Source organism: Gymnoscopelus microlampas (genome assembly GCF_963454915.1).
Source record: "Gymnoscopelus microlampas genome assembly, chromosome: 9".
Taxonomy (NCBI): domain Eukaryota; kingdom Metazoa; phylum Chordata; class Actinopteri; order Myctophiformes; family Myctophidae; genus Gymnoscopelus; species Gymnoscopelus microlampas.
In genome coordinates, this window is record NC_139946.1 from 880,791 (window position 1) to 952,879 (window position 72,089).

The following is a 72,089-nucleotide window of genomic DNA, read 5'->3' on the forward strand; positions in this document are numbered from 1 at the left end:
TGCTAAAGGTTACAAGTGACATTTTTCAGCAGTGACATTTTGTTAGTTAGTGCTGCATTCATAAACATGACGATTGCTCATTCAGTCAGTCTGCCAAATGAAAAAAGCTTACAGCACCTGGTATTCCCAGGCGGTCTCCCATCCAAGTACTAACCAAGCCCGACCCTGCTTAGCTTCCGAGATCGGACGAGATCGGGCGTATTCAGGGTGGTATGGCCGTAAGCAACAGCAGCAGCGGCCGGTAGGCCTTATATAGATGACAGTGGCCCTGCTGTGGAGCGTGTTTATTCCTTTACTCTACTTAGGCTGGGCTGCTAAAGGTTACAAGTGACATTTTTCAGCAGTGACATTTTGTTAGTTAGTGCTGCATTCATAAACATGACGATTGCTCATTCAGTCAGTCTGCCAAATGAAAAAAGCTTACAGCACCTGGTATTCCCAGGCGGTCTCCCATCCAAGTACTAACCAGGCCCGACCCTGCTTAGCTTCCGAGATCGGGCGTGTTCAGGGTGGTATGGCCGTAAGCAACAGCAGCAGCGGCCGGTAGGCCTTATATAGATGACAGTGGCCCTGCTGTGGAGTGTGTTTATTCCTTTACTCTACTTAGGCTGGGCTGCTAAAGGTTACAAGTGACATTTTTCAGCAGTGACATTTTGTTAGTTAGTGCTGCATTCATAAACATGACGATTGCTCATTCAGTCAGTCTGCCAAATGAAAAAAGCTTACAGCACCTGGTATTCCCAGGCGGTCTCCCATCCAAGTACTAACCAGGCCCGACCCTGCTTAGCTTCCGAGATCGGACGAGATCGGGCGTGTTCAGGGTGGTATGGCCGTAAGCAACAGCAGCAGCGGCCGGTAGGCGTTATATAGATGACAGTGGCCGTGCTGTGGAGTGTGTTTATTCCTTTACTCTACTTAGGCTGGGCTGCTAAAGGTTACAAGTGACATTTTTCAGCAGTGACATTTTGTTAGTTAGTGCTGCATTCATAAACATGACGATTGCTCATTCAGTCAGTCTGCCAAATGAAAAAAGCTTACAGCACCTGGTATTCCCAGGCGGTCTCCCATCCAAGTACTAACCAGGCCCGACCCTGCTTAGCTTCCGAGATCGGACGAGATCGGGCGTGTTCAGGGTGGTATGGCCGTAAGCAACAGCAGCAGCGGCCGGTAGGCCTTATATTGATGACAGTGGCCCTGCTGTGGAGTGTGTGCATTCCTTTACTCTACTTAGGCTGGGCTGCTAAAGGTTACAAGTGACATTTTTCAGCAGTGACATTTTGTTAGTTAGTGCTGCATTCATAAACATGACGATTGCTCATTCAGTCAGTGTGCCAAATGAAAAAAGCTTACAGCACCTGGTATTCCCAGGCGGTCTCCCATCCAAGTACTAACCAGGCCGGACCCGCCTTAGCTTCCGAGATCGGACGAGATCGGGCGTATTCAGGGTGGTATGGCCGTAAGCAACAGCAGCAGCGGCCGGTAGGCCTTATATAGATGACAGTGGCCCTGCTGTGGAGCGTGTTTATTCCTTTACTCTACTTAGGCTGGGCTGCTAAAGGTTACAAGTGACATTTTTCAGCAGTGACATTTTGTTAGTTAGTGCTGCATTCATAAACATGACGATTGCTCATTCAGTCAGCCTGCCAAATGAAAAAAGCTTACAGCACCTGGTATTCCCAGGCGGTCTCCCATCCAAGTACTAACCAGGCCCGACCCTGCTTAGCTTCCGAGATCGGGCGTGTTCAGGGTGGTATGGCCGTAAGCAACAGCAGCAGCGGCCGGTAGGCCTTATATAGATGACAGTGGCCCTGCTGTGGAGTGTGTTTATTCCTTTACTCTACTTAGGCTGGGCTGCTAAAGGTTACAAGTGACATTTTTCAGCAGTGACATTTTGTTAGTTAGTGCTGCATTCATAAACATGACGATTGCTCATTCAGTCAGTCTGCCAAATGAAAAAAGCTTACAGCACCTGGTATTCCCAGGCGGTCTCCCATCCAAGTACTAACCAGGCCCGACCCTGCTTAGCTTCCGAGATCGGACGAGATCGGGCGTGTTCAGGGTGGTATGGCCGTAAGCAACAGCAGCAGCGGCCGGTAGGCCTTATATAGATGACAGTGGCCCTGCTGTGGAGTGTGTGCATTCCTTTACTCTACTTAGGCTGGGCTGCTAAAGGTTACAAGTGACATTTTTCAGCAGTGACATTTTGTTAGTTAGTGCTGCATTCATAAACATGACGATTGCTCATTCAGTCAGTGTGCCAAATGAAAAAAGCTTACAGCACCTGGTATTCCCAGGCGGTCTCCCATCCAAGTACTAACCAGGCCGGACCCGCCTTAGCTTCCGAGATCGGACGAGATCGGGCGTATTCAGGGTGGTATGGCCGTAAGCAACAGCAGCAGCGGCCGGTAGGCCTTATATAGATGACAGTGGCCCTGCTGTGGAGCGTGTTTATTCCTTTACTCTACTTAGGCTGGGCTGCTAAAGGTTACAAGTGACATTTTTCAGCAGTGACATTTTGTTAGTTAGTGCTGCATTCATAAACATGACGATTGCTCATTCAGTCAGTCTGCCAAATGAAAAAAGCTTACAGCACCTGGTATTCCCAGGCGGTCTCCCATCCAAGTACTAACCAGGCCCGACCCTGCTTAGCTTCCGAGATCGGACGAGATCGGGCGTGTTCAGGGTGGTATGGCCGTAAGCAACAGCAGCAGCGGCCGGTAGGCGTTATATAGATGACAGTGGCCGTGCTGTGGAGTGTGTTTATTCCTTTACTCTACTTAGGCTGGGCTGCTAAAGGTTACAAGTGACATTTTTCAGCAGTGACATTTTGTTAGTTAGTGCTGCATTCATAAACATGACGATTGCTCATTCAGTCAGTCTGCCAAATGAAAAAAGCTTACAGCACCTGGTATTCCCAGGCGGTCTCCCATCCAAGTACTAACCAAGCCCGACCCTGCTTAGCTTCCGAGATCGGACGAGATCGGGCGTATTCAGGGTGGTATGGCCGTAAGCAACAGCAGCAGCGGCCGGTAGGCCTTATATAGATGACAGTGGCCCTGCTGTGGAGCGTGTTTATTCCTTTACTCTACTTAGGCTGGGCTGCTAAAGGTTACAAGTGACATTTTTCAGCAGTGACATTTTGTTAGTTAGTGCTGCATTCATAAACATGACGATTGCTCATTCAGTCAGTCTGCCAAATGAAAAAAGCTTACAGCACCTGGTATTCCCAGGCGGTCTCCCATCCAAGTACTAACCAGGCCCGACCCTGCTTAGCTTCCGAGATCGGGCGTGTTCAGGGTGGTATGGCCGTAAGCAACAGCAGCAGCGGCCGGTAGGCCTTATATAGATGACAGTGGCCCTGCTGTGGAGTGTGTTTATTCCTTTACTCTACTTAGGCTGGGCTGCTAAAGGTTACAAGTGACATTTTTCAGCAGTGACATTTTGTTAGTTAGTGCTGCATTCATAAACATGACGATTGCTCATTCAGTCAGTCTGCCAAATGAAAAAAGCTTACAGCACCTGGTATTCCCAGGCGGTCTCCCATCCAAGTACTAACCAGGCCCGACCCTGCTTAGCTTCCGAGATCGGACGAGATCGGGCGTGTTCAGGGTGGTATGGCCGTAAGCAACAGCAGCAGCGGCCGGTAGGCGTTATATAGATGACAGTGGCCGTGCTGTGGAGTGTGTTTATTCCTTTACTCTACTTAGGCTGGGCTGCTAAAGGTTACAAGTGACATTTTTCAGCAGTGACATTTTGTTAGTTAGTGCTGCATTCATAAACATGACGATTGCTCATTCAGTCAGTCTGCCAAATGAAAAAAGCTTACAGCACCTGGTATTCCCAGGCGGTCTCCCATCCAAGTACTAACCAGGCCCGACCCTGCTTAGCTTCCGAGATCGGACGAGATCGGGCGTGTTCAGGGTGGTATGGCCGTAAGCAACAGCAGCAGCGGCCGGTAGGCCTTATATTGATGACAGTGGCCCTGCTGTGGAGTGTGTGCATTCCTTTACTCTACTTAGGCTGGGCTGCTAAAGGTTACAAGTGACATTTTTCAGCAGTGACATTTTGTTAGTTAGTGCTGCATTCATAAACATGACGATTGCTCATTCAGTCAGTGTGCCAAATGAAAAAAGCTTACAGCACCTGGTATTCCCAGGCGGTCTCCCATCCAAGTACTAACCAGGCCGGACCCGCCTTAGCTTCCGAGATCGGACGAGATCGGGCGTATTCAGGGTGGTATGGCCGTAAGCAACAGCAGCAGCGGCCGGTAGGCCTTATATAGATGACAGTGGCCCTGCTGTGGAGCGTGTTTATTCCTTTACTCTACTTAGGCTGGGCTGCTAAAGGTTACAAGTGACATTTTTCAGCAGTGACATTTTGTTAGTTAGTGCTGCATTCATAAACATGACGATTGCTCATTCAGTCAGCCTGCCAAATGAAAAAAGCTTACAGCACCTGGTATTCCCAGGCGGTCTCCCATCCAAGTACTAACCAGGCCCGACCCTGCTTAGCTTCCGAGATCGGGCGTGTTCAGGGTGGTATGGCCGTAAGCAACAGCAGCAGCGGCCGGTAGGCCTTATATAGATGACAGTGGCCCTGCTGTGGAGTGTGTTTATTCCTTTACTCTACTTAGGCTGGGCTGCTAAAGGTTACAAGTGACATTTTTCAGCAGTGACATTTTGTTAGTTAGTGCTGCATTCATAAACATGACGATTGCTCATTCAGTCAGTCTGCCAAATGAAAAAAGCTTACAGCACCTGGTATTCCCAGGCGGTCTCCCATCCAAGTACTAACCAGGCCCGACCCTGCTTAGCTTCCGAGATCGGACGAGATCGGGCGTGTTCAGGGTGGTATGGCCGTAAGCAACAGCAGCAGCGGCCGGTAGGCCTTATATAGATGACAGTGGCCCTGCTGTGGAGTGTGTGCATTCCTTTACTCTACTTAGGCTGGGCTGCTAAAGGTTACAAGTGACATTTTTCAGCAGTGACATTTTGTTAGTTAGTGCTGCATTCATAAACATGACGATTGCTCATTCAGTCAGTGTGCCAAATGAAAAAAGCTTACAGCACCTGGTATTCCCAGGCGGTCTCCCATCCAAGTACTAACCAGGCCGGACCCGCCTTAGCTTCCGAGATCGGACGAGATCGGGCGTATTCAGGGTGGTATGGCCGTAAGCAACAGCAGCAGCGGCCGGTAGGCCTTATATAGATGACAGTGGCCCTGCTGTGGAGCGTGTTTATTCCTTTACTCTACTTAGGCTGGGCTGCTAAAGGTTACAAGTGACATTTTTCAGCAGTGACATTTTGTTAGTTAGTGCTGCATTCATAAACATGACGATTGCTCATTCAGTCAGTCTGCCAAATGAAAAAAGCTTACAGCACCTGGTATTCCCAGGCGGTCTCCCATCCAAGTAATAACCAGGCCCGACCCTGCTTAGCTTCCGAGATCGGACGAGATCGGGCGTGTTCAGGGTGGTATGGCCGTAAGCAACAGCAGCAGCGGCCGGTAGGCCTGGGTGCAATACGTTAGTCCGACAGCGCATTCCTCCGACAGCGCAGCGCTCCGATGTTTCCAATACTAACCCTATACCAAACCCGCACCCTAACCCTAAACGCACGCGGATGCCACATACAGATGTGCCACTTCAAAACTTCACATGTCCTGCCATCGCCAAGACAGTACATTTTCAGGGGATTCCCAGGGCAATAAGAGGGACAAAGAAGGGCATTTAAAATGCTGAATTATTTTGATGATCACTGCTTTTATGATGCTAATTAATTTGAGCAACTGGTCAAATCACCTTTCGCCTCATAATGAGTCTGACACCTTATTCAACACACATTCTTTTGTTCTCATGTATATGGATGTCTGTTGAAGGGAAAAACGGGGGTGTGTAGTGACAACTTCTTTTCAGGGGCAAAACAGTGCATTTTAAGGGCAGAAAAGGGAGGAAAAAAATGCATTTTCAGGCCACTTTCAGGGAAAGAACAGTAACGTGTGAAGTTTTGAAGTGGCACATCTGTAGTCGGAGAAAAGGGATGTCGGATTATCGTATGCCTCCCGGTAGGCCTTATATAGATGACAGTGGCCCTGCTGTGGAGTGTGTTTATTCCTTTACTCTACTTAGGCTGGGCTGCTAAAGGTTACAAGTGACATTTTTCAGCAGTGACATTTTGTTAGTTAGTGCTGCATTCATAAACATGACGATTGCTTATTCAGTCAGTCTGCCAAATGAAAAAAGCTTACAGCACCTGGTATTCCCAGGCGGTCTCCCATCCAAGTACTGGGAGGCATGCGTTAATCCGACAGACCTTTTCTCCGACTATGTGGCATCCGCGTGCGGTTAGGGTTAGGGTGCGGGTTTGGTTCGGGTTTACTGTTTAATGTCGGAGCACTGCGCTGTCGGAGGAATGCGCTGTCGGACTAACGTATTGCACCCGACTTTTCCCACCTGAACTCCACCCCTCTACCAACATCTAACTTACTACACCTAATATTAAAGTCCCCTACTATAATACACCTCCCGACCACTAGCTCTCTCAACTCTGCAATAATAATCCTCCTGTCTGCTTCTACATTTGGTACGTAAATATTAATTAGCCTAAAGCACAACTTCCTATATTCAAATTCTATTACCAATATCCTCCCAGTGCTGTCCTTATAAACCTCCTTTACATTCTCTACTTTGTCTTTTTTAAGCATTATTGCAACGCCCCTTGCATTCCTAGCACCATTATTATAGAAGATATCCTCCTCCCATTCCTTTCTCACATCCTTCATCACCACCCCATCCCAATTGGTTTCCTGTAAGCACAAAATATCACTCCTGTATACATACAACAACTCTTTAACCTTCTCCATATTCCGTAACCCGTTTACATTTACAGAAGTTACAGTGGCCATGAGAGCAAAACAAAGAAAGCAAAGTATAAAACCAGACATTATGCAAACATTTTAAGTATTACCCCGTGGTCCTTTAATCCTGTCTTCCCGTACCTTGTCCTTTTCTGCCTTCCTCTTTGCAGCCAACTTCTGTGCTAGCCCCTCCCCCCTCTCCCCACCCCCCCTTTCCCCTCTCCCCCTCGGACCTTGTTGCCCTTTGACGTCTCTCTCTCCATACCTCCAATCCATCTCACCGTTGTCTTCATCTTCCACACTTTCGCCCTCCTCCTGTCCCTCCATTGACTCTGCCACAGGCTCGCTGCTGGGTTGGCCCTTTCCCGACCCAGCAGCCGCCCCATCCATGGTAGCTCTGCTCTCCTGCCCAGCGGGCAAGTGTTGTGTGGAAGCAACGCTGGAAGCGGGAGGGCTGCTGGCCCGCCCGCCTCCATCACTAGCAGGCTCCTCTTCATCCACCGCACTCTCTGGGGCCGGCGCCACAGGCTCCGCCTCCTTGTCCTCATTCTGCACTCCCGTCTCCTCTTCTGCCTCATCAGAACTGTCCTCGTCCCCACCACCGTCCTGTGATGAGGCCTCAGAAGCCCGCTCCTCTGCAGTGTGACAGGTGCACCACTCTTTCTTCTCTTTGCAGCCTCTACAGCGCCCGCACTCCCGTGCATAATGGCCCTGGCCCGCACAGATATAGCACCTGAAGTCCGGACAGTCCATGAGAATGTGCCCGGGCTGAATGCACAGCCTGCACACCTTCACCTGCCGATCGTGAATCACCCGGAAGTACTCAGTCCCCTCCAGCGTTATAAACTGGGTCGAATATGGCAGCGACTTCACAGTGTCCGTAAATCTGACCTTCAAGCTCCTCGTCCCGTCTGCGATGTCGGTACCAGGCCACATCCTCCTTCTGAGGGGGGATATGGGCTTCACCCCCCACCCAGCCAACTTTCCCAAAATCGTCTCGTCCTCAATATATGTTGGCAGATTCATAAACGAAACCACAAGCTCATAGCGTGACAGTTCCTTTGCCATAATCCTGCTGTTCTTGATCTTCAGTCCGTCCAGTAGTTTAGTTTTTCCTCTGTCGTCCTTCATTGTCACTTCATATTTGCCTCCTTCTTTAACTCTGCATCCAACAACAACTCCACACTCCTTCTTTACCGCTGCCAGCATTTCCATCATAGTAACACCATCCTGCCCCTGTATTTCAACCCCAAGCGTTAGAGTCCTCTCATACTGTCCTTTAATTTCGTTCTGCTTGTCATTTCCCACCTCTGGTGCTTGCTTCTGTTCCGTCCCCATTGTTGTCTCGATAAACCAGCAAAACAGCCCAAAAATAAATCCCCCAAACAGCAAGCTGCTAGGGGATTAAAAACACAGACAAAAAAAAACAAACTACTGTACTCAAATAAACACAAACTATAAGCAAAATAAGTAGACTTCAGTCACTCCAGAAGACTCTCAAAACACAGACCAAACTCTCCCAGCTGCACTCAATCGGTGTGTCAGGGTGGTATGGCCGTAAGCAACAGCAGCAGCGGCCGGTAGTCGTTATATAGATGACAGTGGCCCTGCTGTGGAGTGTGTTTATTCCTTTATTCTAAGTAAAAGTATCATTACTACAATTAAAAGTTTAGAATTCAAAATGTACTTGAGTAAAAGTAAAAATGTATTTGCATCAAAATGTACTTAAAGTACCAAAAGTAAAAGTACTCATTATACAAAATGTCCCATTTCAAGTTTTTAAATGTATACAAATCGTTTTGAAAATAGCAGGTCTACAAGCTCACAATGCGTCAAATCGTGATTTGTGACGCATTGTGAGCTTGTTGATCGGCTATTTTCAAATGGACGATATAGGGCTGAAGTGGTTACTGTACGTTTTGTAATAATAATACAAATCTTCAAAGTAACTAGTAACTAAAGCTTTCAAATAATTGTAGTAAAATATTTTCCTCTGAGATGTAGTGGAGTAGAAGTAAAAGTATTGGAAATTGGGAATACTCGAGTAAAGTACAAATGCCTCAAAATTGCCACTTGCCCTCATGACGCGACGCCCCCTGCGCTGGAGGCATTTAATGTGAAACGCTTCAAGCATCTTTAGTTGGCGGGCATAGATGGTCCATGTTTCACAGCTTGTACAGAGGAGTGGAAATGCATAATGGCCTCGTATACTGCAATTTGTGTGTGTAGGTGGAGACTGCTGTTGCAAAAGACCCTTTTCCTCAGCCGTCCAAAGGAGGATGAGGCCCGCTTGATCCTGTTTTGGATGTCCTTGACATGTGTTGTCTACAACAAATACACACGCTGCCAGAATGTTACTTGGAACAGTACAGTACATCACAGATCTATACCTCCAACTGGTCCATAGCATTGAAGGAGAACTCCTTCCAACGCTATGGACCAGAGCTACCTCCAACCCGTCTAAAAACCAAAGGCGATTTGGCCTTTTCTGCCCTAAACACAAACACTGGAATAGTCTCCCGTCCCACGTTAAGTCCTGCCTCACTATACTATAGATATGTTTAAATCAAAACTAAAGACCCACCTATTTATCTTGCTTTTAGCGCTGTTTGAGAATGCTCTTCTGTTTATGTCCTTATGTCTAGTCAACTCCATGTATTCACAATTTTTATTTTCTATATAATACTTCATCTTTTTTTCCTATACTATTTATTCATTTATTTAGTAGTAGTAGTTTTAGTAGTAGTAGTAGAAGACAGTAGTAGTAATAGTGGTAATAGCCTAGTAGTGGTAGGAATTGTATTTGAATTTCTTTCTTTCAGTTTAATAACCAAATTCATCATTATAGTACTAGGTCAGCCAATTATCTTCATTCCATACTTTTCTGCTCAATTCTCCATCAGATATAAAGGACCTCTTTTCTGGAACAGCTTACCTAGCCACATTACAGACTGTAGAGTTCAGTCAAGAAACAAATAATACACCTTCTATTGTCTAATCTAAGCATTACATCCTAAATTCTTGTCTGCCTTAAGGTTATTTTTCTTTCATTAAATATGTGTAGGTGGGTATGGACGTGTATGTGCGTTTGTACATGTGTAACTTATTTACATACTTATCATCATAGATTATATGTGCTATTACACTGTTTTTATTACTTGATCCTCTAATTATGCATTGATTGATAGACTATTTACATTGACTTTTATGATTATTTTGTTGTAGCTGGTTATCTTTCACTCACACACACACACACACACACACATACACACACACACACACACACACACACACACACACACACAAATTATGTATTTATTCAATAGGTTTCTTTGATTAAATGTTGTGATAAATGATGGGTTGGTTACACCATCTTTACTGCTTTCATCTTCACACTACTTTGACAAGAAATGTTTATGTGATCAAGATCAAATTCAACTTAAAATCATTAATCATCAATAGGTCTATTAAATATTTATTTAAAACATTTTGTTGACAATGTCAGACCATTTCAAATTACACAAGTCAAACTTAAATCATCCCCCAACTATCATTCACCTTATCAGACAAGACATCACTAAGTATATAAACTGATAATATTCTCCATTTAACCAAAAAAAGTCATAACTTGACCAAAAGCAAAAAAAGAATTTACTGAATTACACAGGAATAACTGTCCTGAAAGTAAATGTTTTCTGCTGTGATACTTCAAGCTTAACAAATACAAACATATGTATATGAAAACTATGATACAGAATGTCATACAGAAAATACAACAAATGGAAAACTAGTTTTGTGATACTTGTTTTGGTAAAACTTAAGGGTTAAATAGCTCTAAATTGTGACTTCCCCGTCCCTCAAGCTCTTTACTAAAACAGAAAATAAAGTTCCAGGTCGGGATACCAATTTCATCCAGTCAGGAGAGAGAAGTCATACAGGATACAGTAAATTGGAAGTGATGAATAAAAAAAAAACACCAAATTGGAAATTTGGAACCCTATAATATTGAAGCTGTCAACCTAACTGGAAATGTATTTTCTGTTTAAAGGAGCTAGAGAGACAGGCCCTGTATTAGATGTTGCCATTGCTTTAACAAGACTGTCAATAACATGCTGATAACTAGAACTGTACAGAAACCCTCACTGTGACCACACCCCAACACTCAAACTTCCATCCTCCACTGGCGTTGTTTCCTCACGCCTTAACCGCGGCCTCCGAGCGGGTAGACAGGAGGTTGAGCATAGGCTCTATTCACAGGAGTCATATTATGAAGACATTCACAGGTGTTACCAATGACACTAATGAAGGCTCTGTTCCATTCTTGGTCAAACAGAGTTAGGGTGCTGATATTGTGCCCCACAATGTTGACCCACTGGTGTAACAGAGTGTTTCCAGTGGGCCAACATGCACAATATCAGCACCCTGACTCTGTTGGGGTCCAGGGACCCTCATGGCCCCTTACAGGTGTGTAACTCTCAGAGTTATGGGGGTCGTGGAAACCACTGTGCTACACTAAATGGAACAGAGCCTTCATTAGTATCATTGGTAACACCTGTGAAGGAAGTGATAATATGGCTGCTGTGCATAGAGCCTATAGAGCATCGCAGTTGCGCAGAATCCGGGTGCCGGAAGTAAATACTCAATGCATTTTTCCCATTGACTTTTCCAAAAATATTTATATCAATGAATTTAAGCCTAGAATCAAGCCATCCAGGATTCTGGTGAATCATGACCATAAAACCTTTTTTTCTGTGATTTTTTAAATTTTATATTTAATGATATGATATACTATGTTTAATAAATACCCTTTGTTTTGCCGTTTTCAAAAAAGTTTTTTCAAAGAATCAAACGTTTTATGGTCATGATTCACCAGGATCCTGGATAGCTTGATTCTAGGCTTAAATTCATTTATATAAATATTTTCGGAAAAGTCAATGGGAAAAATGCATTGAGTATTTACTTCCGGCAACTGGAAGTGGGCGGGAACTGCGACGCTCTATTGGGATGTAGCTTTTGAAATGTCTCGTTCAGTGGTTCTCTAAGTGTCATCCAGGGACCCTCAGGATTCCTTGAGGAGATTTCAAATGGACCCTTTACAGTTCTGTAACTCTGAGAGTGTGCAAATGGAACCAAATGGACCCATAAGGTTGTCCTTGAAATTAAAGGAGTAGTTCACCCCCACAGAAAACACTCTATTTACTCACCCGATTACATATTAAATAAAAGGAGAAGTAGTATAAAAAGTTACATTTTCTTTTCCTATGGTTAGATTTTGGAAAGTTATACGCCATAGAAGACACTTGGGATGAAACTGTGAGCGTTGTTTTGGATCTTATAACCGGATTTAATTTAATCCAAGTATTTTATTAATTTTTGGATTGTTCCTTGTATTCAAGACATCACAGGGTGAGTAAACAATAGAAATAAAAGTCATGTTCTGTGTTAACTACTCGAGAGAACCATGCTCTAATTTTTTCTTCCCAGTAAATGCAGGACCAGTTCCTCGTCCTCAGCCAGAGAGAGGCCAGTGTCCAGCTGCTGTGTCGCATCTTCATCCTTACGCCGCCTCGCTCTCTTCCTGTTTCCTGTCGTTGGCTCTTCCTCATCCACCTCACTGCTGGCCTCGTCACTGCTGTGGCTGCGTTTCCTTCGCCCGCCAGCAGGGGGACTTCCCACTCCCTCCTCCTCCTCCAAAGATAAGAAAATATAAGACGTGTATTGAAATGCAGTCCTTAACTCATTAAGACCTGTGGCCATTCTTAAAAATGTTTATTTTTTAAGATTTTTCAAAAATAGCAGATATACAAGCTCATAGCGCGGCACTGAATAGCCAAAGAAGCCAAAGAAAAAAAGACATAAAGAGAAAAAAAGACATAACAAGGGAATGCACAGTAAGCATGTCAAATAGTGTCCTTACGGTACTGAACCGTTAATTAGTCTATTTAACGAGCTGAGCGACCATCGTGTGCATCATTATACATCTTCATGGCTACCGGCACATGAGACAGGCCAAGTCTACTGTGTGTCCCCTTAGGGAAGTCCATCATTTCCCCTCCTGCTAAAACTCCCCACTTCTGCTTTACTGCCCCTGTCTGTCTGTGGAATGCCCTCCCCGAACGCCTGAGAGCGCCACAGTCCACTGATGCTTTTAAAAAGTGGACTAAAAACCTACCTTTTTAACAAAGCATTTTCTTAATTATTCTTGGGCCTTTTTTTCCCCATGCCCTGATTTGACCTAGTTTTTAATTTTACCCTTTAGCCTAGTAGGGTCCCATGTAATTGTTTGGTTGCTTTGCTGTTTTATGCCATGTTTGTAAACCCTGTAGCCCTTTGAGCTTTACAAAAATGTGTTATAAATAAAATGTATAAATAATAATAATTTGTATTATTGTTATTATTATTATCTCCACGTGGAGTGTGGATTAAAGCAAAAATACAATCTAAATGTAAAATGATTCTGTTTTAGTAATATTGTTCCTGCTGTTTTACATACTGCCAACCAGGTGAGATTGAGGCTTTAACAGTTGCTTTTTATGAAATATCCGAGACATTATTTTTATGGAAAATGCTTCTAAACATAATTGCTAGTTTGACCACCTCAAATGCTCTTATCTTAAAAATGAAAAAAATAAATAAAAATAGCCCATCTACAAGCTCTCAACGTGTTGCATTGAGAGCTTGTAGATAGGCTATTTTCGCAGCGCAAATTTTTTCTATGGACTCCAAATGACTGAAATCAGTCGTGGCGACTGAGAACTTTAATGTGCCTTTAACCCATTAGAGACCGGGAAGGGAACGCATCTGTGTCATTTTAAGATGTCTTTGGCTATTCAAAAATAGCAGATATACAAGCTCATAGCGCGGCACCGAGTGCCGCGCAATGAGCTTGTAGATCTGCTATTTTTTGAAAAATCTTAAAAATGTGTGCAAATCTTTGAATGTATATTTTTCATAGTTTTAAAGCGAACATTTGGAACTCAAATCTTTGCTTCTGGGGATTCTACAAATAACTTCTAAATCCTAACAGGTTTTTGGAAAACAACAAAGTTTGAGAACCACTGATTATAATCAGTGGTTCTCAAACTTTTTCATGTCAAGGACCCCCAAAATGATATGTTTTTGACCGCGGACCCCCAATCTCAAAATATTTTTGTTCCAGGGACCCTCAGAAGCAAAGATTTGAGTTACAAATGTATGTATATATATTCAAAGATTTGCACACATTTTCACTATTTTTTCCCTAGAATTAGAAGAAAAAAAATGACACACAGATGCGTACCCGGTCTGAATGACTTAAGTGTGTGTCCCTATACGCACCTCCTCAGAGTCAGAGCGGAGCTGGTCCGGGTCGGGCAGCGAGGCGGGGTCAAACTCTTCCCCGTGGTCCGCTAGGTACGCCACCACTTCTTCTTCCTCATCGCCATCATCGGCGTCGGATGTCTTGCCGTCTCGGTTGCGGGCTTCCCGCCTGGCAGTAGCGTTGAACATTTGTGATTAAATCTTTGGTCAATAGTTGGTTGATCATCGATTAATTCATAAGCAGAGATAAAAAAAAATCGGAGAACCCCGATTTCCCTCAATAAAGTTCTATCTATAACATAAAAATCTAAATTGTGTTTGTTATATATTCCTTTATCAAATATTCATTATACCATTTGACATTAAGGCAATGTTTTTTTTTCTAAGAATAGATACATTTAATGAAATAATCGTGATTACATTTCACAGATTACATTTTCACAGCTTTTCTGTAATTGATACAATTACAGTTACTGTTCAATTCATCGTTTAATGGTTTCATTTAATTGAGTAAATTCTTATCGGCAATGAATAAATAGTTGTTTAACCCATTAAGACCTGAAGCCGATTCTACAAATGTCTCCTAAATCCCAACATGAAAAACGTATGTTTCTATGTCAGTGGTGCTTAACCTTTTTCATGTCAAGGACCCCCAAAATGATATGTATTTGGCCACGGACCCCCATCTCGAAATATTTTGTTCCAGCGACCCCCAGAAGCAAAGATTTGAGTTAAAAAATGTTTGCTTTAAAAGAATATATATATTCAAAGATTTGCGCACATTTTCACGATTTAAAAAAAATAGCAGATCTACAAGCTCATAGCGCAGCACTTGCCACGCTATGAGCTTATATATCTGCTATTTTTGAATAGCCAAAGTGTAAAACAATGCTCTTTATCTAAAACATTTTTAAAAAAATGACATGCATTCCAGGCCTTAATGGGTTAATTGTTACCATCCCTACCTGGCGGCCTTTGCTTTCAGTCTCTTGTCGCGGTGTTTCTCTTGGACTTTGCGTCTGTACTCCTGCTTGTCGAACTCCCGGTCCTCGCGCTGCAGCCTCTGCCGAGCCTTCTCCACGTCGATCCCGGAAACCCCTTCGTCGTCCTCCTGGTCGGCCGCGGCCGTGCGCTGGGCCGGCGGCCACTGCTGCACCGCCTCCCCGTCCTCGGTGAAGGTGGTCTTGGTGTTGACTTTGAGCTTTCTCTTCAGGACCTTCTTGGCATCTTAAAAAAAAAAGGATTTTACGGATAATGTTAAATGCTGGATATGTGGGTGCAGCAGCTAATCAAATGAATGCATGTAATCGATTCCTCAAAAAATAGTGATATTTGAATAATAAAATAATGAAGTATTAATCTATGCCTATTTTGGGCATGTCGTTGTAGGTGAAAAGTGAAATAAATACATTGATGATAGTGAAAATTGCAGATCTACAAGCTCATAGAGCATTGCGCCGCGTTGTGAGCTTGCACATCAGCTAAATTCATTATCTTTGCATTGACTGTTGTGCGAGGAAGTACAAAATAACAATAATGGTGTTTTTCACTGAAAATTCCTGTCCTTGGTTCTGGTGACTGATATGGGCCTTCTATTGCGTGAGGAGGCCGTGCTTTTTCAATTACTTTTTTAATTTATTTTTTATAATTCTTTTTGGAAAATTAAAAATATTAAAATAAAATAAATGAAAAAAGTAATTGAAAAAACACGGCGCCTCACGTATTAGGACAATATCAGTCAACGGAACCAATTTAAAGACCGTCTTAAAATTACCCCAAACATGTTCGAAAGTGAAATATCCCATTAAGTGGTTAATACTTTTCTATTTTTAAGTAATTCCCACATAATTATATGAAAAAAATAAGCTGATATTGTTGTTTGGATATGGACTAGTTCATGGGTCTTCCAACAGGGGATCCTCTAGGGCAAGGGTTCTCAACCTTTTCAGGCCACGACCCCCCAAAATAATCAGATTTGAACTGGGGAGCCTCCATCCGGACAAGCACTTGGAACAACATATTAACAGAAAAGATAATGTGTTTACACAACACTGATGCTAGTGCCGTCAAACACGTCTATGAAGCTATCTATGACATCTATTTACACATTTAATCTATAGGACCACAATGGAAACAAGCACCCAGGACTTTTATTTGTGTAGCCATAAGCCATTTAGACCCGAAGCCGATTTTTAAAATGCCTTTTAAATCCTAAACTAAGTTTTCTGAAAAACTTTGTTAACCCATTAAGGACCTGGAACGCATCTGTGTCACTTTAGATTTATTTGGCTATTCAAAAATAACAGATATACAAGCTCGAAGTGGATGGGAGTCTAAATCTTCGAAAAATCATATCTCCTTGGTCTTTGGGTCAAATTAAAAAAAAATTAAAAAACAAAAACAAAAAAACAACAACTTTTATTTTGAATTTTAGTTTTTTTTGAAAGAACGCAGATCTGCGTACATGGCAGCGTCGGTTCTAAGGACGCAAAAGAACGCAGATCTGCGTCCTTGGCAGCCAATGTGTTAAACAGTGATCAGCGAGGAGAAAAACTACAAAGAGAAAATGGCGTTTCAATTTCGTCGTTAGAACGGAGGCCGACGGGATCGGCAAAACCGGATCCCGGATAATTCCGTTTCCGGTGGTGCTACAATGAAATGTGCCGTATCGAAAATTGAAAAAAGTGCAATGTGAACTTTTTTTTAGAAAAAAAGAAAAAAACACCACTTTGCGTAGGTCTATGCGACTGGCACGTGGCGGCTTTAAATAGGTTCGCGTAGCTCTATGCGATTGGCACTCAATGTGTTAATCACTGGTGTGTCTTCTCATATTTTACTGTATTTGTTTTGTCTTCTGTACTATGTCTACTTGCCTTGTATTGTTGACGATGATGTATTTTTTTTGTATGGATAACTATACCACGTTTTTTTTAACAGCCTGCTCAGGGACTACAGATGAAAATTAGCCAACTCTGGCTAACTCTGGCTCATTTACATGGACGTGAATAACTGACATGTTGATCAATGTGCATTGTCCCTGTTAAATAAACAAATAAATAAAATGAGTTGCTTCGCATCACGTTTTGAGCTTGTAGATCTGCTACTTTTGATGCGTTTGTGTGACGCATGGCCATACTGATGTCACTGCGTAGATATTAGTCTAGAATCTCTGTGTCGAACCTGACTTTCCAAGGGGCGGATTACAAAAAAAATACCTCTGGTGAAAAACTCGCCCCATATTTGTATACTGGGCCCTGATTGGTGCCCCACAACTTCGGGGGCAACAAAAGCCAATCGCAACCGAGTGGGGCCAGACTAATCTGCAGAGGGTTTATACGCTCTATTCACAGCAGCCATATTATGAAGACATTCACATGTGTTACCAATGATACTAATGAAGGCTCTGTTCCATTTAGTGTAGCACAGTGGTTTCCACAACCCCCATAACTCTGAGAGTGTACAAATGGAACCAAATGGACCCGTAATTTGTACACTCTCAGAGTTACACACCTGTAAGGGGCCATTTGGAAGCCCATGAGGGTCCCTGGACCCCAACTGTAGACCCACTGGTGTTTCCAGTGGGCCAACATGCACAATATCAGCACCCTGACTCTGTTTGACCAGAATGGAACAGAGCCTTCATTAGTATCATTGGTAACACCTGTGAAGGAAGTGATAATATGGCTGCTGTGAAGAGAGCCTATTGCTTCTAAACATATTTGTTTTTGCACTGGGAGATTCGTATGGTTTCCAGGCTAGCTTCATCTCTCTCTCTCTCAGATAAAGGGGTACTTGGCCTGAAAAATGTTGAAGACCCCTGGAACTAGTGAGCAAATATCAGAAGTTGTCTCTAACATCTTACATGTTGTCCTTACCTTTAAATTTGGTCTCTTTGGCGGTTTTCTTTTTGGGTTGGGCGGTAACTTCCTCCTCCTCCTCCTCAGGCTCTTCGCCTTCAGTGACATTAAAGACGTCTTTCCTCTTGACCGTCAGCAAATCTAAATCCCTCAGATTGTCGTCGTCGTCGTCCTCACTGTCGCTGCAGAGTCACAAACACAACGTGAATCAGCTTCAGTCACATCACAGGTTACCCCATAGTCTGTTAAAAGTAACTATGCAGTGTCCCGGTTTATCAAACTTAATGGTATGAAAACAATTTGTTCTATTTCTAAACTCTATGTAGTGTTTTCTGAGGAGAGCAATGTGGATTGTTGAGCTGGATTGGGGTAAAGTGAGTGGTGATAAAATAATGACACATGCACAGGGGTGCACATAACTGGTGCGCAGGTGCGCATGCGCACCCAAAATAAATAATGCGCGGCACATCAGACGACGCAAGGCGCTTTTGCGTACCAACAGCTGGGACAGGAATGTCCAAGCTTTTATTTTTTAGCAAAACTAAAAAATAAAAGCCTGGAGATCGAGGCTAGGAATTTACTTCCTGAAGCCACACTCACACAATCACGCTAAAGCACGCGTCGGCCCCATGTAAAGCCATTAGGCGCAGGGGTAGGGGACGCATGCTGCACGTGATTGTGTGAGTGTCGCCTCGCATCGCCTTGCATTGCCTCGCTGCGTGCACGCAGCCAGCAGCGGCTGTTAGAGGCACTCGTCAGTCGTCACCAATGATGAACGCACCGCAATGGTGCAAAATATGCCGTGAACGTCCCAATCTGGCGGATAAAAGCAGCGCAGCACAGGACACCTTTGATGAGGCAGTATTGCTTTGTTTAATTTTGTTTTCATTTCCTGGAAAAAAATATATTTTGGAGTTGGTTTCTGCCCAACAGCAGAGATATACAAAGGCACATTTATAAAGGCCAGTGATTTAAAACGAGGCACAGACCCAGCAAGCCTGATCTCGGATGTCGGAGCTCGTATCACCTTTTGTTTTTAAGTAACATTTTGGGAATGACCAGCCGTACTTTGGCGTGAGGATCGCAGGCTACAACCTGAATCGGATGGGGTGAGTAAGTCAGATATATATAAGACGGGTAAGACCGGACCTGGTCTTGTAGGTAATTCATCCAATGTTTTAATCAATTCTAAAAGAATTGAGAGTAGCCTGTGCACTAGTGATGCGCGGGTTGACCCGTAACCCGCGGGACCCGCGGGTCAACCCGCGGCGTGGGTGGGTCGAGTCAGAATTTCGGAGGCAATTATGCGGGCTGCGGGTGAGCGCTCTCACACGCAAAAAAAAATAAAAAAAATAACATGCTCTTGTTTTGTCTTTATTCCTAATAAGAATAAGAATAATAACGATAAAACAGTTTGAATACACTTGGGGATTATTTTCTAACCATGATTTTACAGAATTAAAAAAAAATCGCGGGTCGCGGGGCGGGTTGAGCCATAGATTTATATATGGGTTCGCGGGGCGGGTTGAGGCGGATTGGGTTCCGGGGAGGGGCGGGGCGGGCCGAGTCATGAAAAAACCCGACCCGCGCATCACTACTGTGCACGGAGGCTGGAATGGGTTAAATGTGACCAAACGTTCAAGAAACGGGTAAAAGCCAATCTGTAGCATTCCGAACCAACTGCAGACTGTGGATAGATTGGCATAATTTGCTACAAATGATGTAGCGATGTGCAATATATAAGCAGCTTGTAAGTTACTTATAAAGCTTTGATTACAATTTTGAGGTATTTGTACTTTACTTGAGTATTTCCAATTTCTAATACTTTTACTTCTACTCCACTACATCTCAGAGGAAAATATTGTACTTTTACTCCACTACAATTATTTGAAAACTTTAGTTACTAGTTACTTTTCAGATACAAATGATTACATTATAAAACATACATTAACCACTTTAGCCCTATTTTATACATAGGCTATTTGAAAATAGCCGATCTACAAGCTCACACCGCGTCGCGATGCAACGCGTTGTGAGCTTGTAGATCTGCTATTTTCAAATAACTTAGTACTTTTACTTTTGGTACTTTAAGTACATTTTGATGCCAATACTTTTGTACTTTTACTCAAGTAAATTTGGAATTCAGCACTTTTACTTGAGTAAAACACTTGAGTAATTTTTCCACCACTGGGTTTAGGGCCAAAATACATTTCTGAACCATCCAGACCTCTCAGGTCATCTGGGAAAGGTTTGCCTTCTGTCCCTAGTATCAAAACTAAACGAGGAGATGCAGCATTTCGTTTTCATCAGCGGTGGAAAAAGTACTCCGATATTTCACTTAAGTAAAAGTAGCAATACCACAATATAAAATTACTCTGTTACAAGTAAAAGACCTGTGTTCAAAATGTTACTTGAGTAAAAGTACAAAAGTACTGGCTTCAAAATATACTTTAAGTACCAAAAGTTAAAAGTACTAAAATGTTTGAAAATAGCAGATCTACAAGCTCACAATAGTGAGCTGAGCTTGTAGATTGCGTTGTGAGCTTGTAGATCGGCTATTTTCAAATAGCCTAGGTATAAAATAGGGCTAAAGTGGTTAATGTGTGTTTTAAAATGTAATCAGTTATATCTGCAAAGTAACTAAAGTTTTCAAGTAATTGTAGTCGAGTAAAAGTATAATATTTGTAATAAAATGGTTGAGAATCACTGCTAAAGCCGTGTAAAGAATCTTCTCTTATGGGGGTCCCTGGCATATCTTTTCAAATGGAGGCTAATAAGTGTCAATTTGGGGGTCCTTGACATGAAAAAGTTTGAGAACCACTGTGCTATACAAATAAACGTGCCTTGCCTTACCTGGGGTTAGACTGTAGCACCTCTTCATGCTCCTCCTCATCATCATCACCACTATCTTCACTGTCACCATCTGTCTCTTCTGAGCTCTGGCTTTCTGCGTGAGAAGCCTGTTTCAGCTTGGCCTTGAAGGTCTTCAACTCGTCCTCCTCCTCCTCCTCCTCAGACTGATCTTCATCTCTCTGCACATCTTCTTTTGTGTCCGCCGTGTGTTTTTGAGCGACGCTCTTCAGGAAGCGCACCCTGGGAATAGTTACAACAACACTTCATTTGACTAATTCATTGAATCCATTATTTTAGATTTCTTTGGCTATTCAAAAATAGCAGATCATAGTGCTATGAGCTTGCATATCTGCTATTTTTGAAAAATCGTGTAAATGTGTGCAAATCTTTGAATATGTATATATTTTTATACAATTTTAAGCGGTGCAACCGCTCCTATAAGAGGGTTTAGGACCATCGGTGGTGAAAGTTTTTCTTTCCGTCGTGAAAATGTGTCTTTCGCTGTGACGCCATGCTGTGGAAAACACGCCCATAGCCTAAAAAAAAGAAATCACACCCAGTGTGATTGGCTAGCGAGACACATGATGAAATTAACTTCAAACTTCGCAGACACGCTATGATTGGCTAGTGAGACGCATGATGAAATTAATAATAATGTAAAAAATTTAAGCACGTCACTTCGCAGGACGTGCTGTGATTGGCTACCGAGATGCATGATGAAATTAATAACTCATAAATAGCACCGCTCACTTCACACTGGGTGTGATTTTTTTAATACATTTTATAACATTTGTAACTCATATTTTTGCCTCTGGGGGTCCCTAGAACAATTTATTTTACAAATGTTCGCTTAAAAAACTATATTTATTTAAAGATTTGCACATTGTCACGATTTAAAAAAATATATATAGCAGATCTACAAGCATATCTACAAGCTCATATGAAATTGTAGATATGCTTTATTTAGAATAGCCAAAGAAAAAAAAATATATATACAAGCTCACAGCTTGTATATCTGCTATTTTTGAATAGCCAAAGTATAAAATAATGGTTAAAGTGGTTACACCAATGTGTTCCCGGTCTTAATGGGTTAAAAAGCTAGTTTACCTTGAAGGCAGGGCCTCAGAGAAAGGGCGTATTAGAAGCTAGTTTACCTGGGAGGCAGGGCGAGGCCCAGGGACAGAGCGTACTCCTGCAGCTGCAGCTGGAAGACGTCAAACACCCGCTTGTTCTTCATCAGGTAGACGGAGCGCAGGTAGGACACGAAGCACCTCTGAGCCCTGGCCTTCTGCTCCTGCTCCTGAGCCAGGAAGCCTGACAACTTCTGCTGCACGTCTTGGAACTTCTCCGGGTTCACCTGAAAATACATCAACACCGAAATTTAGAAACTCTAACAGACTTGTGTAGATTAATCGATTAACAAATGTATGTTTCTATATCAGTGGTGCTCAAACTTTTTCATGTCAAGGACCCCCAAAACTATATGTATTTGGCCGCGGACCCCCATCAACATATTTTGTTCCAGGGACCCCCAAGAAGCAAAGATTTGAGTTAAAAATGTTCGCTTTAAAAATATATATATTCAAAGATTTGCACACATTTTCACGATTTTTGAATAGCCCAAAGTGTAAAATAATGCTTTTTAGCTCAAATCTAAAAAGAACACAGTTCCAGGTCTTAATGGGTTAAGCTAGAGGCAGGTTTTTTTTCTTCTTTGGGATGGAACCGACTGCAGATTTTCAGGGACAACGGGAGGATTTTACAATTCGGTGATGAAGAAAAATACAATTACAAATGGCATGTTTTTGTTTGCCAAACAATAGGTAGCATATGCACTTCCTCTAAATTTGCTCTGACAAAGGATTAATGTCATCACTCGTTAACCTTGGCCAAACATTTGAATTGAGTTAAACAGAGTTGAAGGCTTAATATTTAATATATTTATGTCAGCAGCGCCACTAGTCTTTTTTTTTTAAGAGGTATCATTTTAACTCATTCACTGTCAGATATAAATAAATAAATCACCCACTGCCAGCGATGTTTCGTTTCCTTTTTCCTTAAAAGGAATTTGATATTCCTTTTATCAGACACGCCCCTTCCTATATAAACATATTATAACACACGGCCCTGCTTCCGGTCACCGATATTGTCCTTGAAATGCTGTGGGCTTAGGGAGACGAGCACGAGCATAAAAAGGTGGAGCTACAGCATGTTGGGGGGACCACTATGTGACAGAGAGGCAGAGAAGAAATCCTCAAACACATACAGTTTACATTTACTGTAACATCAAACAGCCGACAGTGTAAACAATGAATCAATGGCCATTTACTGTACCATTGGCCTATATTTGGCTGTAGACGAACAATAAAAAAAAAAAAAATTATAATTAACTCATACACTGCCACTGACGTAATAAACGTAATTATTCCCGTTTACCAAACCTGCCACTGACGTAAAAAACGTAATTATTAATTTAAAAAAAAAAAAAAAAAACAATTTTTTATTTTTTTATTTTTTTATTTTTTTGGACCCAAAGACCAAGGAGATATGATTTTTCGAAGGAAAAGACTCCCATCCACTTCCTTGTTAACTTAAAGCTTAAAAATTCTGTATCTCAGCTCCTGAGTACTTTTTTTTTTCAATGAAAAATCTCTGGCAGTGGGCAAACGCGGCCAGCAATAAGTCTGGCAGTGAATGAGTTAAAATAAACATATGTAAAATCGAAGATGTATTCATGAATATTTGGGGGGGGGGGGGGGAAACGTTGGCATGCCCAATACTGATGTTAGGGGAATTAATTTAATTGATTACATTTTTTAAGACAAGGACAAGTTCTCACACTTATGCCAGTGTTGTGAGCTTGTAGATTGGCTATTTTCACAAGATGTATGTGTGAAACCGAGTCAAACTAAATGTAATGCCTCAACTCCTACAATACCAAGTGCTTGTCAGGGTGGGGCGGTCCCCAGTTCAAATATATATATATTTTTTTGGGGGGGGTCGCGGCCTGAATTGTTTGAGAACCACTGCCCTATTTGAGATCCATATGACCATCTGTTAGACCACGGACCCCTGTGTTAAGACCTGGAACGAAAAATAGCAGATATACAAGCTCATAGCGCGGCACCGAGTGCCGCGCTATGAGCTTGTAGATCTGCTAATTTTTTTTAAATCGTGAAAGAATATTGTTTACATTATTTTCAAAAAACCTGTTAGGATTTAGATTTTTTTTAGAATCGGCCTCAGGCCTTAATGGGTTAAGTGGGGAAACACAATGCAAACACATTAGCCATGTCATCGAGGCAGCACCGTTATGTGTGGTCTGACCTGGATCTTATTAATTGGAACCTTCTTCTCTTGCAGCTGAGCGGCCATTCCATTCTCCTCTGATGGCAGCAACAGTAGCAAGGCCTCTCCGCCCTCCTTGTACCTGTCAATGGCAGCATGGCATTAGAGATGTACCGATACCATTTGTTTCCTTTCCCGATACCAATTCTGATACCCATAACTTGCGCATCGGTTGATACCGAGTACCGATCCGATCTGTGTCATTTAAAAAACAATCTAAGACAGTGGCTCTCAAAGTGAGTCCAGGCACACTCTCAGGGTTCCTTGAGGGGGTTCCAAATGGACCCTTACAGGTCTGTAACTCTGAGAGTATACACATGGAACCAAATGGACCCGGAAGTTCCAGGGGGGTCCCCAGCAAAATGTGTTAATACAGCATCACAATTATTTAAACCCATTAAGACCTGAAAAAAAAAAAATCATGTTGCTTTAACAGTGGTTCTCAAACTTTTTCATGTCAAGGACCACCCAAAATGATATGTGTTTGGTCGCGGACCCCCATCTCCAAAATATTTTGTTCCAGGGACCCCCCAGAAGCAAAGATTTGGGTTATAAATGTTTGCTTTAAAAATACAAATATATTCAAAGATTTGCACAAAAGATTTTTTTCAAAAATAGTACAAACTCATAGCGCGGCAACCGCAATACAGTGGGGCAAAAAAGTATTTAGTCAGCCACCATTGTGCAAGTTCTCCCACTTAAAAAGATGAGAGAGGCCTGTAATTTTCATCATAGTTATACATCAACTATGAGAGACAAAATTAGGAAATAAAATCCAGAAAATCACATTGTCTGATTTTTAAAGAATTTATTTGCAAATTATGAGGAAAATAAGTATTTGGTCAATAACAAAAGTTCATCTCAATACTTTGTTATATACCCTTTGTTGGCAATGACAGAGGTCAAACGTTTTCTGTAAGTCTTCACAAGGTTACCACGCACTGTTGCTGGTATGTTGGCCCATTCCTCCATGCAGATCTCCTCTAGAGCAGTGATGTTTCGGGGCTGCCGCTGGGCAACACACTTTCAACTCCCTCCAAAGATTTTCTATGGGGTTGAGATCTGGAGACTGGCTAGGCCACTCCAGGACCTTGAAATGCTTCTTACGAAGCCACTCCTTCGTTTCCCGGGCGGTGTGTTTGGGATCATTGTCATGCTGAAAGACCCAGCCACGTTTCATCTTCAATGCCCTTGCTGATGGAAGGAGGTTTTCACTCAAAATCTCACGATACATGGCCCCATTCATTATTCCCTTTACACAGATCAGTCGTCCTGGTCCCTTTGCAGAAAAACAGCCCCAAAGCATTATGTTTCCACCCCCATGCTTCACAGTAGGTATGGTGTTCTTTGGCTGCAACTCAGCATTCTTTCTCCTCCAAACACGAGAAGTTGAGTTTCTACCAAAAAGTTCTATTTTGGTTTCATCTGACCACATGACATTCTCCCAATCCTCTTCTGGATCATCCAAATGCTCTCTAGCAAACCTCAGACGGGCTTGGACATGTACTGGCTTAAGCAGGGGGACACGTCTGGCACTACAGGATTTGAGTCCCTGGCGGCGTAGTGTGTTACTGATGGTAGCCTTTGTTACTTTGGTCCCAGCTCTCTGCAGGTCATTCACTAGGTCCCCCCGTGTGGTTCTGGGATTTTTGCTCACCGTTCTTTAAAAAAAAAAAAAAAAAATTGATCCTACGGGGTGAGATCTTGCGTGGAGGAATGGGCAAACATACCAGCAACAGTGCGTGGTAACCTTGTGAAGACTTACAGAAAACGTTTGACCTCTGTCATTGCCAACAAAGGGTATATAACAAAGTATTGAGATGAACTTTTGTTATTGTCCAAATACTTATTTTCCTCATAATTTGCAAATAAATTCTTTAAAAATCAGACAATGTGATCTTCTGGATTTTTTTCCTAATTTTGTCTCTCATAGTTGATGTATAACTATGATGAAAATTACAGGCCTCTCTCATCTTTTTAAGTGGGAGAACTTGCACAATGGTGGCTGACTAAATACTTTTTTGCCCCACTGAATCTGCTATTTTCGAATAGCCAAAGACATCAAAAAATGACCCGGTCTTAATGGGTTAAACACTTTATCCATGTATATGTTGGATATTCAAAAATAATAGATCTACAAGCTCACAGCACATCAGCTTGTACATCTTGCTACGAGTGTCTTCCGACATTCTGAGATTTGGGCATTCATACTGTCTCGCTGACAGCCTCGACACACAATGTAAACAAGGAAGTGTCTCGTCTTCCAAACCCATCAGTCGTAGACATTTAAGTAAGCGTCTGTGTCCTTTCATCTTTCCAGAGGTAGGTGACGCCGTCGATGGACGTCCTGCACGACAAGTTTTTTGTCGCTTTGACGTCACTTTCGTTGTGTGAAACACTTGTGGCTCCGAGTATAAAATAGGTAGGTATCTAGTTGCCTAGCAACATAGAGACAGAGAGCACTGCAAGCTTCTTTTTTTTTTTAAATTAGGATTATTTTTTTTTTAATTAGGAATATTTACAGCACAAATCTTGTATGGGGGTCCCTGGTATAATACATTTTCAGATGGGGGTCCGCAGTGGGGGTCCTTGACATGAAAGGGTTTGAGCACCACTGCTTCACCCTGGCCGTGCGTCCCACTCTGTGGATGTAGGTCAGGGTTTCTCAGAGTGGGTGATGCAGAATATTTTGAGAACATTTGACTTAGTAAGAAGGACGCGAGTTGCACTGCACTAGGTGCATTCTTTATTCAGTCTACACCAAATCTCTTCAAATCTCGCCAAAAATAGCAGACCTATACAAGCTCACGACGCACCATGTTGTGACGTGTTGTGAACTTGTAAATCTGCTATTTTTGGTGAATGTTCCCCCCAAGAATAGGGATGCTGGGGTTCAAGTGGGTATGTAGATGATGTATATATTTAAGTATTGTAATATGACATCAATTTTAGGTTCTACAAAGTAACAATGTAAATCAGGGGTGCCGTGGATGAAAAAGTTATTTACAGGGGCGCCCTGAGCCAAAAAAACGCTTGAGCACCACTGATGTAGGTGTTAGTTTACCTGGCGGTGCGTCCCACTCTGTGGATGTAGGTGTTGGCGTCCTCTGGACAGTCAAACTGCAGCACCCAGTTGACGGTAGGGAAGTCCAGGCCTCTGGCAGCGATGTCAGTGGCAAACAGCACGGCACTCTTCTTCTTCACAAACTCGTTGTACACCTAGCGACGGTGCAGGAGAGAAGGTGTCACATATTACAGTGTGCATGCCCAGTGGTGGAAAGTAACTAAGTACATGTACTCAAGTACTGTACTAAAGTATAATTTTGAGGTATTTGTACTTTAGTTGAGTATTTCCAATTTCCAATACTTTTACTTCTACTCTACTACATCTCGGAGGCAAAAATTGTATTTTTACTCCACTACAATTATTTGAAAACTTTAGTTACTAGTTACTTTCCAGATTGATTACTTTTTCCACTCCTTGGGGGGTTTCCTGGGGGTCCCCAGCTAAATGAGTTACTATAGCATCAAAATCTATTTAACTCGTTCCCTGCCAGACTTATTTCTGGCTGTGTTTGCCCATTGCCAGCGATTTAGTGTTTTTTTATAAAATTGTTTAAAAATTCACGTTTTTTTTTTTTCATTATGATCGCAAGTCCAGTTGTTTCTAAACACACAGGCGAGGCGTGCACGGCGCTCAGACAACAAACATTACGGTCGAGGCGGAGCCCTTCTCCTCCAGCCCAGCGTTAAACAGCATGCATGGCCATCTGAATGGAAAACTCACTTTCTTTTTCCACCTCGCCACAATCCTCGCTAAATCCCTTATGATCGCGTATTCAACTGTTTGTAGACACACAGGGTAGTTGTGTGAGTGGCCCAGAGAAGAAATTTTCAATCGGCGACATTCCATTTTGCAGCAGTAGCAGTTTCAAAACAGCGACGCGAAACAGTGTTCCGCGGCGGAGAAATGCAAAGCCGAACAGGAAGTGGGCGGGAGCGAAAATCTTTGATATGACGTATTTCCGTATCCGGGTGTGCTACAATGAAATGTGTCACTTCGAGAGATGAACGACGGTGAGATCTTGTTTTAAAAAATGATTTAGCAAAATTACGTTTTTTACGTCCTAGGCAGGTTTGGTAATTGGAAAAAAATAAGTTTTTTACGTCCTAGGCAGTGTATGAGTTAATGTGTGTGTGTGTCTTGTGTGAGTGTGAAGCAGGGCGTTCCTGAAAAAGAGAATTAGTTCTCAGCAAACCTCCCCCGGGTAGAAATATTATTAAAGTAAAAAAGACAAAAGAAAAGAAAATGGCACAGTGGTATAGTGCCTACCGCGGAGGTTGTGGGTTCGAATCCACTGTGGTGCACCCGGCTTTGTCAAAGCGTATAAATCAGTGGTTTTCAACCTTTTTCGCGTCAAGGACCCCCCAAATTGACACTGGACCACTGGTTGAAAACCCCTGGTAGAAATGAACACAATTGGCTTGTGATTGGGGGAAGGGAAGCCGGGCGGGATGGGTGATAATTGTTATTGCACGTAATCCTACGGGCTGGGGGCGGAGCCTGTCAGCAGGGAGTGTTGGGCGGGAGGAGTAGGATAAAGGCTCTACGTCCTCCAGGTGGAGGCTCCTCACCGGCAGGTGAGGAGAGGAATTCCTCTCCAAGTGTGTGGGGAGGAATTAATTGGCATTATAATGACTAAATTGGGGAGAAAAGGCAAAAAATACAATCAATTTTAAATGTGTCCGACAATATGGTCATGTATTTGCATTTGTATCATTCAAAACATCAATGAAACGCCCCGGACCGCAGGCCTAGCGGTCTAGGCTATGATGTAGGCTGGCAGTGTTTGCGGGTTCGAGTCCCGTTCCCGACAATCTTTGCTGCATGTCTCTCCCCATCTCTCGCTCCCTGTTCCCTGCCCCCCCCCCCCCCGCCCAAAAAAAACAAACAATGGATCTAACCTCCACTCTCTTCATCTGTTGCTGCTTGCCGTGCAGGGCCAGGATGGGCATGCCCGGACGCAGGCGGCAGAACGCCCGGAACAGATACTGGATCTGCTTACAGCTGCTGAAGAACACGATGATCTTCTTCTGCAGGTGGCTCCTGACGCAGGAGTAGAGCATGTTTAGTTTAAGAGCATGCACTCAAAAAATATGAAATGAAAAGAATGAGTGAAAATAGCCGATGCTATTTTTGTACGTCGCCATTTTACAGGGTATAATGCAGGGTTAAGTGGTTTATCACCAGTGGTGTAAAGTAACTAAGTACATTTACTCAAGTACTCAAACAATTGAGTACTTTTTCCACCACTGTTTATCACACTAATCGATTTAGTCGATTATAAAAAGCAAGATTATACCACTTTAACCCTATATATTAGCTGATCTACAAGCTTGTGATGTGTTGCGAGCTTGTAGATCAGCTAATAAATAAAATAATCTGGAAACAAATCTACAGATTTCTTTACATTTTAACAACACATATATTGTACGGGTGTCTGCGGCCCAAAAGCATATTATTTTGGGGGTCCTTTGACATGAAAGGTCTGGAGAAGCACCGTCCTACCTGATGAAGGAGTAGAGCAAGTTGACCTTCTGGTGGAGCTCACAGACCACATAGCTCTGCTCCAGGGTGGCGGGGGTGCTGAACTTGGCTCTCTCGTGAACCCACACATATTCGGGGTCCTTCAGGCTGAGCCGCGCCAGGTCTTGAAAAAAAAAAGAGGGTGTTATTATCAGTGGTTCTGTATTTGGACCCCCCATCTCAAAATATTTTGTTCCAGGGACCCCCCAGAAGCAAAGATTTACACTAAAATGTTCGCTGTAAAAATATTTTTTTTTCAAAAAGAGCAGATCTACAAGCCCATAGTGCGAGACGAAGTGACACGCTCTTTGTTTCTATAGTGTTTGTTCAGGAACAGGGGTCTCCATGTCTCTGCAGCTCTTTAACCCATTGAGACCTGAAGCCGATTCTACATGTCTCCTAAATCTCAACAGTTTTCTGAAAAACGTTTGTTTCTATATCAGTGGTGCTCAATCTTTTTCATGTCAAGGACCCCCACAATTATATGTATTTGGCCACGGACCCCCATTTCAAATATTTTGTTCCAGGGACCCCCAGAAGCAAAGATTTGAGTTAAAAATATTCGCTTTAAAAATATATATATTCAAAGATTTGCACACATTTTCACGATTTTTCAAAAATAGCAGATCTACAAGGTCATAGCGCGGCACTTGGTGCCGCGCTATGAGCTTGTAGATCTGCTATTTTTGAATAGCCCAAAGTGTAAAATAAAGCTTTTTTAGCTCAAATAAAAAAAATGACACAGTTCCAGGTCTTAATGGGTTAATAAACACAAATTGTGTCCTGTTCATTTCTTTGTGTCGTCACTTCCAATTTCACATGGAACTTTCAGTTCTCTCTCCTGATTGGATGAAATCGGTATCCCGGCCAGAGAATGTATTTTCTGTTTGCTAAAGAGCTGGAGAGACATTGGAGACTATAGACTACGGTTTACTGAGCCCATGCTCTAGTAGTCTACAGTGTTGTAGACTACTAGAGCATGGGGTCTTCAACAGCGGGTTGTAAAATCGTTTTTTTATTTAGATGAATCACTTGAACCTTAGCATCCCTATTCTAGGGGGGGGGGGATAGCAGATCTACAAACTCACGTGTCACGCTGCGACGTGTTGTGAGCTTGTAGATCGGCCATTTTCACAATAAAATGAATCCAACATACGAACGAAACACATACAGTACGATAGTGCTGTCAAACAAGTCTATAAAGCTATGAAATCTATGAAAAGGTTTAATCCGCAATTCATCTCGCTCTCAACTAAGGGGTCCTGTGCTTAAACCGAAGGAAAAAAGCTTGTATATCTGCTATTTTTGAAAAATCGTTACATTTGTAACTCAAAGCTTTGCTTCTGAGGGTAAAAAAATAAATATTTTACAAATGTTCGCTTTAAAAAGTATATATTCAAAGATTTGCACAAAATGTTCAGGATTTCCAGTGCCGCGCTATCAGCTTGTAGATCTGCCCTTTTTGAATAGCCCAAAGAAATCTAAAAATGACAGAGATGCGTTCCCGGATTGAATGGGTTAACACATTGAGACCTGAAGCCGATTCTACATGTCTCCTAAATCTCAACAGTTTTCTGAAAAACGTATGTTTCTATATCAGTGGTGCTCAATCTTTTTCATGTCAAGGACCCCCAAAATTATATGTATTTGGCCACGGACCCCCATCAAAATATTGTGTTCCAGGGACCCCCCAGAAGCAAAGATTTGAGTTAAAAATGTTCGCTTTAAAAATATACATATTCAAAGATTTGCACACATTTTCACGAATTTTCAAAAATAGCAGATCTACAAGCTGTGCCGCGCTGTGAGCTTGTGTATCTGCTATTTTTGAACAGCCCAAAATGTAAAATAATGCTTTTTAGCTCAAATCTAAAAATGACACAGTTCCAGGTCTTAATGGGTTAAAAACAATGATCACTATCTGAATATGGAGCTATATTTAACACTTATTTGAACGGAAAAATATATAGATCACACCTTTCACCGATTTGGTCTGCGTGGCCGAGAAGAGCAGCGTCTGGCGCGTCTTGGGCAGGTTCTCCACGATGGCGTTGAGCGTGTCGGTGAAGCCCATGTCGAGGATGCGGTCCGCTTCGTCCAGAACCAGCATTTGGAGGTCGGTGGCGTGGAAGGTGGCCGTCTGGTCCATGTGCTGCAGCAGTCTGCCTGGGGTTATCACAGGTCAAAACAGTTCAACCACTTAAAACCCCAGTGGTGTAAAGTAACCAAGTACATTTACTCGGACTAATGGATTAAATATCTCTGTTGAAAATAGCGCATCGACAAGCTGAGCATGAGCTTGTCAATCGGCTATTTTCCGCAAAAGTTTACCCAGAATACTTCATTCTTTATTTGGATCCCCAGTAGCTCCCAAAATCTTCACTGAAAATAGTGAGCTTGTCAATTGGCTATTTTCTGCGAGAGTTTCCCTCCCAGAATTCAGATTTTAGGGGTCAAGTGGGAAAAAGGAGCAGTTCAGAAATGTTCAAACTTACTTTTAGGTGCTACTCAGTGGAACAGCCTGGATACCAGTGTCAAATTGACAACTTACTTGAGGTCTTTTAAGCACCAGGCAAAAAAAGTTGTTTGTTTTAGGGGTGGATACTTTCCTGTTTCTAAGTCACAGTTTAAGTCACTGTCATTTGTATTGTGCTGTAAAGTGTTTTTTAATTATTACTAAATTAATCGTTGCAAGTGAGAGGGGACCACAATGGAAATGTGTCTTAGGACTTTTTGTGTCCAAACTAAATCTTCATTGTTCCTCACTAAGCAAGGGATAATGTATGGGGAGGGGAGGGGGTCATTATTGAAATTTAAAGCCCGACAGGGTGATTATCCACCGACGCGATAGCGGAGGTGGATAATCACCCTGAAGGGGCAAATCCCGGGGCGACTGTGTTTTGGGGCGAGTTTTGGTATTCTTGCGTTGGTGCGCCACGATAAACAAGGAAGTGTAGTTGATCAAATAGAATCACTTTTCGGTTATTGCATTGTCTATTTCTCACTTCAAATGTTTTCAAAACATTCTTGAGAGCGACGTTTAGCTGTAAATTACATTGTTTGTTTTTTACATGGCTGTCATGTTGGATACAGCATAAAACCAAGCAGCGCAGGTTGACATGAGCAGGAGTTCTGAGTCTTTGATTAGACAGCGGTCCGTTATAGAGCTCATCGGTCGTTATCAAGAAATAATGACCTATGATTGACCAACCAGAATCAAGCATTCAACCAAGCCGTGTAATAATGCTCGTTATGATATGGTACCATTTCTGTCTACTCACTCTATGTCTCAGAGGAGGGCTGTGTTCAGAAACCCGCCTACCGGTGACATCATCGGTAGGCAGGTTTCGTCATGTCAAACCTTTTCCAGAAAGAGAAAGGCAGCAGTAGTTTCTGTTCGCTTGGAATCCCCATCGACAAGGTCACTGGTAGGCAGGTTTCTGAACTGTCCACAGTCCACAATTGAGACACAGAGTAGACAGAAATGGTGCCATCCTATAATAAACATTAGTAAGGACCAATTCTATGAAACGGTTGAAAAATTGTACATAATTATTGATTGTTTAACCCATTCAGACCAGGAACGCATCTCTGTGTCATTTTTAGATCCCTTTGGCTATTCAAAAATAGCAGATATACAAGCTCGTAGCGCGGCACTCTGTTTCAACTTTTGGGGTTCCCTGGAACAAAACATCTTGAGATGGGGGTCCGCGGCCAAATACATATTATTTTGGGTGGTCCTTGACATGAAAAAAAGTTTGAGGACCACTGATATTGCAACGTAAGTTTTAAAAACAAAACATGTTGTTTAAAAGACATTTGTAGAATCCCCCAGAAGCACAGATTTTACAAATGCTCGCTTTAAAAAACATATCTTCAAAGATTTTCACAATTTAAAAAAAAATAGCAGATCTGCAAGCTCGTAGCGCGGCACTCGGTGCCGCGCTACGAGCTTGTAGATCTGCTATTTTTGAATAGCCCCAAAGACATCTTAAAATGACATACAGATGCGTTCCCCGGTCTTAAATGGGTTCATTAAATAATGGCTATTTGCAGGCCTATACCTGGAGTGCAGATGATGATGTTGGTGCGGTGGATGTTTTGGGACTCGGTCTCCAGGTCTTTGCCGCCGATGACCAGCCCTGCGGAGAACTCGTGGTTCCTCCCCACCTTGCGGAGCACCTCAAACGTCTGGTAGGCCAGCTCTCTGGTGGGGGAGATGATGAGAGCGCCCAGGCCGTCCACGGAGCTCCACTGCTGCCGATACAGACACTCCAGCACGGGGATGAGGAAGGCCAACGTCTTACCTAGGGGTTGAACCGTGACCGTTCATTAATACCATTTCAGTCAGGACAAACTCATGAATGGATCAAATATTGTTTTATTGAATATAAAATGAGCAGTGGTGTAAAGTAACTAAGTACATTTACTCAAGTAATGTACTTAAGTACAATTTTGAGGTACTTTTACTTTACCGGAGTATTTCCAATTGTCTATGCTTTTGCTTCTACTCCACTACATCTCAGAGGCAAATATTGCACTCTTGCACAGCACACTACAATTATTTGAAAACTTTAGTTACTAGTTACTTTTGCGGATATAAATATATTACATTACAAAACATACATTAACCACTTTAGACCTATTTTATACCTAGGCTATTTGAAAAGAGCAGATCTACAAGCTCACAGCGCGTCGAATCACGACGCGTTGTGAGCTTGTCAGTAGGCAGCAGCAAACGGCAAGCAAGGAATGAGCAATGCAACTTCCCCATTTAACCCTTTAAGGCCGGGAAGGAAACGTATGTGTGTCATTTTAAGGTTTCTTTGGCTATTCAAAAATAGCAGATATACAAGCTCATAGCGCGGCACCGAGCTATGAGCCGCGCTATGAGCTTGTAGATCTGCTATTTTTTTGAAAAATCGTGTCCCTGGAACAAAATATTTTTAGATGGGAGGGGGTCCGCGGGACAAATACATATCATTTTGGGGGTCCTTGACACAAAAAGTTTGAAAACCATTGATAATAATAATGAGCAACATAAGTTAAAAAAAAAACAAATATGAAAAAAAACTTTAGGAAAAAAAACCTGTTAGGATTTACAAGACATTTGTAAAATGTTGAGTTTTTTTTTGGAGTGGATTTGTAAAAAGATATAGCAGATCTACAAGCTCATAGCGCGGCACTCGGTGCCGCGCTATGAGCTTGTATATCTGCTATTTTTATATAGCCAAAGAAATCTTAAAATGACACAGAGTCTTAAAGGGTTAAATAGGGCACTCTATTATGAAGTGAGTATGTGATTGGTTGAGAATAGAAGCATGGAGCTGAGACTGACCAATGGTTCGGCCTGAAGCAACTGCACTGAGTTCCCTTACAGAACATGCTCTTCGCTCACCAGTTTTAATGGCTAAAATCCTTTCTATTGAGGAAGGACTTTTCATTGAGGAAGGCACTCGGTGCCACGCTATGAGCTTGTATATCTGGTATCCGCTATTTTTGAATAGCCAAAGAAATCTAAAGAAAATGACACACAGATGCATTCCCGGTCTTAACTCATTCACTGCCAGATTTATTTCTGGCTATGTTTGCCCACTGCCAGCAATTTGCGTTTTTTTTTTTAAACTTTTAACAGGTCACAAAAAAATGATATTCATTATGATCGCATGTCCGATCGTTTGTAAACACACAGGGTACGTGTGTGTGTTGCCCAGACAACAAACATTCCAATCGTTCGGCCCCTTGTCATGCAGCCCCAGGAGAATACACAATTTCTCGACAAAGATGCACGCTTCTCTTACTTTTTCAGCTCACCGCAGAAAATGTACATCCCTTATGATCGCGTGTCCGACTGTTTCTAAAACACACGGAGTACGTGTTTGTGTCGCCCAGAGAAAATATATTCCATCCGTGACAACTCGAGAAAAAGACGATCTAATGAAAAAGTTAAACAGGAAGCGAACGGAAATCTTCGGATGACGTTATTTCCGTATCCGGGTGAGTTACAGTGAAAATGGCCACTGCGGGTGATAAAGAACAGTGCGATTTTTTATAAATAAAAAATTATGTTTATTACGTTCGTGGCAGAATTGGTAATTGGAAAAAATTAAGTTTTTTACGTCCGTAGCAGTGAATGAGTTAATGGGTTAACCGAAAAAGTAGTCAATAGAAAAATCACTAAGACAATACTGGATATGGTTTCAGCGCTAGTCTCACCAGAGCCGGTCTTGGCGGCTCCCAGGACGTCTTTTCCTCGCAGGGCGAAGCCGATGGTCTGCCGCTGGATCTCGGTGGGCTGTCGGTACTGCGCCTGCATCAGACCTCGCAGAGTCTTCTTGGAAATGGGGAAATCGGAGAACTTCACTGCGTCTTTCACGTTGATCTGCTCATACCTGCAGTGGTAGAAAGAGAGTATTAATACACTGGAAGAGTGAGCGCCAAAACGTGGTGGGCACCTCTCAGTGTTAGCCATTTTCTTCCAAAATGAAAAACTATAAAGACAGAATTTAGAAAATGGTTTGAAGTAACAAAGTATGCATGATTCGAGTGCTTGTAAATTTGACATTTTGCACGTAACGTTTCTACAAATTAGATGAACTCTTAGATGCTATTTTTGCTATCGGGCATCTAGAGTGGACTTGTAATACCAACCCTTGACAGCCCATTCATCTAAACAGAAAAGTCTGATCTGATTGTATTAACCCATTAAGACCTGAAGCCGATTCTACATGTCTCCTAAATCTCAACTGAAAAACGTATGTTTCTATATCAGTGGTGCTCAAACTTTTTCATGTCAAGGACCCCCAAAATTATATGTATTTGGCCGCCGACCCCATCAAAATATATTGTTCCAAAAATGTTCGCTTTAAAAATATATATATTCAAAGATTTGCACACATTTTCACGATTTTTCAAAATAGCAGATCTACAAGCTCATAGTGCGGCACTCGGTGCCGCGCTATGAGCTGGTATATCTGCTATTTTTGAATAGCCAAAGTGTAAAATAATACTTTTTAGCTCAAATCTAAAAATGACACAGTTCCAGGTCTTAATGGGTTAAAGGACGACTTCACCCATTTTCAACCTATCTTCATATAATAGGTCCTCACTAATGCTCATGATAAAACTGTACCATTTTTTTCTTCTCAGTCTGTGTCTCATAGGAGAGCTGTGGACAGTTCAGAAACCTGTCTACCAGTGACATCATCGATGGGGAATCCAAGCTAATAGAAACTGCAGGCTTTGTATTCCTGGAAAGTTGCAATGCAATAATAGAAGCCATTGTTCTCGCGTTAATAAAAATCTAAATAAAATGTTTTAAATCTTGTTGGAAAAAAAAAATCCTGCCTAATGATGATGTCACTGGTAGACAGGTTTCTGGACTGTCCACAGTCCTCCTATGAGACACAGACCAAGTAGAAAAAAATGGTACCATTTTATCATGAGCATTAGTGAGGGCCTATTATACGAAGATAGGTTGAAAATGGGTGAAGTCGTCCTTTAAACAACGTTAAACTCACAAACTGCAGCTGTACGAAAAGCTTGGATTATCCTCTTTCTATCTGCCAAGTTTTCGTTTAATAAAAATCCACCTTAGACATGTTATGTGCTACTTTCTGTCAATACATTCTGTGCAGGTGATTATTTATAAGTGTCAAGAGTTTGGAAGCACTCGTTTTCAATAACGCAACGTCCTGCTGCCTCCTGCAGTATGTGACATTTAGGAACAGGTGGTGCACAGGACCGTTGAGTGATTTACAACGAGCGCTTCCAAACTCAGGTTAGAAAAACAATCATCTGCACGGAATTTATTGTGTGTGTGTGTGTGTGTGTGTGTGTGTGTGTGTGTGTGTGTGTGTGTGTGTGTGTGTGTGTGTGTGAGCCCTAGAATGTCTGTGATCTTACATACATTTCATGTATTCCAAATACACAGTCATAGATCCCTCTGGACGACGCGCTGGGTAGTCACGATCTGCGCGGCCGTAAAAGTGCTCTTAACTCCGTCTGTACTCACCCAATAATTAATTCCTAAGACTTGGAGTCAGATATTGTCCTCTAGTTTCATATCCATTTGAAAGTTCTGCCAGAAAACGTGTGTTTAGTGAAATATCTCCACTTTTCCACGAGCTGCACACGGACGACATTCTGTACGGGCGAGGGGCCAGACTTGAGTGAAGGACCGAATTTATCAAAACTTCCTCTGATCACCACAAACGTCATCACAAATTGACACAGGGAAGCACAAACGAATGGGGCACACAATTGACAGGTGCGTTGTGATTGGTGCGGGGTAATGAATCACTCCATCTGCCAATTGTGTGCCCCAAACATTTGTGCGTCCTAAAGGAAGTTTAGATATATTCAGTCCTGCACTCATTCCAGGCCCCTCGCCCGAACACAAAGTCGTCCGTGTGCAGCTCGTGGAAAAGTGGAGATATTTCACTACACACATGTTTTCTGGCAGAACTTTCAAATGGATATGAAACTAGAGGACAATATCTGACTCCAAGTCTTAGGAATTAATTATTGGGTGAGTACAGACGGAGTTTAGAGCACTTTTAAGGCCGCGCAGATCGTGACTACACAGCGCGTCGTCCAGAGGGATCTATGACTGTGTATTTGGAATACATGAAATGTATGTAAGATCACAGACATTCTAGGGCTATGTGTGTGTGTACACTAGGGCTGGTAAAGTAATATTCGAATATTCCTTGAATATGGGGAAACTATGTACATAGTCGAATATGAAAAGTAATATTTTTAAATGTTTATTTGACAGGGACAATACAAAAGAAACTATGTATCAAGTTATAAAAACAAACAAAATATAGTATGTTGTATTGGATTCGAGCACCTGATATATTGTTTTTGTAATGTCCCTGTCAAATAAACATATATATTTTTTAAATGTAAAAACATATTCAATATTCATTTCTGAGCAATGTTACCAGCCCTAGTGTACACTGTAACAGAGTGTGTGTGTGTGTGTGTGTGTGTGTGTGTGTGTGTGTGTGTGTGTGTGTGTGTGTGTGTACTGTAGTGATGGCAAAATGAAGCTTTTTTGAACCACTGAACCACTTGAACCAATCGGTTCACAAATGGGTTCATTGCTCGAAGCTTCAGTGATAGTGACATCTCCTGGTGAAATGCAAGACTGCATTTCATTTAAAAGCTGAGGCTTTTAATAGAGACAACGAAACACTTTTAATAGGAGACAGTAAAACAAGAGTAAATATTATCAGATTAGATTTTTGTTGTGAAATGTTCCTATTGCAAGGAATGTACTGTACAAATAAAATCTTGACTGATTCATGTTTGTATTCAACTATTTGGGCAACATCAAAGGTTTATCCTGTAATTAAATATTGAAATAAAATAAAATAAACACAAATAAACTGTGTGTATGAAGCAGGGTGTGCTTATGTTTGTAGGATGGGGAACACTCAAAGATTTGACACATTGAATTTATTTATTATGGCAAATTAATAATAATACATTAATGTCAGATTTAATTTGAAATGAAGCAGGCAGGTCTTGAGTCATAATACAGTCATGTCATATAAAACCACATTGTTTTTATAACTTTAAAAATTATTCAATGGCCTTCTCATTTTTGTTACATTAACACAAATGTGTTTAATTAATCATAAGGGTCAACTTTAATACTTCGTATTGAACAGATTCCATGCGAGTTACTTGCAACGTTGATTAAATGTGTTGGTTATATAACTTTTATAGTAACACAATAGATCGGCCACTGTTACTTAATAACATGACAATTAAGTGTGACACCCCAGGATCGAACCCACGACCCTCCGTTCACTAGTCCCGCACGCTACGGACCACGCTACGAAAGACACATTCAGTTGAGTCTTTTCTGTAGGATTTATTATCATTACGGCAGCCGATCCGTGGCAACTCATTGTCTCGAACCAGTTCGAGGAAATGAACCACTTGCTGCTTCGGACGTCATAGGTCACGTGATTTTCTCCGCACTGAAGCAAGCCTCGAAGCAGGTTACACATCGCTATTCCTCCACATCGCCACTTAGAAGATTGACTTCCATTCTTCGGAGTGGAGATGTTTCCCATTTGTTTTAAAGACATCGCTATTCCGACTGTGACGCATTGCTATTTATAAACACCACCATTCCGACTATATAATCACAATGAATGTGAATTAATGTAGGCATACTTGGTAAAGCATCTCATGCGCATTAATGAGACACTTGCATCTGATCTATTGTCAAATCAGCCCAACATCAAAACACCATGTGTGTATTGATGCTTCATTAATCCTCCTTTATTAAATAATATTAAAGTTTACACCTGCCACAACCATAGGCATATGTCATTTTTGTGAACAGCACTGCTTTCTTTTTGTCGTCTCCAATTAATTCTGGGCCTTTAGTTTGGAGACAATGGAGAGATTCAGTTTTAACCCAGAATGAACCCAAATCTCAAGCGCAATAGTTCAGGGTTCTCTCTAAATCCTAAGTGTATATATCCATGTTACTTTTGTGAATAATTATGATAGGCTACACATGAGCCAAGCTTTCAGAGTCCATTATGGCGGTGCGGGATGGGGCGCGCTGCGCAGGTCGACACAACAAAAATAAAATAAAAAGCATTATACCGTCTCTCCCCCTCTCCTCTCTCCTGTCTTCCCGTCTCTTTCCTCCTGGTTGGAATCATCTGAGCTTAATATGTTAAATGTGTGCTTATTTGCTGCCTCTAATGAATTAAAAATCATTGCAGAACGCCACGCGCATGGGAGGGAGATGCGTTGTCATTTCATTGTAGATTTAAAAGCAGCCTAGTATTAGCCTACTATTGACTGTACTACAATATGGCTTGGTAACATGAACATGAACTTGGATGCATCACAGCGCCACGCCTTGTGAACTATAGGAGATTACATATTCTCGAAGAAACTGTAGCATTTAAGAAACTAGGAAAAATAAATGAAGCATCCGTGCGCAACTTGGAGCTCTCCAAATTGCCACATTCAGATTGAAGGATTTTTCTCACCTAATTCACAACAACTGTCGTGAATTCTAACCACCAGGCGTATAATCAAATTAAACTTTCACCGTAATCTGTCCACTTACTATAATAGTCCACTTCATATGCCCATAAATGAAGTCTTCAAGAGGCGTCCATGAGATGAGATTGCGCACAGCTGTCCACCCGACAGCCTGGTTTGGTTTGATATTAGACAAGACTGGACAGTGTACACTGCATGTGTCTCAAACCAAACGAGGCTGTGCGTAAATGCTGTGCAGTGCAATAAACAAATTGATGCTATTATTATTATTACTACCCTTATTATTCTTACCCTTATTCTTATTATTATTATATTATAATTTAGCACATTGGCGTGAGTGCGCTCCCGCCCTGCATGGGTCTGTCTGTCTGTCTGTCTGTCTGTCTGTCTGTCTGTCTGTGTGTCTGTATATCTATCAGTCTATCTATCTATCTGTCAAGCTCTTTGCCAAAAATAGCCGATCTACAAGCTCACAACGCCTGGCGCTGCGAGGTGTTGTGAGCTTGCAGATCGGCTACTTTTGGTGCGAGTGAGTGTGCTGACGGTGCTGACTATGCTCCGACGGATGTTTGTCTGTCAAAGGTCCGCGGCCGTAACACACCCGCCCGCGCAAGCGCTCGCTCTCTCTCTCTCTCTCTCTCTCTCTCTCTCTCTCTCTCTCTCTCTCTCTCTCTCTCTCTCTCTCTCTCTCTCTCTCTCTCTCTCTCTCTCTCTCTCTCTCTCTCTCTCTCTCTCTCTCTCTCTCTCTCTCTCTCTCTCTCTCTCTCTCTCTCTCTCTCTCTCTCTCTCTCTCTCTCTCTCTCTCTCTCTCTCTCTCTCTCTCGTGCGTCTGTCTACAAACTAAGTGCCTTTGATCCTAACCACCTTTGATGTGTGCGCTAACGACCGCTGTTGATTCATTGACTGAAGCCATCCACACCTATTTAATTGTTGTTGTTTTTTTCCTCGAAAGTTAAAAGACTCATGGAGAAATCATGATGTCATCTCAATCACCTCAATCAATCATGACTGAATGGCAGCTTGCTCTCCGGTCCCAGCCAGCTGCTGGGGACTATTTGTGGGGAATTAGGAGAGAAGGAGAGCTGTGAACTTTGCCTATACTGTGCACCCATGCAGGCAGGGATGTGCAGCACGCGCTAAATAGGCCCATGGTTTATTCTGGTATAGGTGGAAAGATCACCCCCCCCCTTTTAAATCATTAATAATACATTCTTAATTTATAACTAACTAGAGGTCCGGTCAAGCTCTTTGCCAAAAATAGCCGATCTACAAGCTCACAATGTTAAGAAGATCCCCAAGAATGTTTGCCTACAGTGAGCTATATGTACAGCACACGTTGTGTATTATTATGTTACATGCACTTATGTGCGTAATTACGCACGTGTAAAATTCCGCTGTTACGGTAGTTGTTCCACTCAGAGGAGGGGGGGGCACCTTCATGTCAGGAACCCCACCACAAATTATGTGTATTTGGCCGTGGACCCCAGAGAGGAGGGAGAGAGAGAAAGCGCATGGAATGCTGTGTTCTGCAGACAAGTAGCCTACATCAAATTTTGGGGGTCCTTGGCATGACAAGGACTTTACTTTATTTAGTAAGACATGAGAACAGCAGTACATGGAAGTACAAATTCGCAATACAAGGTCTACTAAACTGGAAGACTCATTAAGCACTGAGCTTGTTTAAGATGAGATCCCCATGCACACAAATCATGATGACAAAGGAGGCATGTATAAGATAGAGGCCTATACTTCTTTTTTCAAACAGATCAGAATGAATAAATCAACATTTTAGTGTCAGTTGGAACCCAGTAAAATGTACTGGGTTCATTTATTGAAATCAAGTAGCCTGCCATATACTGTGTGAAATAAACAGTGCGGCTGTTTTCATAGACCTGGTTTCTGATTTGTCTCGCAGAATCTGGCAACACTGCTAGGCTCCACATTGGCTTAGACAGGTCATGTGACAAGTCTAAGCCAAAGGGGAGCCACTAGCAGTGTTGCTTATTCTCTCGCAGAATCTGGCAACGCTGCTCAGCGCGTCTGCAGCTATACAGTCTATGGTCTGCAGAGGTGTAAAGTAGGGTAGTTACTTTACACCTCTGCAGATGCGCTGAGCAGCGTTAAGTAGCCTACATTTACTCAAGTACTTTACTTAAATGTTGTCTTATATATTACTCTGTGTCACAGACAGTGATTTGAACCGACGGCAGGCGTATATAGTAGCCATAGAGGCGAGAGTCTTCAGACTTCTATTAGAAGGGAGGTTTTTCATTGAATAGAGGTCACTATTAGAGGATTTAGCCTACTCACAACGCCTCATAGTGCTAGGCATTGTGCGGTTGTAGATCGGCTATTTTTGGCATAGAGTGTAGAGAGAAAAAAGAGCAGACCACGTAAAAAAAAGACATATATATATATATGGAGAGAGAGAGAGAGAGATATGTTTCATAATATCATAATATATAGGCTATCTGACAAGTAACTAGTAACTAAAGTTTTCAAATAATTGTAGTGGAGTACTATATTTGCCTCTGAGATGTAGTGGAGTAGAAGTAAAAGTATTGGAAATACTCAAGTAAAGTACAAATACCTCAAAAGAGTACTTAAGTACATTACTTAAGTAAATGAGTTAAATTCCAGCTGTCTTTATTGTTATTATTATCATTATTAATATTACTATTATTGTTAATATTATTGTTATCATTAAATAGCATAATATTATTATCAATAATAATAATGGCATAATAATAATAACAATGATAACGATAAGGGTAATAATAATAATAATAATAATAATAATTAATAATAATAATAATATATATTAATAATAAAATAGCATGATGGGGGGGTCCGTTTTTCAATAGCATAATAACAATGATAACGATAATAATAATAATAATAATAATAATAATAATAATAATAATAATAAGGGTAATAATAATAATAATAATAATATTAATAATGATAATAAGGGTAATAATAATAATAATAATAATAATAATTAATAATAATAATATATATTAAAAAACATACTCTCTTGCCATGCCTTTCGGCCTGGCGGAGACAATAATAAAATAGGATGATGGGGGGGTTCGTTTTTCTAAGTGGGGATGTTTCTAAGTGGGGATGTTTCTAAGTGGGGTGTTTCTAAGTGGGGGTTCTTCTAAGTGGGGGTGTTTCTAAGTGGGGGTGTTTCTAAGTGGGGGTCTGTCCCCCTCGAAGCAGTGGTTCTATGTTAATTTATTTCAGGGTTCGAAGCGTGTGTCGGCGCTTTAGTGTCAGACTGCCATCACTAGTGTACTGTACACACCCTGTAACAGAGTGTGTATACACTGTAGCAGACTCTGTGTGTGTGTGTGTGTGTGTGTGTGTGTGTGTGTGTGTGTGTGTGTGTGTGTGTGTGTGTGTGTGTGTGTGTGTACAACCTGTAACAGAGTGTGTATACACTGTAACAGAGTGTGTTTACACTGTAACAGCCTGCGAGTGTGTGCGTGTGTGTAGTAGTGTGTACACGCTGTAACGTACTTGCTGACCAGCTGGTGGATGTTTTCTCGCTCTAGTTGCCACTCTGGTTTGTGTTTCTCTCTCCTGTCTTTGTTGACTCGGGTTTTCTTCCGGTTGTACTTTTTCTTCCACTTCTCGAACGTTCTGACGGCGTCGCCGGAGTCTCGCGACGCCATTTTAACTGTATTTCAAAGTATTGCGTTGTTTTGAATAAGCGTTTAGCTGCGTTTCTTCTCAATGTTTTACAGCAAAACAACCAGGAGGAAACACAACGTGGAGAGCGTACGTTCCACTCGTCGCATGCTGAGTGACGTATCACGTTATTATCAGTGTTGCCAGATACTGCGAGAGAAATAAGCAGTGGTGGAGTATCACTAGCCCTGGTTCAGAGCGTTAGTGAGTTCCCTCTAACGCCCTGGAAGACCCCTCGCTCTGCGCTTGTACAAGGTATTCCACTGCCCTGTGAGCGCTCAAGAGTAGTGAAAATAAACAAAACCATTTCACTACTCACCGAAGCAAAGGCTGTTTTGTATTGTTGAAAGTCTGTTCTCGGAGGTGGGAATAAGCCTCTCAGAACCCCACCTACTCTGTAAAATACACTTTTTGGGCAGAAAATAAAATATGTCAGCGAGACGGAAATTATTTGTATTTACTCCACTGCGCCCTCTACAGATCTGGAGGATTTGAACTTACCATTAACCAAAATCTATAGAGGGCACTGTGTAAATTTTCAAATAATTGTAGCGGAGTTTAAGTACAATATTTGCCTCTGAGATGTAGTGGAGTAGAAGTAAAAGTATTGGAAATTGGAGATACTCAAGTAAAGGTACAAATACGTCCAAATTGTACAGTATTTAAGTAAATGTACTTAGTTACTTTCCACTACTGGCAACCATGGTGCATGAAAACAATTTCTTCTTTTTCTTGTGTGTTTATTGGCAGTTTTGCAACCTATGCAACGCGTTGTGAGCTTGTAGATCAAGACAAATCTTGAAAAAATCCACATAAATCTTGTATAAGGGTCTCTAGCACAAAATATTTTCAGAATGAGGGGGTCTGCGGAAATACATATTATATTTGGGGGGGTTTCTTTAACATGAAAATGTTTGGGAACCACTGTTTTAAACGACATTAGGAAACAAGTCCATATAAGATACTACACAACATTGTAAAACAAGCCCCAAAAAACGCAAATAAGCCCAAAGTTGCTTAGAATAAGCAGACATGGCAACGCAAGACGTTATCGAACCGCGACGCTTGGTTGCGCAAAAACTAGCAGATCTACAACTGTGAGCTTGTAGATCCAAGTAGCTTCTCTGTAGATCTGCTGCTAGTTTCATACGGGCTACAAAGAATATATGACAAAGGACTCGACCACTACGTCACGAGGAACCGGAACTGTTTCTGTCTCCAACTTTGAATAATGCTTTTTATTAATAATAATAAATATAGGCTACCATAGAGGTATAGAATCCGTGTACGTAGCGTTCAGTTGATTTTCAAAATAAAATCCCAAAATCAAAAATCGGAAATTGTCCGTTCAGTTTATATCCGTTCTTAAGTCCCAAAATCGACAATAAGAAATTGGCTTCATCTCATGAATGGAAAACGGAAATTGACCCGTTTTTTAACTTTATTTTTTTGTTAAACACAATTTTTGCCAAGATATCAAGTATTACTTTATAAGCCCGTATCTTGCGTTCAGTCTATTATTCAATGTGAAATCCAGAATCAAAAATCGAAAATTGGCTTGATTTTCAATTCTAGCCTTTCATCTACATGAATGGAAAACGGAAAATTACCTGTTTTTTAATTATCGATCATTCATATGCATTATTATACAAAGTTACGGATAGGGAGGGGGCGGAGCCGAGTCTCCACCCCCTCGCTACGCGCCATCTTGGTGAGGTCGTAACGTCACGCTTTGATATCGCCGCAAAGCAATCTTCCAATCACTCTGCTGCTCCGTCCAGCTCCATTCATATTATCTCGGTGTTCAGACCCACGCTCACTGGTAAGTTGATGAAATTACTTTATTTATTTTTTGCAACACTGGCCAGGCAAGGCAGAGGGACGACAGCTGCAGCGTTATAAAGAGAAACAATAGTTTTATTTTATGTAAATCGGCTTTAGTGCTTATCTTAAGAAATATAGCCCATAGAGGAGAATAGTAGACCAGGGGTCTTCAATGTTTTCCAGGCCAAGGACCTCTTAAGAGATGAAGCAGGGACCCCCTCACTGCATATTGTATAAAATTGTGTTGCACGTTAAACATCTTCATATATTTCATAGACAGCTTCATAGACTTGTTTGACAGCACTAATGTGTTGGATTCATGTTAAGTTGTGCATTGTGAGCTTGTAGATCTGCTATTTTCTGCTAATGTTCCCCTCAGAATAGGGATGCTAGGGTTGAAGTGGTTAATGTAACGCAAAGATTTGGGCCCCTCTGTAGTAACACTGAGGATCCCCTAGGGATCCCGGACCCCCTCTTGAAGACCCCTGGTCATGGCCTGTTCCCCAACTGCAACTGCTTCTCAATAGTCTAAGACTATTGAGAATGTTTTTTGTAACCAGTGATGGTTACAAAAATACTCGTTTTCAGTTTGCTTTGTTTTGTTACATATACCTAGTCTAGCAGCCAGGATGATTATGCTCAACCTGTAATGTACATTTTTGTGAGTAGTGAGAACATTTAATCAAATATGAAGACAGAGAAGTTTGGTTCATGTGTGCACTACTGCAGTTCTTACTATTGACAGTAATGTGTTTAGTATGATAATTGTAAAGAAAATAAAGCTGTATTATGTTATTAGTGAGGTAGAGGCGCTTCATTGTGACCAGCACTCAACAATACACACCTGAAAGGCAGATATTTGTGAGGGGCTTGTATATGTGAGCTTACAGTAGGTTTGCATTATTATTTGATTTTCTGTACAATGATACTGTGTTTATTTTACATTATCGAACCTTTCTTTGTTTTCCAGTACGATCGAGGACTCAAACTCTGGCTGCCTGCCTCTCCAAGACCCCATCTACTGCTGAGAGGAAGGAGTTTGTGCTGGAGTTTTACTAAGACTGGTTGAGGCAGATATTCCCCTTGAGAAAGCTCCCACACTGGCTGCAAAGCAGGGAGGATCCCTTCCAGCTCTGTCCCACTTCCGCTCAGACTACCTGCTAGAGCTGTTACCTCAGTATGTGGAGGATATCAAGAGTGCGGTGGAGTGAAAGGCCATCTATGTTTTATTAGATGAGACAACAGATGCCTGTGGTCGCTGTGTCCTCGGAATTCTTCTGCAACCCGTTGGCGAGCCATCTCTGACATCAGATATTGTGTTCCTTGAGAGAGTCAACTTCAACACTGTGTCACAGGCAGTCATCTCTTGCCTCAACAGCTACAACATCAACCTCAGTGACGTGTGGGCTTTTGTCACAGACTCAGCAAGCTACATGAAGAAAGCCTTCAACATCATTCTTCATGGCCTGTTCCCCAACTCCAGACACATCACATGTCTGGCACATCTCCTCAACAGGAGACATCCAACCCTTCTGCTGCCACTATCCATGGTCAACTTGACAACCTCTACATGTTTGAATACGGCTGCAGTGCAGGGGCTGAAGACTGGCATCCTGGGACCAAAGAGCAGCTGGGGGAGCTGGATGAGAATGAGCATGATGCCTACTCTCAGCTCTTCCAGAAGACCATGGCTAACTGCTCTGCAAAGCTGCAGGCTGTGATGGAGAGACACCCCAGCATGGATCTCTTCAAAGCCCTCCCAGTGTTTTACCAAGCAATTGGCTGGTCTAAGAAAGAACATTCAGGACTATGTCCAGGTGGCCCCTGCCCTTACCCTTGTGTCAGCTGAGGAATGACATCGTTACGTCCACATGGACTAGAGTGATGCTGAGTATGTCAGTCCTGTGGAGTGGTGGGCTGCCAGGGAGGACAGAATGCCCACTCTTGCCCCACTAGCATCATTGTACCTCCATCACCCCGCTACCTCAGTGGATGTTGAGTCTTTTCTCACATTACACTATGCTGCTTACACAGTACCGACGGAGCCTGACTGAACACAACATTACAATGATGCTTATTGCCAAATTCAACTGTCGGCAGAATAACCCCCACTGACTGACTGAAAGCCAGAGGCTGGCTATCTGGCTGGCTGGCTGACTGACTGCCTGACTGAAAGCCACAGACTGACTGACTGACTGACTCAGAATGCCTGGCTGAAAGCCTCAGGCTGACTGACTGACTGACTGACTGACTGACTGACTGACTGACTGACTGACTGACTCACTCACGCTTTAATGGTTGTTAAATGTTGCCTTGTCTTGTATAGAATGTTAAAGTTGTTCTTTTCAAATGCATAGACTTGCAGAAAAAAACAATCATCTGTTTTTCAATGATTATTTAATGTTCCGGAAGTGCTTTGTATCCTCTCTTGAACAAGCACTATATCTGTTGTATGTATTTGTTCCAAATGTATTTATTGAACAAATTAATTAATGTATGTTTAACGATTATGTAAAATGTTCTTTTTTCCCCTCCTTTTAATAAAAAAAAAGAAAATCCAGCATCCATATTCTGGGGATAACATTAGCCAAAAATAGCAGATCTACAAGCTCACAACGTGTCACAATGCGGCGCGATGTGAGCTTGTAGATCGGCTATTTTTATGAGAGAGAATTCGTGTAAAGGAAAGTACAGTTGCAACTCAGGTCTATTTGTCTTAGAATAGAGAGTGTAAGTAGTTAAAGTAAACTGTTCCTTTCCAATGTACAGACTTGCATACATACAGAAAAAACAAACATCTGTGGTTTAATTATAAATTCTTTTTATTTAAATTGTTCTAAAAAAATATCAGTTCTCGCATTTGCACTATACTTATTTATGTATTTATTACATTATTTAGAGAATGAATTTATGTATGTTCATGTTGGACCCATTGGTAAATTATTGTTTTCTTAGATTAATGTTTAATCTACCTGTTCCCAATGCATTTCAGTGGCAAATTTACATTTTATTGCACATTTGTTATTTGAATTGAATATGTACTAAAGAATGTTCACGAAGGAGTGAATTAGTATTGAATAAAAAATGACAAAATCAAAGGTTTGACTAATGGATCTTACTTTGTGGTACTTTAAGATTTATTTAGCATGTTTAGGGTTGTTATTCTTGCTCCAAACACATTGATTATAGTACTGGATAACTGTCTAAAACCTTAATAAAAAGTCACCCCGCAGAATCCCACAGATTTTCCTCCTGAATCACCACTGAAAAACAGAAAAAAAACTGCAGATTCCGTTTGGGTTTACTGATCAGATCTTCAGGAGTCAGCAGGTGGCGTGTCCACAGCGAACAGTGGCTGAGAGAATGCGATAATGGTGTCATTTTTCAGTACAGTGTAATATATATATGTATAGTTATACATTGAGTACTGTTACGGCCCTATGTGGCCTCATATTGTGTTTTAACCCTCTGAGTGTTTTCAGTGCCCTACTTGGTAATGGAGGGTGGAGTAGAGATTGGAGGAGTGGCGTGGTGTCTGGAGACACACCTGGGCCTCATTCCTCATCATCATCATAACCTTTATTTCAGCTCGGAGTACAGTTGAGGGGCAGGCCCTCATTTTCAATGTAGCCGAGAAACAGAACACAGTAATCAACAACAGGAATAGACATTCACATACAGCAACATAAGATGCATGAATCAGAATACAGAAATCACTCAAAAAAAACTAAAATACTCAAAGAACTAGAACAGATCTACCAAAATTAAATTAAATAAAGCAGTTACAATCCTGAACAAAATTGTTGGAAGTCATTTCCCTGAAATGACCTAAAGATGGAAGTGATTTGATTTTCAAGGGCCTCTGGAGCTCATTCCAGGCAGATGGAGCACTGACAGAAAATGCTGTCTTGCCTAACTCTGTCTGTGCAAAAAGAACCTTGAGTGTCAGGAGATCAGTTGAGCGGGTCTGGTATGTAATAGGGTTCTGATCCAACATAGAACAAATATAAGGGGGCAGCATTCCTGAGATGGCTTTAGAAATAAATACATACTGTACCAGTGCTTATCACGCCTCTCAGATAGAGAGGATAAGCCTGCGTTCCCATAGAGTGTACAATGATGGGTACCATAGCTGTCACCAGTGACCCATCTTAGGGCAGAATGGTACACAGTGTCGAGGCGCTTTAAAATTGATGGAGTAGCAGTTCTATAGATAATGTCTCCATACTAATTGTTTTCCTACTGGATGCAGGAAAGCAAGATTTATTTCTATAGAGACAAGGTTTTCAATGTGAAATTTAAAACACAATTTCTCATCTAGCCAGATGCCAAGGTAATTGTATTCCGTGGCCCTTTCTATTGTAGCACCACTTGAAGAGGTTATGACTATATTACTAAGGTTGGTGGTTTTAGCCCTAGTGAACAGCATGAATTTAGTTTTGCTTGCATTTAAAACCAGTCTAAGCTCAACCAGGGCAACCTGAAGAGCATTAAAAGCAAGCTGCAGCTTCCTCAATCAGCCCAGACAGCATAAAAGCCTGGGAGAAGCTCCTCATCAGCCTTTTTACCATCCGTCACCTCCATGTGCTGAACCCTTTCTGTTAGTTAGCTGGTGTTTGCTACTGTAGGTCTATAGGCTGTGTGCCATACCTTTTTCCTGCTTTTTTTTTTGATTTTGGCTTTGGCCACCCTGAAGTTTGTTGCTTTCCCTGATCTGCTTAATTATCCATTGTAAACTTAAGGTTGATCCTAATATTAATGTACACTTTTTCGTTACCTGTGTATGTGTTACTCCTTAGCCTCTAGACACCTTATAAGGTCGTAACAAGTACACAGTAGCTAGGCACACATCTGTTTCTGGATCGCTGGAAGAGGAATCGGGTATAGGAAGGGTACAGGATATTCACACCAACTGGGTTTAAATGGTTGAGAATGCGATAATCATGATTTATGTGTCATGCCATGAGTATTACAGTATAATAGTACATGATGTATTCTAAATTATATAACGAACAAATAAAGGGTTGGAATTAAAGAGCTAAGATACAGTATTATGAACAGTATAAACTGGTAGAAATGTGTTAATATGTATTGTAGGCCTATACTGTTTGGACTAGTATGGATGGTGCCATAGTGAAATATAAATGCCAAGACATACAGTAGGCTAGGACGCCTGAAGGTACAATATTAATAATGTACACATTCTAGACAGCAATATCTATAGTGTTAATGTCTTTGTTTGTACAACATATACCCAGTGGTGGAAAAAGTACTCAAATGTTTTACTTAAGTAAAAGTATCAATACTGCAATGTAGAAATACTCTGTTACAAGTAAAGGTCCGCAATTCAAAAGTATAAAAGTATTGGCATCAAAATGTACTTAAAATACCAAAAGTAAAAGTACTGGAATGTCCCATTTCAAGTTTTCAAATGTATAAACATCTTTTGAAAATAGCAGATCTACAAGCTCACAATGCGTCACATCGGAAGCATTGTAAGCTTGTAGATCGGCTATTTTCAAATGGCCAAAATGTATATAGGGCTGAAGTGGTTAATGTATGTTCAGTAATAATAATCAAAATCTACAAAGTACTAGTAACTAAAGTTTTCAAATAATTGTAGTGGAGTAAAAGTACACTATTTACCTCTGAGATGTAGTGGAGTAGAAGTAAAAGTATTGGAAATTGGAAATACTCAAGTAAAGTACAAATACCTCAAAAGTGCACTTAATTACAGTACTTGAGTACATGTACTTAGTTACTTTCCATCAATTCAAGTCTCCATGGGGTGACTAATCCATAGAAAAGGTCATTTTGGGGGTGAAATATCCCAAACACACAAAGTGAATGTTACAGATTAACAGCTGTAGGTATATGTACACACTGTATACCTCCGACTGTACAATACATAACATTTACAGTACACCAGTTTAGTGTTCATACTGTTCTGTATATGTCACATTCATACCTACGCTTACAGTTCATTCTATTTATATATTATACCAGGGGTCTTCAAGGTGTTTCAGACGAAGGACCCCATAGCTGAGAGATGATCAGAGATCCCCACTACATATTGTATACAATTGTGTGGCAGATTCAAACTTTTCATAGATTTCATAGTTAGCTTCATAGGTTTGACAGCACTATATTGGATCCATGTTCATTTGTATTTTCAGACATTTAATCACTTAAACCATAAACTTGACCTTTCACTTGGTCTGCCCCCCCCCCATCTACACCAAACCTCATTGCCTATAAATAGCAGATCTACAAGCTTGTAGATCGGCTATTTTCCCTAAAGTTCCCTCCAGAATACACAAAGATTAGGCAGCCCCCTGTAACTCTGAGGATCCCTAGGGGTCCCTGACCCCCTGTTGAAGAGCCCTGTATTATACATACACTAATTGTTCTCAACGTGGGGTTCAGGGACCCCCCAGGGGTCCTTAATATATACGTAGCATCAACATCTGTTTTAAGCACCTCCCTGTACATTGGCTATTTGAAATATAACCAAACTCCATGCTCCTCGTCTGAGTCGTCTCAATGTGATGTGTTGTGAGCTTGTAGATCGGCTATTTTCAGAAGAATTTGAATGTTTTTGAAACATTTTACAACACAAACATAGTATGGGGGTCCCTGGGACAAAATATTTTCAGATGGGGCTAATACATATTAATTTGGGGGTCCTTGACATGGAAAAGTATGAGAACCATTGCATTGATTATAGTGATAACACATGATTCTCTTGTTCTCAGCCACTTTCTCAGTAAGAAGAATCTCCTGCAGTTTCTTCCTCCTTGGACATGACACACTGTAACTCAGCTGTAGATGCGAAACTGCATTTTGTTGTCTCAGTAGTGCTTGTACTCTGTGCAGTGACAATAAAGTTGAAACTAAATCTAATCTAAACATCACTCATAAAAACAACTGCTTAATTTAAGCCAAGTAGGACATTTATCAATAGTAGGCTACAGATTACAGAATATGCAAGGCAAATAATGGCATTCAATAAAACATTTTATTCACAATTTAAGTGCAAGCTCTTGAAGTCATCTCTTTTAAGAGCTTGAATCCTCTTCACGAGGCTACTACTGCACAAAGATTAGTACATTTTTCGTTTTGGTGAAGCACATTAAAATAGTAGATATGTAGAGATATACAGTATGTATGTATAGAGAGTTCACAATATAGTAGTATAATATAGCATATAGTAAAGTATACTATTAGTTTAGATTAATATAGCTGTTTTTCCCCCTTTTGTAAAGGCTAGTGTGACTAATCATGCCATGACAGATCCTACACTATCTGCAATGTTGAATCCTCTGCCAACCAGTACAGTACACAGTCTCCAGGAAAATCTGATGGACGCTGGTGGTGACGCTGATCAAACTGCTGGGCTTTTGAGCAGTAGGCACGGCTCTGTTGGTGGCCAGCGTCATGCTGCCTTGCCTGGAGTGACTCTTCTTGTAGCGAGGGTCCTGCTGCTACATGCTGTGTTGGGAGCTGCCTGGAGTGCAGATGGTCTTAATTAGACTCCTTGGAGGTGTTTCAGGTTATTACTTGCAGATGGGTCAAAAACACCTGAGAATAAAATAAACAGGGAATATTACTGTGATAGTACAGACCGGTAGGATATCATTTAACTTTTAGATCATTTTCTTCTGCTTAAATAAGAGAACACTGCATGCTTCAATCAAATAATACATAAAGCATTGTCATTATCTAGTTAAAATGCTGTGGTTTCACTGACCCTGGTTCTAATGAATTAGAACAATATGCTCAATTTAAAATACACAACTCACGTTACCACGCTTTGACTCAGTCGCTGAAGTGGGCCACAAGCACCTAGAGTAAGGTTCTACTGTGTCTTTCCTCTGGACTCTTGCAGCGCAGCACCTACACGGGACCAGACCTCACACAGTCCAGACTTGCAGTCACAGTGTGCGTCAAGCACCGCCCCAGTGTGCTGTGCTCTGGGGCCATGATCCAGGGAGAGGTTGGCTTCTCCCTCGGTTGCTGAGTGCAGCACCTGAGAATAGAGTAAACAGTGATATTACTGTGATAGAACAGACCGCTAGGGTATTATTGTCTTCAGCTTACATAGGACAACACTGCATGCGTGCAACAAAAAAATCAAATAATATCTAAAGCAGAGGTCTTCAACAGGGGGTCCTCAGAGTTACTACAGGGGGTCCGCCAAATCTTTGTGTGATTTTTACATAAACCACTTCAACCAAGTATCCCTATTCTGAGAGGAACTTTAGCCAAAGGCGTTGTGCGTTTGTAGATCTGCTATCTTCGGCAAAGTGGTTTAGTATAGCGGGGAAAAAGAGCAGGCTAAGTACAGAGTGAAAGGTCAGGTATAAGTGTTGTTTAAGTGCATGATTAAATGTTTGGAAATACACATTAACATGAATCCAACATGATAGTGCTGTGGAACAAGTCTATGAAGCTGCCTATGAAATCTATGAAAAAAGAAATATTCTATACAATATAATGGGGGTCCCTGCTTTATCTCGCTCTCAGCCAAGGGGTCCTTGGCCTGAAAACGTTGAAGACCCCTGATCGTAATTGTAATTATATCTAGTTAGAATGCTGTGGTGTTACCGACCCTGGTTGTGGTACATTTTGACCCAGTCTTGTAAGACCCTGCTTGTAAGACCAGCCACTGACTGTATGAAAAGTGCTGGGTAACCAGGCTAGTACTTTTTACTTGTGTTTTTCCCCCTATGAAACTCTCAAAGAACAAAGCTTGACTATCTGCATGCCAGCCACAATGGACAGACTCGACTTTCATGAAGTATTTTGGGTCATTAATAAGGCCCATATTTGGGCTTTGTTTACGTCTGACTTCTTTTGGGCACACAGTAGCTTAGTCCAGCGTTAGAGTTCTCTCTAAGTTAGAGAGAACTCACTAACGCCAGGGCTAAAAAAGCTTAGCCTTGGATCAAGACTATATATTAGTTGTATTTGATCAAGTCTGACTCAGATAAAATAAATCTACGATAGTCTTGATCCAAGGCTAACAGTAGCCACGCTAACACACAGACTTGCACAGCACTTCTACAGTTCACCAACATTACCTGTCAAACGATAAAACAAAATAATAAAAACAAACTTACTTACCCTTGCACAAATAAGATTGAGCCTCAAGGCTGTTGTAGGCCATCAACTGGTCCATAGTGTAGTAGGCACTGCGTGTAAACACTAAATAATAATCATACAATATCCGGATAATGTATGGCCCGGCGGATAAAGATCCTTATTGACACTAAACTCACTCGTAACAAGCTTATACGGATCGATACCGATAAATGTAATCTTCTCCTCGTATTGTTTCCTCTTAATCTGCGTAAAATGTTCTAGCAGTGACTAGCTAAAGTAGCTGCTATGTGTTTGTTTACAGTATTACACTTAGCCGGAGCTAACACGGTGCTGCTGGACCGAACCGGACCTCACCAAGATGGCGCGTAGGGAGGGGGTGGAGTCTCGGCTCCGCCCCCTCCCTATCCGTAACTTTGTATAATAATGCATATGAATGATCGATAATTAAAAAACAGGTAATTTTCCGTTTTCCATTCATGTAGATGAAAGGCTAAAATTGAAAATCAAGCCAATTTTCGATTTTTGATTTTTGATTTCACATTGAATAATAGACTGAACGCAAGATACGGGCTTGTAAAGTAATACTTGATATCTTGGCAAAAATTGTGTTTAACAAAAAAATTAAATTAAAAAACGGGTCAATTTCCGTTTTCCATTCATGAGATGAAGCCAATTTCTTATTTTCGATTTTGGGACTTAAGAACGGATATAAACTGAACGGACAATTTCCGATTTTCGATTTTGGGATTTGAGAACGGATATCAATTGAACGCTACGTACACGGATTGTATAGCCTAAGAAATATACATGTTTAGTATTTAGAATGGCGGTGTAGAAGTAAAAGTATTGGAAATTGGATATAGGCCTACTCACGTAAAGTAAAAAAAAACTCAAAATCTGAAAATAGCAGATCGCGACGCGTTGTGAGCTTGTAGATCGGCTATTTTCAAATAGCCTAGGTATAAAATAAGGCTAAAGTGATTAATTAATCTTTTAAGATATATACATACATAAAACATAAATGAACCACTTTATCCCTATTTTATACCTAGACTATTTGAAGAATGCCGATCTACAAGCTCAGAACTCGTCGCATCGCGACGAGTTGTGAGCTTGTAGATCAGCTATTTTCAAACATTTTAGTACTTTTACTTTTGGTACGTTAAGTACATTTTATTCAACGTGGCTCCGCCAGATGCAAAAAGCTTGCTTCACAGCTGGGGAACCTAGTTACTCAATATCGCCCCCATCTGGCGGAGCCACGTTACATTTTATTACCAATACTTTTGAACTTTTACTTTGCAAATCAAGTACATTTTGAATTACGGACTTTTACTTGTAACAGAGTACAGTATTGATACTTTTACTTAAGTAAAATATTTGAGTACTTTTTCCACCACTGTTGAAAGGTGTACCTGAGTTAGTAAGTAAAGACTTTTTAAGTTAATTCCTTGTTTCCTGTGGCTGATTTCTGCATTGGGGTCTTTACCTGGTGTTTTGAGTCCTGACAGTACTACTGCAATAAGGGACAAATAAAATCATATTTCAGCAAAGATTATACACAATAGTGATAATAATTCTTGTTTAAAAATATAAATAATGAACACATGTGCTTTTAATAGAGAATTAAATGATCAGAAGTATAAACTTTATAATAATAACATTTTAAATACTACTTTATATTTCACATTTTTAAACATTCTAACAAAATAAATCTAGCATGGGGGTCCCTGGCACAAAACATTTTCAGATGGGGGTCCGCGACCAAATACATATTAATTTTGGGGTCCTTGACAAGATTTTTTTTTACACAATCATAAGGTGATTAATCACAATTCTTTGTTATGTATTACAAATATAAATAATGAACAGATGAGCTTTTCAAAGAGAATGAAACAAGTAGAAGTTTATTGTCATAACAATGTACATCATTAGCAGTCATGACATTCTAGTCCAACTCAACTTGACATAGTAATACAAATATGAACATAGTGAGTGATTACATCAAAACAATATTTAATCAATCAATCATGACATTTTCTACTGTCCTCGACACTTCAAGGAAGAAGACGTCCAAAACCAAGACTCCCACACGAATGAAGAGAATCAGCGCATCTTTATATCAAATATCATGGAGTTCATATGAAAGAGTTTAAAAAGCAACAACATACCATAATAAATGTCTTATTGACTCTATACATGCTTGATTCTTACGTGAACATAATGAAAACAAACAGCAAACTTCATGTAGCTGTGGCTTAACCTCTCACACTCTGAACAACATGGCAACCATGTTTACAAGCTCTGAATATACTAATATATGTGTGTATAAAAAAGTGTTTGTATTACTATGCTAGACCAAGTGTCCCCACAAGTAAAGTAGAATTTGAGAAATATACATTATGAGGACCATTTCCCTGGTCCTCAAAAAAAGACAATTAGAGGTTTAGGGGTCGCCGTTAGACTTTTCCCTATTTTTTTCTTTCTTTTATTCCCTTTTTTTCTTTTTTTTCTTTCTTTTTTCTTTCTTTTCCCTATTTCTATACTTGTGCGGTGATGTCATGCACATAAAAATAGTCGATCTACAACCTCACAACGTGTCGCTGTGCGACCCGTCGTGAGCTTGTAGATCTGTTATTTTCCGGCTATACTTTTACTTAGGTAAAAAAGAAAATAATCTGAGTACTTCTTCCACCACTACAGATGGAAGAAATGAATCCTAACCTTTTTGTAACTGTCAGAGAGTACAAATGAAACCAAATGGACCCTAACCCATTTATATATACCTGAGAGGGTGTAAATGTATCCTACGGGCGGCCGGACCTAGCCGCGCACGGGGCTCTAGGTTCTTTTGCTTATTTTGGGGTGGCAAAAGCGTGTTTTTTTTCTTTTTCTGGGGGTCCCCGGACCGCGGACCCCTTCAGCTGTTTTTTTTATATTTTTTTTCCCCGGACCCCCTTGGAGTGTTGGAACCCCCGCGGACCCCTGTGGAACATGGCGGACCCCTTCGGCTGTGTTTTTAATATTATAGGGGGGTGTTGTGATTTATTTCATATAAATGTAATTTCAGTATTAGTTAAAACAGTTAAAAAAGGAATGTATTAATTGACAGTAGAAGAAACACATATTATTATTTCATTGAATATTGTGTGTATTTGTTGCAACCTTTATTGTGAAGGAACCACCGGAAGTGCTAAGCTATTCATTCCGTGTTACATAACACTCCGGTAGATTTGTTGTTGTGGTTCGTGCTGAAAGCACGTTGATTGGGGGAGAGGGGCCACTACTACCATCCGAGGCTTGTGCTGGCGCAGTAGGCCGCGACTCCCGCGAGCTGCGTCCTACTCCATTACTCGCTAAACCGGAAGTCCTGCAATTGGACCCCCGCGAAACATCGCATGCAAGAGGTTGCACATGAACTCTGCAGCCGCACTGAGGCGCTCCAACACAAACACTCTGATGCTCCCCTAAATCCATTCCAGGGTTTGAAAATACCCACTTGAAAGGGGTGACGTGCATCACCGTTCCAATGACCAATAAACTGCACTTCGGGATTTCGCAAAGATCCACAAAAGCGTGCAGTAGTCCACACACACACACACACACACACACACACACACACAGTCAGCAAGGGGAAAGACAACATGCTCGTCAGCTCATCATTGTGGTGGAGGAGTCGTTGCTCGCGCCGATAAACTCCACTTGGGGATTTCGCAAAGACCCACAAAAGCGTGCAGTAGTCCCCCCACACACACACACGCTCCTCCTGCATTGTGATAGAGAGAAAAGTGTGGTGTCGTCTCCCCCCCCCCCCCCCCCTCTCTCTCTCTCTCTCTCTCTCTGTCGCTTTCTCTCTCCATCTCCCTTTCTCACACACACACACACACACACACACACACACACACACACACACACACACACACACACACACACACACACACACACACACACACACACACACACACACACACACACACACACACACACACACACACACACAGACGCTCCTTCTGCCTGTTGTTTCGGCTCAGACAGGGGCGGGTAGCCGGAGTTGCCATGTCCTGGAGTTGTAAGCGTGAAGTGGCGTGTAATTGGTGAGGGAATGTGCGTCCACGCATGCGCAGTGCGCAGCTCTGTGTTTTTGCATGAAGCTGGTTGCTTGTTGCTCGCGCGCAATCTGGCAACACTGAGGGACGCTACAAACAGAGAGCAACAAACATTCTGGCAACACTGAGGGACGCTACAAACAGAGAGCAACAAACATTCTGGCAACACTGAGGGACGCTACAAACAGAGAGCAACAAACATTCTCGCGCATGACTGTAGAATGAAATTGTAGGATAGATGGATCCTAACATTTGTAACTGTTAGAGGGTACAAATAACCCTCGGCTCTCATGCATTGAAGGAGGCATGAGCTCGGCCCTGGCCTCCCTAGGTTGGCAGAGGGAAGGTAGTGCCCAGGATTACATAGACAATTGGCACTGGGTGTAAAAAATGTGGTTACAAAAACGTGGGATAAAAGTTTAAAGTAAAAAAAGAGGGTACAAATAACACCAAATGGATCCGAACCCTTTGTAGTTCAGAGAGTGTACACAATGGAACCAAGGGTTGTGTGTGAAGGAGTGTGAGTGTTCCTCCAGTACACAGGATGCTCCTGAAGGTATCAAGAAGACTCACCTCAAAACCAACTCACCTCAGAGGTAGGAATACTCACCTCGGAAGACTCACCTCAGAGGTAGGAATACTCACCCCCAAGATTTTCGGGGGGTAGGAACACTCACCCCATGACCTGAGAGCACTCACCTCGGAAGACTCACCTCAGAGGTAGGAATACTCACCCCAATGTTTAAAAAAAGGTAAAAAGGTAGATCTACCGGCTTGTGAGCTACACTTGGGTAAATGTATGAAAGTCTTGGCATCAAAATGTACTTAAATGTATAGTAATGTACACACACACACACACACACACACACACACACACACACACACACACACACACACACACACACACACACACACACACACACACACACACACACACACACACACACACACACACACACACACACACACACACACACACAGAGAGAGAGAGAGAGAGAGAGAGAGAGAGAGAGAGAAGAAAAAAACATTATACCTGTGTTTTACCTTCACACTGGAGTTTTTCTCCATTTTCTTTTTAAAGTTAGTATTTGTTTGCATTATAAACACATTGGAATGTTCACTTTTCTGATGAAATGTATTTAAAATACTTTAATTAGCTTATTTCCTATATGGCCACAACAGATAAACTGACCTGAGGATACTCAACTGATTTTTGAGGTAACCACCACACCAGTATGCAAATCAAACACTGATAATTGCCCATTAATAGCCCATTCATTGTATCCCAAAACCTAGCTAAATGGGGCAAGGTGTGGGTGGGGCCATGAGATGTCCTTAAAAGGTCAGCCACAGACAGTAAAGGTTTAGTACAGTACTGTCCATTGCAGTGCAGTCATGTCACGTCCACAGAGAACTGCAGGGCGACTACCACCACGACGCTTTGGTGACTATGAACTAGCTGGGAAGGCTCCGAAGGCGAAAAGACCACGAACAGCTACAGCTACAGCTGAGGATGCTATGGTTCCACCTCCAGACACTGCAGATCCATCCATTCCACCAGTATCTGATGCAGCAGAAGAAGTTGTCCTACCTCAAGCAGGACCTGAAGTTGTTCCAGAGTTTAAAGAAGAGCTAAAACCTATTGTTGACTACATCCGAAACACCTGGATAAATGGCTGCCAGCAATACTCAAAGCCAACCAGCTGGTGTGTCTACAACCGCGCCATCCGAACCAACAATGACGTAGAAGGCTGGCACAATAAACTCAATAAAGCAGCAGGAGGACGAGCACATCTGCCATTGTACATGCTTGTGGCATTGTTGTACGCTCAAGCTGATTGGATCAGGATCGAGCTGCGTCTTCTCTCAGCGAATCAGCTACGACGCTATCAACGACGAACGACGAAGAAGACACAGCACAACCTGTTCCAGTTATGGAAGGACCATGAAAACCAGACGATTTCCATCAGCCAGTTGCTGAGGAAGGTATCCCACCTCAACTCTGTGATTCCTGTCACGCCCCGCCAGGTCGACCCGACACCTGAAGAACAGTCTGAAGGACAGTAGCACACTGCAACTTTTTTTTACTATTTTTGACATTTGACATTTGATTTTTTTTCCTCTTAACAGCTCAGATAGGCACTTTTGGCCATTTTTTTCTATGCAGTTAAGTTGTAGTAACTGTGTTCTGACCTGTTGTTTTACCCTGCCTCTTTTGTCAAATAAACTGATCTATTCCTACATTTGACCTCTTGTGTTGTGTTATGGTGAACAGCAACTTGTAGCTTATGTGTAAACCTGATATTTAGAGCAGTGTTTCTACAAGTTTTGGGCTTTTCTGCTGAAATCAATATAATCTTGCCTCCTGTCTACATGGACAATGATGACAATATTTTAAACACAAAAATATCATTGAACAACATAATTTGGTAATTCTATACCTTCAAAGACAGAATTTAATCCAGTATGGATTAAACGTGTCTCATTATGAAAGCATTCTGTGCAAAAGGAAAGCTCACAAGCCGGTAGATGTGCCTTTTTTAAACATACAGACTTGGTGAAGAGGGGAAAGGTTAAACCCACCCACAAAACAAAAACTCACTCCCAGGGGTTCTCAAACTTTTTTGGCCCAGGTACCCCTTGGAGGGGAGAACATTTTCCAGGTACCCCCTCATCCTCGCAGCACCGATAAGCATATATTATACTTACAATCACATGTGTACATTTAGATGCCATTGGAACTATTTGTATTAAACAATGTTTCAATCAAAATCTTTCGGACCCATTATAGTCATAAACAGAAACCACTACTACTATATGAATCATGTGTCAATAGTAATTTTATTAAAATTGCTTTTGTGCAAAACCTGGCGGCACACTTTTCAAGTAACTGATCTTAATGGTTCAGACTTCAGAAAATCTGTTATAGTCCTAATGGAAAAAAAAAGTAAAATGACCAGTCTAAAGGTGACTTTTAGTAGGTGCTTCAATTTAAAAATAATACACTTATTGTAAGGGATATTCGATATTGACTTTTTTTTGCCAAAATCCGATATTCCGATATGTCCAACTCTTAATTTCCGATTCGATATCAACCGATACCGACATATGCGGTACCATATCTTTTCACCAAAAGTCAACTAATTGTCAGGTAACAACATCACATATCTAATCAAATAAAATAGCTATAATATCAATGTAATATCTAATAAATATCAAATACATCTAATATGTATACAGTGATGTTAGGTTTTTAATTAAGTGAGTCCCGGGACTCACTGGTGGTCATTTGAATGAGTCCCACTAATCTTAGATTAGATGTTGGCCTATTTGACAGTGCAAAAGCATTTGCCTCTGATGCCTATAACATTAACGAGCGTCAACAAGCGTCAGCTGGAAACAGACGCACACACCTGCCTGCTGCAGTGCTCTAATTTGAAAGTGACTGGAGTCTGTCTCATTTCTCTGCAAAAGCCTTTGAATATGATGGAACATGATTACTGTGATTATTGTAAGCTCACATTTCATATCACACACACACCATTACAGTGATAATTTATGCAACTTTCACTAACCCCCCCCCCCCCCCATAAAAACAAATAATAATACAAAAATATTTTTAATCAAAAAATATTTTTTATCAAAAAAAAATGTTTTATCAAAACTTTTTTTTTTATCTGTGAAATATTTTCGCGGACCCCCTGGCTATGCGTTGCGGACCCCCAGGGGTCCGCGGACCCCACTTTGAGAACCGTGGCATTACACCATTGAGTTTTTCTGGGTGAGTTTTCCTACCCCCGGGGGGAGTATTCCTACCCCTGAGGTGAGTGTTCCGAGGTGAGTGTTCTCAGGTCCTGAGGTGAGTTTACCCACCCCCCGGGGTGACTGTTCCTACCCCCGAGGTGAGTATTCCTTTTTCAGTTGAGGTGAGTTTGTCTTGAGGTGAGTCTTCTTGTATTCCTACTGAATCTCCTCTCTCTGACACACACAGACTGAGGAGTCAGGCCCAACCCTGAACCCAGCATAGAGAGGATCCGTGGATGTGGACTGGAAGGTGTGCAGGTGTGTCAGTGTGTCAGAGGATACTGTGTAGAAGGACACAGTGCCAGCAGGAGAGTTAACATACACTGCTACTTTGTCGGAACAAGAGGAGGGATGGACAGGGAGGACAGTTTTCTTCTCATTGTGCCACACAGAGTACCTGTCATTAGCATCACATCTCAGACACCAGGACTTCATTCATTCCAAACCAACTGTCATCACCCTGTCTGTTGATTCCTCTGTATGTCACTGCTATCCAAACCCATCCATTCCACTCTACCTCCCAGTAACAACATCCAGGCAGACTCTCTATACTCATCACCTGTCCCTTGTCTTTAAATCTGTCTGGGTGATCAGGATACTTCTGATCCTCTCTCACACGTGTCACCTTTCTGTTGTTCTCAGACAGAGAGAGGTATCTGTATGCTGTGTTTGGATCCAGTGTGAGTTCACGCACATCTGAAGAGAAACAACATACAATGCAACACCAGTTTACAAACAAAATACTTAATAATAATGTGTAAATATTATCATTAACAATAAATGAAAATAATATAATTCACACACTTATTAACCACTTATGACAAATGTAATACATAGGATATTAAAAAATAGACGATCTACAAGCTCACAGCATGTCACGTTGCGAGCTTGTAGATCTGCTGTCAATCTTTTTGTATTTACTTTTTCATCTTGAAAACTTTAGATAAATCATATGTATGTTATCACCATTCTCCATATTGGATATGTAGATGTTACACCGTAAAATCCTCAGAGATAATTTACCTCTGAAAAGTAAGTGCACATGGAACCAAATGGACCCTAACCCATTTGTAACTCTGAGAGGGTATAAAAGGAACCAAATGGACCCTAACCCATTTGTAAATGAAACAAGGTACATACACATTGAGCCAAATGGTTTCTGACCCATTTGTAACTTGGGAAGAGGGTACAAATGGAATAAAATTGACCCTAACCCATTTATTACTCTTAGAGGGTACACAAAAATGGAACCAAATGGACCCTCACCCATTTGTAACTCGAGCAAAGGGTACACTTGGAACCAAATGGACCCAGAAAACGTAACCCTTTGGGAGCTGGTACATGTGTCGAGTTTGTTTATAAACACAGCCAGACGATGGATTATAATGGATATAAAACTTCTGTGACCAGTTGAAAAGGTTATAAAACACGAAAATCGCTGGCACTGGGTGAGTATATTATGAAAATACTCTGGCAGTCAAAGAGTTTAATGTGCAACATTGTTTTCTGACTCTACAGTAAACAAACCAACAAACAGTATACGTGTATACAGGGTATCTGCACATTTCTAAAGTTACAATTTAATGACGTTTAAGACCTTTTTAATACCAAATTGGCCAAATTGTCAAATATTGCACAAGAAAGAGGAAAACATTGTGAAAATAGCTGATATACAAGCTCACAACGCCTAGCAGTGTGAGGCGTTGTGAGCTTGTGGTTCAGCTATTTTCATAATATTTATCTGTGGAACCGAGTCTAAATGTAGTATGCTTACAATTCCAAATGCTTGTCAGGGTGGGGGGTCCCCAGTTCAAATATTATTATTTTGGGGGGTTGTGGCCTGAAAAGTTTGGGAACCATTGGATTACAGCGATGCTGGCCCACTGTACTACACATTGCTGTCTTTATCCAAAGGTGCCACTGTAGACCACTCAGGGCACTGTCCAACATCCATCCTGAAACTGGTTGAGGACCACATCGCTGTCCTGGTTGTGTGGGTCAAGGGGTTCGGGGACAGCAGGATTGTCACAGTTCCCCCATCCCATCATTGTCTCCGCCAGGCCGAAGGCATGGTGGAGAGTATGTTTTCACTTTGTCCGTCCGTGTGTGTGTCCGTCCGTCCGTGTGTCCGTCCAGCTCCATACATGGGCACAGCTCCATACATCAAGCTTCACGTGACATCACAATATGTAATATAAATAGGTAAGACAGAATTAATCAGGAACAGTTTTACCACCTCGCCTGGCGGAGACCTGTGCTCCGAGGATAACATTTTCTAGTTGTAACTGTGTTACCATGGAGATGGTCTGCTTAAGGGCACGCCTCCGAATCATAGACCTGCAGCATTTCAAGCCACTGGGTCAGCTGTCCTTTGAGCTTTTTACAATGTTTGTGAAGCAGGTCAGAGATGTGTGATTGAACAGGAAGTTGTGTTTATACGTGTACAGGTGGAAATACTTCACAGCCCACCCCACCGCCAACAGCTCTCATCTGGTCATGCAGTTAGTTCCTCAACTTCCTCTTGGCATGGTTCAGGGAACAGCTGTGGTATGTGACCACTCTTTCTCCACTCATGTCCTGAGACAGCACTGTACCCAGGCCTCTGTTGCCATGATGAACGGCCTATTCAGGTTAGGATACAGGCCAGGACCAAGGTACCAGCTCCTTTAGCTCCTCCCGTACCTGATGAAAGGTGGTGTGCCATGCCTCAATCCAAAGCTGATGATCACCATAAAGTCCTGCACAAACCGCATAACCGGTCCTGGGTTCCAGAAGGTGGCACGACGTGTTTCCTGTTCCAGTTCAGTTTCCCATAGCTTTGTTTTATGGGTTTGGCAGCAGGCTTGAACTATAAACCAATATGACACCTTCATATGTGTTTCCGGTTCAGAGCCAACCAAATGAACCAGAACAGGAAACGGGTATGCCGTCTTCTGGAAACCTGGGACTATAGTTATGCAGAGAGCCTATAAGATGCCAGGCCCAGGGAGCTGTGCAGCTGTCTGATGTTCTGGGGGATGACCAGTCTTTTACGGCAGTGACCTGTCATTGTACCAATGTAACGATCAATGGTGTATCTTTTTTTAATTATCTTTTTTTGTTTTATGGAATGTATACAGCATTATGTTCTGTCCCCTTTCATCGCCAAGCATTCTCATTCCTGTCCAATGCACACCCTGGGACCTTGTATTAAATTAAAAGCTAAAATGCTCATGAAAAGTAAGTATAATCTTTATAGCTAAAGCTAGCAAATGTACACAGGTGGCCAAGAAGCTGCCTGTTAAAAATGTTTCTTAAAATGTACCATCTTTCAGCATAACATTTTGTCATTCAGTCTTAAATTTAAGTTAACTAGCACAACCTTCTCATGCGCGCGCACACAAATACACACGCACACACTCACTCACTCACTCACTCACTCACTCACTCACTCACTCACTCACTCACTCACTCACTCACTCACTCACTCACTCACTCACTCACTCACTCACTCACTCACTCACTCACTCACACACACACACACACACACACACACACACACACACACACACACACACACACACACACACACACACACACCATACTCAGACCAGGCAATACAGAATTAATTCAAAATGCCTAATAATGTATACATGTTGCAGCTGTTTTGCACAAATACGATGTCAGACACTGTAATAAAGTAATATACATGTTGTAAAGCACCTTAAAGCAAGTACGGTGAATAGTGGAGTAATATTTATAACAATAAGTAATTTTTAAAATCATTTATACATGTTTTTTACACACAGACACTGTAATAATGTAATATACATGTAATCTACCTTTAAGCAATAAGACATGAGAGGAAGTGCTATATGGTGGTTATGGACATGGCTGTGCTGTGGCATATAGACATAACACGAAGCGAGTGTCGTCGCCCTGCACTGTATTCATATTGTGGGCAGTGTTGGGATAGTTACTAAAACATAGTAATATGTTACTTATTACATATTACTTGTTTAAAAAGTAATGTAGTTACTTTACTTATTACTCCCTGCCAAAAGTCCCTAGTTACTTATTACTTTTTTTTTCTCGCCCCCAATAATTTGCATCCTTTCTCCCCAAAAGTCTGACTTTGCATTTTCAACATTAGCAGTTGTTTTTTTTCTCTTTTCTGCAGCCTACATTGTAAAATCCTCATTGTACACTCATTTGAATTATATTAACACTAAGACTTTTACAGTGTATGAATTCATAACTTACAGACTAAATGAAAACCATTTGACGACTATGAATTGAATACTAAGGACCTCAATGGAAACAAGTATTTTAAATGTATTTAATGTATTTTTTGCCTAATAATATATATAGAAAATAGCCGACCTACAAGCTTACGGCGCATCTTCATCGGTTAACAAGTCGCTTATAATAAGCAGACATGGCAACACTGTTTGTTCCGGTTTAAGGGCGGCCCGCCCTTCCACAGCTGATAATAAGTCACACAGACAAGTGCGCAACGTTTCCGTATCCGCTCTAGACCGGATCAGCAAGCAGCCTGCATAGCAACTCGATCCCAGTCTACCATTATATCAATGGACCAAAAACAACACAGGATCAAATAAACACACTCAAACCCAGAGTACCACCGAGGCTCGTGAAAAAAGTAATAAGTTACTTTTTGAAAAAAAGTAAAGGTAATATTATTACTCAAAACGTGAAAGTAATTAGTTACGTTACTAGTTACTGGGAAAAGGTAATAATATTACTTTAAGTTACATATTACTTTAGTTACTTCCCAACACTGATTGTGGGACACTAAAAAGTAACAAACACGCACGCACGCACGCACGCACGCACGGACACACACGCACGCACGCACGCACGCACGCACGCACGCACGCACGCACGCACACACACACACACACACACACACACACACACACACACACACACACACACACACACACACACAGAGCTGCACTGGAAGCAAAGATCATGTGATCTCTAAGTTTTAGTTCCTTTTTTAGCGTCTTTCGTAAGAACTGTTGTAATTTTCCACTACAGTGTCTGTTTGTTCTAGTGTGTACAGATGCACACAAGTTGAGCCTTTGAGCAAAAAGCATTTTTATTTTATTGTTTTTTAAAGTTGATCAATTACGTAAAGGGAAAATAATATACAAGCTCCAAACATCAGCCTGGACAGTGTGTAGAAGATGGACCTGAACAGTATCTTTGATAATAACAGACCATACTCAGACCAGGTAATAGAGAATTAATTCAAAATGCCTCTATCTTTGGATGTACTTCAAATAATGTATTAATGTTGCAGCTGTTTTGCACAAATACGATGTCAGACACTGTGATAAAGTAATATGTTGTAAAGCACCTTAAAGGAAGTACAGTGAATAGTGGAGTAATATTCATAACAATAAGTCATTTTTCTTTTTCCCGCTGCCCGCTGGTATATTTTGGCAACTAGCTATTGCATAAAAACGTTAAATGGACTAAAGTCTTGACCAATGCCTTATTTGTCATTATCAGCTGTGTGACTATATTGGATTTCTAGATGAGGGATAGATTTCTTTTCACTTTTCTTTGGTCAAGTAGGATTGTAAAAAGCTGATTTTATTATATATCAATGTTTGCCCTGACAGGGTGGAGTATACAGTTTATGTGTCATTGCTCTCATAAATATGTATTAGCTCAGTTGTGGTACCATGTGACTGTACCTGTACATATATTAGTTTATGTATGAGGTCGGTGTCTAGAGCCAATCAAATAGGGTTCATTCAATGTGATAAAATGCAAGGTCAGCCTCTACACACTCCACACAAATTGTGCTAAATAATCACATTTATTTGAGATAATCACAACTATTTTGTCTTGTTACACGGCTTGGTTGAATGTTTGATTCTGATTGGTCAATCATTGAAACCACTGTGAAACCACTGTCTAATCAAAAACTCAGAGCACCCGCTGCGCTGCTTGATTTTATGCTGTATCCAACCTGGCAGCCATGTAAACAAACGCACAATGTCATTTACAGCTTCCTGTTGTTTTTCGAGGCGACCGTGTTGTGCTGAACTGGCATAAAGTTATGGAATACTTTCATTACCGTAAGCAAGTAAACACTTTGTTTAGTTTTTACTTCTCGGTCAATTTATTAATTAATTTATTAAGTAGGGATAATTAGTGTAATAAGCGGCACGGTGGTCATTGTTGAGAAATAAACCCCTTCAGGATATATATATATATATATATATTAGGGGTGTCACGATTCACTTACCTCACGATTCGATTCAAAATCGATTCCTAGGGTGCCGATTCGATTAAAATTGCGATTCTGCGATTAATTGATATTCGATTCGATTCTGCGATTTATTGCGATTTTCTAGGGTGCCGATTCAATTAAAATTGCGATTCTGCGATTAATTGATATTCGATTCTGCGATTTATTGCGATTTTAACCATGAAAAGTTGAATCATACACTTCAATGCAGCCAGATCCTGTCAGGCAGTCTTTCTGACATTGATTTCAGACAAATTGCCAGTGAGAAAGGTACTAACTTATTGAAAAAAATATATATATATATATATATATATTTTTTTTTTTTTCTCCAAAAAAAATTGATTTTAATATTTTGAAGCGATTTTTAAAATCGTGGCATTAAGAATCGCGATTTATTCATGACTCGATTTTTTTTGACAGGCCTAATATATATATATATATATATATATATATATATTGTGGGGAACTGATCAAAGCCAAACACAAAATGCAGGGTACAAGCCCACTTAAGGGTTTTTATTTGACACCTTTTCAGATATATGACCCGCAGGCCCTTGGTATTACTTTTTATATAACTTCAAATAATAAAGTCCAACTCAAAATTCACCCCGGGTCGGGGTATTTTCATGCATCACAATGTCTCTTTGTTTGGATCCGTGCGCCACAGCGTCATCGCTCAGTATCCATGTGTAGCAGGATGGGCGTGGGTTCCCACGCTGCCCACGGCCCCATCCTCCGCCCACTCATCAGTGGACTGATTGATAACAGTATTAAAGCAACGCACCCCCACACTCAGTTAGCTGTCTGTCTGTCTGTCTCCACACCTGGTCCACTATTCACTCAGGCTGGCCTGTTGGGCTCGTCTGGTCTGCACTTGCATCGCGCATCAGCGCAGGTATGTCTCTCCGTCTTGCTGTTTATGCTATTGTCTTATGCTGCGTAGAGCACGGTCTTGAACTTGACCATGACCGTTTGTGTCCTCTGTAGCCCTGTTGTGTCTACCCCTCCCGTTGGCGTTTGCGCCAAGCGTGTGTTGCTTGCTTCACACTGCACAACGGGTACGTTGGTGGTTCTTCCTCTCCACAGTATAACAAGTAATATATATATATCTATATAATTCTATGTCAGGCAGACACTATAATAATCATGGCCTTTATTATTACTATAGTTATTCCTACCGGTGTCCGCCGCTGCAAGCGGGCCATTGTGGCTTCCGCCTTTTGCTGCATAGCGGTACGTTACTGTCTGTCTCTCTGCTCCTGTCTTAATGAACATTAGTATTATAAATTGGTAGAATGACAGGGCCCTTTATCGTTTCAGGCACTGTTACCTGCTGCTGCTTTGCGGGGTTTGAATCACCCACGCTTTACTAACCCTGACGCTCCACACTGAGGTTCCCTTCCCCCCGTTCCTAACGGCTGTGGAACAACTTGCTCAGCCGAGCTCACACCTTGACATGGGTTAAAACTAAAGTACTCTTTTCCGACGCAACCGTCCGCACTCAGGCTCTCAGCCAGCCTCATTGTTTGTTTTGTTTATTATTTAGTATTATTGTTTTCGTTATTGTTTATTTAGTGTTATTGCTTAGTTTGTTTATTTAGTGTTATCGCCTATTTTGTTTATTTCGTTTATTTCTTATTTGGTTATTTTTGCTTATTTAGTATTGGTTTATTTTGTGTTTACTTGCTTTTGTTATTCCCGGCAACTATAGGCCTACAGACGGCACTCTAGTATAATATACCTATATCTATATATATATCCTCTATAATATATATATATATATGATACCAATTGATTGAATCTATTTCCCTGGCACTGCTTAACGCTTGATTTCCTGTCTTGCAGGCCTGTGGCTGGGGACCCCTTGGTGCGAGGGAGCAGGTGGCGGCTGCCCAGTGGGTCGTGGTATTTCTCCCCCCTTTTGCTGTGTTTGTAGTGTGATATAATTTTAGTTTGTTTTGCTGTGCCATCTCGGGGAGCCCTTCCTCTGGGTCAGCCGGCCTGCTCAGCCTCCCCCTTATCCCCCAGCACTGGCCCTATAGTTATTATTATTAAGCGCATTGCCCCACTAATTGGTTTTAGCATATTAAACGTTTTTGCCACTTTTATTGTTGATGAGACTACACTGTTTATTACAATAAAGCTTTTTGTACTTTCTAAATCCTAAATACTGTTTCTGCCTTTTTATCATTAGAGAACTTGTGTGAGGAGTAATTTATGTTCAGGTGGTTGTTTAACACTATAAATATTTCCTGGGGTGCAACTCCCCAGGTGGCGTAGTTGGCTACATTATATAATTAAATATACCGCCCTGCTACAAATGCATTGTGCTCAGGTATGTGTGATTAACTCCCACAGGTTGCCTAGGAGTAAACAGAGAGCGTCCTTTAACACTACAATTCATAAACATTCAGTAATGTGCAGGAATAGTGGAGAATTGC

The 72,089-nt window shown here is 41.5% G+C and overlaps 1 protein-coding gene and 1 long non-coding RNA gene across 4 annotated transcripts; both read right to left on the reverse strand.

Annotated features, from left to right (window-relative positions):
* Positions 1 to 10,316: 10,316 nt before the first annotated feature.
* Positions 10,317 to 44,642, reverse strand: ddx10 (DEAD (Asp-Glu-Ala-Asp) box polypeptide 10). 3 transcript variants are annotated; one of them, XM_084067306.1, is made up of 14 exons: positions 44,371 to 44,642; positions 36,016 to 36,191; positions 33,864 to 34,106; positions 31,777 to 31,965; positions 29,782 to 29,923; positions 29,178 to 29,319; positions 27,277 to 27,431; positions 24,192 to 24,294; positions 22,019 to 22,221; positions 20,865 to 21,104; positions 18,030 to 18,193; positions 15,120 to 15,381; positions 14,173 to 14,323; positions 10,317 to 12,537 (listed from the first exon to the last, which is right to left on the reverse strand). In XM_084067306.1, exons 1-14 carry the CDS (start codon positions 44,523 to 44,525, stop codon positions 12,322 to 12,324), a joined length of 2,541 nt encoding a protein of 846 aa, XP_083923432.1. In that variant the 5' UTR covers positions 44,526 to 44,642; the 3' UTR covers positions 10,317 to 12,321. The 3 variants fall into 3 exon arrangements, with proteins under 3 accessions (XP_083923432.1, XP_083923431.1, XP_083923430.1); XM_084067305.1 differs by having other exon boundaries at positions 10,317 to 12,540; XM_084067304.1 differs by having other exon boundaries at positions 10,317 to 12,543.
* An 8,654-nt stretch (positions 44,643 to 53,296) lies between these two features.
* Positions 53,297 to 55,765, reverse strand: LOC311052329. The gene is made up of 3 exons (XR_014601500.1): positions 55,492 to 55,765; positions 54,168 to 54,394; positions 53,297 to 53,946 (listed from the first exon to the last, which is right to left on the reverse strand). It is a non-coding gene; the product is annotated as an uncharacterized lncRNA (long non-coding RNA).
* Positions 55,766 to 72,089: the final 16,324 nt, after the last annotated feature.

Coding starts and splice junctions, on each gene's coding strand:
- ddx10 (XM_084067304.1), bottom strand. CDS start 44,525: ATGGCGTCGCGAGACTCCGGCGACGCCGTCAGAACGTTCGAGAAGTGG. Junction 29,924..31,776: donor GCAGACCAAATCGGTGAAAG/GTGTGATCTATA, acceptor TTTTTTTTCAAG/ACCTGGCGCGGCTCAGCCTG. Junction 29,320..29,781: donor TTGCTCTACTCCTTCATCAG/GTAGGACGGTGC, acceptor CTCCTGCGTCAG/GAGCCACCTGCAGAAGAAGA.